Source organism: Mixophyes fleayi, chromosome 2 (assembly GCF_038048845.1).
Source record: "Mixophyes fleayi isolate aMixFle1 chromosome 2, aMixFle1.hap1, whole genome shotgun sequence".
NCBI lineage: Eukaryota > Metazoa > Chordata > Amphibia > Anura > Limnodynastidae > Mixophyes > Mixophyes fleayi.
The window spans coordinates 301555130-301627218 of record NC_134403.1 but is presented as its reverse complement, the minus strand read 5'-3'; the positions used below and the strand labels follow the sequence as shown (position 1 = coordinate 301627218).

At 39.2% G+C, this 72089-nt stretch overlaps 1 protein-coding gene across 1 annotated transcript; it reads right to left on the bottom strand.

The window, feature by feature from the left end:
• Positions 1 to 47696: 47696 nt before the first annotated feature.
• C2H19orf67 (chromosome 2 C19orf67 homolog) lies at positions 47697 to 53196 on the bottom strand. The gene is made up of 5 exons (XM_075197818.1): positions 53034 to 53196; positions 52691 to 52774; positions 52066 to 52245; positions 48979 to 49218; positions 47697 to 47818 (listed from the first exon to the last, which is right to left on the bottom strand). The coding sequence occupies exons 1-5, from the start codon at positions 53194 to 53196 to the stop codon at positions 47697 to 47699; spliced, it is 789 nt and encodes a 262-aa protein (XP_075053919.1).
• Positions 53197 to 72089: the final 18893 nt, after the last annotated feature.

Below are 72089 nucleotides of genomic sequence, written 5' to 3'. Positions count from 1 at the left end.
TCTGCTTCTGTATTAAAAATGCATATGAATTTTTACAATGGCTTGGAAAATGCTATTCAAAATAGTGCATAAAAAGTGATATGTTTCATTGTAAGTGTATGGTTTTTATTATTTTGTTTTTTATTTGTTAAGAAATTGTTAAATAACTAATCATTATTGTGTCTAACCTCTATGTGAGTAAGATAATATATATGTTGTAATAACAATTATGGTTTTACATGTTATTTCCCTTTTCTTTTTTTAATCTGGAAACTATCACAGATAAATGAGTGACAGAGGGAACCCATATAAAAGTGTGCGAGATTCGGCGCTGTAATCAAAGGTTTATTTTATTGTATGAGCTGCTGCTCATATCAATATAAAATGAAGGTAAAGTAAGCAAGAAGCATCTTCCAAAAAGGTCTCCTATTGACATTTAAAATCAGTCAGTATCTGAGAACAAAAGTATGTTTTAATGAAGCCAGCCCTTTAACCATTCACATGACAAGAGAACAGCTTCACCCATTAGCAACACCAAGTGGCAACACCCCATGGCCATATTTTTATGTGCAATAGCAGAAATATTGTTTGGATTTACACAAAGTATGTTTTAAAGGAATCATTTCTCAGTCAGTGGATCACATTTGTCGTAGTCAGTGAATGTGATACTATTGCACCAAATATGAATAATTTATTTTAAGTATGAGATAAAATATGTTTATTTTAAGTAAATGCACAAGTAACTTTGAGCAAAATAGTTTTTCATGCACCACCGCAATTATGGTTCCTTAAATATTGATTGCCACAGTTTGATGTGTTAAAATATTTTTTGGAAATGGAACATGCTTTCCTTTTAATGTTTTTCCATTTTACCTTGACATACAGATCCCACTGAATTTGAGTTCTGAGGTTGGTGTGTTTTAGAGACATGAAAGAAATACGGATTTAGCTGTTGGCAAATGCATAAGACAAAACCTAATATTTACTTTGGATAAGTAGGCCAAAAGGATATTGATTTCCCTATGCTCTGAATGTTTAAGAATGCCTGGGTTTTTAAATTTAGTTGCCTCATTTAGCAAAGGATAATGAGGAGCATTCATGTTCTTGAGAAACTACTAAGAATTTAAATTGTTTACATGTATAACCTATATAGTAATGTATTCTGTAATGGACATTTTTCTTAATAATATTGTCAAAATATTCATCAGCACTGGGAACATGTGTTACTTTAAAAAAATAATAGACAATAAAATAAATAACATTTTAGAATATTTATCACTTTGAATAGTGTGCTCTATTTTGGTATCTTTGATTCATATGTATTTTATAATTATACAAACAGGGATGCCATCACTGGTGTTTAAGGACACCCTGCTGTTTAGATGATAAATAAGTTATCCAATGCTTAAAAAACTATGCTGTGCAAGTCGCCTCCAATATTTCAAAATGGTGGCTTAAAATTAAGTGTAATGTAAAATGTATTAATGGCAATTCCCTTGACACCAACAATATTATATCATACAGCATTTAAAATATATAAATATATTAAGTATCCATATGTTCACAAGTACTATATAAAACTGATTCCTATGATGAATATAACATAAGACTATGTTTAATCAGATGCAGGGTTGTGGATATAACACCAGTAAAGATTGACACAGCCAGAGTGCAGTGGTTTAAATTGCTACAGTTTTTCACCAGATCCCACTACAAAGCAGTATGAATTTGACCAAGTCGCAGTCCACCAAACAGACCCTTAGTATCATCATCATCATCATCACCATTTATTTATATAGCGCCACTAATTCTGCAGCGCTGTACAGAGAACTCATTCACATCCATCCCTGCCCCATTGGGGCTTACAGTCTAAATTCCCTAACATACACACAGACAGACAGACAGATAGACAGACACACAGACTAGGGTCAATTTGTTAGCAGCCAATTAACCTACCAGTATGTTTTTGGAGTGTGGGAGGAAACCAGAGCACCTGGAGGAAACCCACGCAAACACAGGGAGAACATACAAACTCCTCACAGATAAGGCCATGGTCGGGAATTGAACTCATGACCCCAGTGCTGTGAGGCAGAAGTGCTAACCACTGAGCCACCATGCTACCCCAGTATAGTGGAATATAGCGTAGGACTACAGGTATGTAGCTCTAGAGACAGAACAGTTAGACGAGGTCAGCAGGATGCAGGTAAACCAAACAGTATAAGCAAGCAGAGAAAATATTCAATAACCGCCAAATTTTAAAACCAAGCTGTCACTGCACTAAAGAGTCATGACCTAGGTATCTGGTAAGTATATGCAACTATAGATGCTCATTTACATACAGTCACAAGAAAGGGGTTTAAAAGCACAATTAATAAATTTAATTTAAATAGAATATTAACTTTGATTGTTTAAAAACTGCAGCACAAGGGTTATAACAATATCATAGTAACAGTCAATGCACGTATGTTTACTGGAGATTGCACGTGGGTGGAGGGCTGATGATTATACGTATTTGATAGTGTTATAAATTTACAAATCTTGCCTATTTAGGAGGCTTTTTAACTACACAAATTTACTTTAAACTTACACCTCAGAGGTTGTGAACACCGTATTTTCTAATCCCTATTTTGTTTAAGAGGCTTAAATATACTTAAACCAATTTATGAAAAACAAAATACATGGAACCAGTATATCTTTTGCCATGCCAGCCACTTTGATTGGCTTCTGGTGAAAAGGAGTCTTGAAGACTGCCAGCTTTGAACACTTAGGGCTAGATTTACTAAGAATCGTGTTTGGTGGCGGTTTGAAACCGCCACCCATCGCCGACGGTTTAGTGGTTCAAACCGCTGCATTTACTATAGGGCGGCTTGAGGCATCAATTTAAAATGACTGGTGATGTGTGGCGGATTGTTCAAACCGCCGGCGGTTTGGATGAAACAGCCATCAAAACCGCCATCCAAAAGACAGGACAGGACAGTTATAACACCTGCTTCAGAATGGCTTGATAGCTTAAACATGCTGTTTCAACTACTTTGCCATTCGGAACATTATAGAAAGCCCCATTAACATTTAAATTATGTTGCCAATCATAATTTATTGATTAAGGGCAAAATGAATTAAATATTAACTTATGAGGGAATAATTTTTTTTCATTATATTGAGGGGATAAAATTATTTAATTATTATATTATTTGGACAATATGTCATGACAAATTGTGCAACATAAATAATTATATAAACCATTAACAATCAGTTAATAATATTATATATTCACATTTTCTACATAATATAATGCTATAATAGTGTCCCTTTAAAAAAAAAATCTAAAAAAAATTCTCTCATAAATAATATATTTATTTTGTCTCTTTAGCAATAAATAATTATTTTCCAAATGATTAAAATATCAATGGTGTTTTCTCTTATGTTCTGAATGGTAAAATAGCTCAAACAGCATGTTGTTTGATTAATTTCGCCTATTGCAACCACCTCTTTCATTTTGGCCATTTGGATGGCTGTTTTGCGGCTGTTTTGAAAACCCCAGCTTAGTAATTCCGGCTGTTTGTATGTTCACCATTATTAAAATCAGGATGGTGGTTTGTAAAGTGGTGGTTTTGAAAGACACATTTAATAAAGTGGTAAATAAGGGTTTCATGAAGCCTTTTATTAAATTTTCAAGTTTATTTTTTTTAAATTCTGTGTGTTATTGTTTTACTTTTTTGGTATAATGGGAAGGGGTGTCAAGGATACCTATTCACTATACGTAGTTCAATGAAGTGAAAAAGTTACCACATGGTCTCAGTTTTAGCAAATATCCTGATCTTCAAAACCCATGGGGAATCTTAGAGAGCCTCAAATAATTAAAGCACTGAGATTCACATGCTTTGTATAAATCAAAGTTATTAGCTATATAATTGCTGTGACAAGTGTAGTAAAAAATGAGGACAGTGTATGCCTATTTATAAAATAGGGTTTCAAATGTCTCATTGAATATTTTGTGCTGGTCAGGTGAGGAAGGGTGGTACTGCTTGTAATTGGATTTTGTATGTACCAAAGCTCAGGTCAGGCTTCAGTACTTAAGACCACTAGATACTAAAAAGGTGAGAAGCTGTTCCAAGATACTGAAATTTTACCATAGCACACCTACTGGTGTAAAGCCCCTCCTCTCATCAAAGACTACAAAAGAGCCAGACACTTCAAACTCTTTGTTTCTATACTAGTCCATTTGGGAAGCACAGAAAGGGGTGATGTCTATCACTGTCCTACTCCTCACTGTGCTGCCCACTCTGCTTCCTAGAAAAGCTTTCTAGCACAGTTTCAGAGCTTTCTAGCATTCTCCCTGGATCCTTTATAAATTTGTGGTCAGGTAACTGCTGATGTCACTGGGGGGTGGGTGATTTAATTATTCACCTTTTTTAAACCTGGCACTATGCACTTTTCAGTTCCACAGTGTCAGGTCTTGTGCCTCTAGCATACTGTTCCTGAATTTTGATCTATGTTGCTGTTCTTAAAGCCTCCAGTATTTCCTGGTTCTGACTCCAGCTTGGCTGTTGGAATTCACCTTTTCGGTTCCACATTCCAGGCTGCTTCACTGGATCTGGATTCCAGTTTCTTCTGACTTCCCTCCTGCTTCTCATTTGGTGTTTCACTGACATTTCATGTATCAGATGCCAACTTGCAATACCTATCTGCTCCATGCTGAATCTGAGCTATTTCACCAGTTGTTACCATAGCTCTATCCATATTCTAAAGAAAAGGGCAGTGGTCTGAGACCTGTGGAGTCCAAAAGTCTTTGTCGGGTCCCTAGTAAAAACCAAGAGATCTGTTAAACTCTGCACCTCTGCTCTGCCTGTGCTGAATTTTCTGGCGTAAGATTCCGCTATATTTTCACTATAGTCGTGGCTTCTGTTCTAGAAGCTGCACTTACAAGTGTAAAACAACTCACATTAATACAGTGGTAACATTTCCAATATGGGTTGCTCCCCTAGTGAGAAGGTAATCTCTAACATGGAATCCAAGCCTGTGCAATGACAACTTTTAATAAACTGAAATATTTTGGGCTCAGTTGCAAGCCTTGGGGAGAGGCAAAAGTCTCCCATGAAACTGAAAAAAAACCATTAAAATGTGTGTCTAAGCCAAATAAAAGCAGTATTGTTAGGGCTGGTGCTACCATTAGGCAAAAGTAAGCGTTTATAGTTTAGGGAGCAATGAAAAGATTGAATGAGTGACCTGCTATCACTCATTCAAGTTATCAATGTTCCAATGGTGCATTCATACTGTGTCAGTCTTTGAAATGTAGGTGCAGCAGTCATCAGCTCTTTACCTGTCAGTGATAGGCTGGGCATGTGTTGCTGGGCTATGCTGTCACAGCCAATCACTACATTCCCATCTCCTTTCATTGAACCTGATAGGGTTAAAAGAGGGGGAGGACGCAGTGTACCCAAAAGAGGAGGACGGCCTCAAAAAGGAAAAGTGCTTAAGCCTCCCACTGAACTTCTGCTGATCCTGTGTAAATCAATAATTAAATGTAAAATAGAAACACAGAAGACAGTGAGAAGAATTAACAAAATAAGGCAATTTACTTATGTAGTGCCCGAAAGCTTGATATATGTGTATGGGTCCCTTTAAAATAGTTGTACTAACTGTGAAATCACAGTATACAGGAGTTTGCCTGCTCCTGCTGCCCATTGGTTCATGCAGCTGTCTGTCAAGGAGAGACAGACTGAGAGAGACATCGCAGCCAAAATCACACAAGATCTGGATGTATCTAGAGAGAAGATATTGGCTGAAAATTAAAATGAGGGAAGTGTGATATGGGGTGCTTTTCTGCAGAGAGCAGGAGCATGCAACAGAAAAGCAGTTGGTTGGAAATAACAGCAGCATGAAAGACAAGTTTTTCCCTTGGGAACAAGGCAGAAGCTGAGACTTAAAAGCCCTGTGGTGCTGGGGTGAGTCTGTATGTTATTCCCTATAAGAGTGGGCAATGTCTTACAGGGGGATGAAGGGCCCACCGGGGGACTGCAGCACTAGTGGCCCACCAAAGGGGGTGTGGTCAGCCATCAAAGAGGTGAGACCAGACACTAGAAGGGGAGTGGTCAGCTAGCATTATTGTGTAGTATATAAAGAATGTAGTGTGTACATAAAGAATAGACAGTCTTGATCTGCCCCTTAGATTGGGCAGAACAGTCACCAAAAATCGGGATTGTTCCCCTTCACTCTCTGATATGTTGTCTGTGCTCCCCCTTCACTCTTTGCCATGCTGCCTTTACTCCCCCTTGCTTCTGTTCTTGCAATTACCTTTTCTATCAGCTTCTTTTTTCTCTTTATCTGTCTTCTCACTTCTAGCCAACTCCTCTCTGTGCCGATCTTCACTGAACGGCTGGCGTGATGACGTCACGCCCGACATTCAGTGCTAACGGAGCAGAAAGGAGTCGGGGAGCGCCGTGGTCATGTGAGTATTTTTTTTCATTTTTTTTTTAAGATACCTGCTCCCCCCACCAATGAAGAGGGGAGCGATCAGGTTTGGGGCCTACTAGGGGATAGCCCAGACCCTCGGTGGCCCAGTGACCCTGAGCATTGTACCGTTTAAAGCATAATAGGATTGAGAAACAGGAGAACAGCTCTAAGCATAAATCCTCAGACTCTATTTGGGACACTTGTATGATTATTCAGAGGAACTGAGAGTGTGAATTAGAACATGATAGAGCCTGTCCAGCAGCATGGCACTACAAGTCCCAGTCATATTTGCAATATAAAAGCACATAGTAATTAAAGTTTTTGCAGTACATCATAAGAGAAAAGAACCCCACTAGCAGGAAGTTATCAATGTTGTTCAGAACTATAACTAAGACTGCACACCAGTTATAGGAATTGTAGTGTTAATTACCACCGTTTTGAGAAAAGTAAATGCAGCATCAAGGATCAGTAATTTATTTTGGTGCAGAGACTGAAATATCTGTCTGAACTGTATTGCAATTAGTAGAATTACAGGACTCAGCCTGCACTGGAGTACTAGTTAAACACCAAGCAGTGGTATTGTGCATATGGGGTATATTTCCTGAACCCCACAACCAAATGGGAGCTCAACATTTATATCATGCTTCCTTCTCAAGCAGTGATTTTGTTAAGGAAATTTTGTGATTATTAGATACTGTTCAGTTCTGTGGCCAATTCTGCAATTTGAAGTGGCCAATTTCTTGCCTACGGAAGTCTATTTAATTGTTTAACAAATTGCTTATTGGTTTGTCTATGCTAAATTTATTGTCTAACCAATGTGTTTTTAAAGTAATATCTCCATGCTGTCTTTTCCAGCTTTAACCTCTTTGCTCCAGAAATAAAAGGCCAAAGGTCCGTGCTGTCCGGTATTGAGTTGGGAGCAGGGCTACCAGGAGGAATTCAGGGCCCTGGTACAACAACTTCATGGGGACCCCCTTATAGTTGAGCATGGCAAAATTTAAAGTGGGTGTGGTCATACAGTTGGAGGTGTGGCTATCCAACATTGGGGCATGGATAACAGGTGAAAAGTGCTAGGCCACCCTCCTACACAAAAAGACCCAGCATTGTTGTGTACACCTTTGACACAAGGGTGCAGTGCCCGTTTGACGGAGCATGACATATGTGTCAACACTCCTAAATTTCAGGACATCTTGCACCATAGTGTAGTAAATGAAGAATGCAGTGTGTGCATAAAGAGTTCACAGTCTTGGCCTGCCCCTTAAATTGTGCAGAACACTCAAAATTGGGATTGTCCCACTAGAATCACAACATTTCACAGATTGTCCTGCTCTCTACTACCTGTTCTTGTCACTTTCACCACCTGTGGCTGCTGGTTTCTTTAGTTGCGGATTGTCTGTATCCTGGAATGTTGCGGGCCCTGTCTGGAAAAAATATGAGTACATTTAGAAAATTCCAACCAGCCCCAGTGTTAAATCAATATCACCCACAAGTAATAAATAGGCCTTCCTCCAGCCCCAACAGTAAAATACTAGTATTCCCATTTAATAAATAAACCTATTTCCTCCCTGCAAACTATTAATAAATTAATAGTATTTACATTTCATAAATATACCTATTTTGTGTAACCATCACTGCAATTAAATAATTCATAGTCACATTTAATAAAGAGACCTCATACTCCCCAAACTTACCCCCACATTCAATAGCCCCCAAACCACCCCATCTTAAATTACTAGTCCCCACTATTAAATTGCCCCACCATCACCCCACAAACAAAATAGCACCCATTAATTAGCCACCACCTACCGCACACACAGTACATTGCCACAAGCCCCCTGTGCAATCACAAACACATTACTGTGCCCCTTCATCATCACCACGCTGTAGCTCCTAATGATCACACTGTGCCCCTTCATCACAACCACGCTGTGTCGACTTATGATCACATAGCACCCTCCTTAGTGATTTTCCCCCTTCACCTGACCCCCCTTCATCACACTGTGCCTCTCCCCCTCCCCTTCTTCATCATACCATGCCTCTCTCTCCCCACTTCTTCATCACACTCTACCTCTCACCTCTCTTCCCCCTATTCTCCATCACACTGTGCCTCTCTCCCCCCTTCTTCATCATGCTGTGCCTCCCTCTCCCCCCTTGTTCATCACACTGTGCCTCTTTCTTCCCCCCTTTCTTCATCACACTGTGCCTTTCCCCCTTTCTTCAATGCACTGTGCCTCTCTCCTCCTTCTTCATCACACTGTGCTTCTCTCCCCCATTTTTAATCACACTGTGCCTCTCTCTCCCGCCTTCTTCATCACACTGTGCATCTCTCCCCTCCTCTTCATCATACTGTACCTCTCTCTCCCCCTCTTCTTCATCACACTGGGCCTCTTTCTCCCCCTCTTTCTTCTTCACACTGTGCCTCCACCCCCTCCTTCTTCACACTGTGCCTCTCTCTCCCCCATCTTCATCACACTGTGCCTCTCCCCCCTTCTTCACACTGTGCCTCTCCTCCCCTTAATTCATCACACTGTGCCTCTCTCCCCCTTCTTCATCACACTGTGCTTCTCTCCCCCTTTTTAATCACACTATGCCTCTCTCCCCCCTTCTTCATCACACTGTTCATCGCTCCCCCCCTTTCATCATCACATTGTGTCTTTCTGCTTTCCTCCCCTTGCCTCCGTTCCTTTACTTACCTCCGTATTAACTTCTTCCATCTCTTTTTATTTCTTTTCTTTTCATCTGCCTTCTATCTTCTGTCTTTTTGCTGGGTCCTCTCTGCGCCACGCCTCACTAAATGTCAGGTGTGAACTTTAAATTATATTACAGATGAGATAATTGCCTACATCTCTGAACTATTCACAATATTGGCCCAATAGTTTTATTTTCATTCTATTATTTTTAATTCAAAAAGAAAAAGTTACTAAAAAGACATTTGCAGGTTAAAAATGCAAATTATATTCAATATTTGTTCAAGATATTTTTATTTTATAAAATTTGTTATTCAAAATATAACTTTAAAATACACTTTTCTGCACTTTTACATTAAATTATCCTTATGACTAAACTTAATGCATTTTGTTTTACAAGTTGTTTACAGTCCATAGCAGAAAAAATGTACTGTTGCATCTAATGTAAATGTCTGAACAGGCAAATTGTTTTGTTTATCTGCATCATTTAGTATATAAAGAATGTCCTAATAAAATCCAAAGTTAGAGTACAAAGAATATTGGTTATATTTGCAACATTTTCTATTTTATATAATCTGCAAAACATTAAGAAAAATGCTAACTGACATACATACAGTTTTGCAAGTTTCACATAGTGCATGTTTATTTGTAATAAACAATACAATGTGGCACTTGTCACCCAGTGCACCCAATGCATCACATTCATATACACATTACATTGCGTAAAGAGATGCAGGGCCGTGCTGGCCATCTGGCAATTTTTGAATTTGCCAGAAGGGCCGAATGCCAGATCGGCCAGTCCGGCTGCCCGCATCTCTTCCTGGTCAGGCAACCGTCCATCAAGCAGAGCAGAGTTTGATGGGTGTTTTTATTGTCGCGCTGTAGCGCAATGACGTTATGACGTCGCGCCGATGTTGTGACATCACTCGCAGCCGCGTAGTAGCTTGGTGGAGCGGGTGCAGAAGCGTGGATTCTTCCCTGGACTGTGAGTGACGCACACTAAATAACAGCAGGCAGCCAGCAAGTAATTCAATTGATTACTGTGCCAAAATGGCTGTAATCTGAATGTCATACAAAGGGGGTGTCTATGTGTTGATTAAAAACCATTACAATGCATTTTTTTGTATTGATTATATTCTATATCTGAGAAATGCTTCTTCCACATTAATATTACAAGGATTGGATTATATTGTAATTAGGACTTTTTAGGTGTGGACTTACTTATCTCTTACACTGCCTACCATACACATACTATTTGGTGGAGAGCAACTGTGACACTCTAGAAGTGTTTACCACCTAAATATTCATCAATTATAATTTTATTATTTTAAGAAGGTCATTTTATGGTTTATGTGTATGTCTTCGTAATATCTCAAAATGGAAGATTTTATGGTAGATGAATATGGTGTTTAATGTTTATACCATAATTTTATTATTAGACAATGTTTTACAAATAATTCAAATAATTTTTATTGATCGCTTGGCTGTCAGTGCTGTATTTCTTTTTTGTGTCATTTTTTAGTTTGTGTTAGACCACTTGACAAGTTCCTATTGTACAGCTGAGGCTATATATATATATATATATATATTTATATATATATTTGTATATAAAAAAAATATTATGCTAGCTTGTTTAAGTGTGCAGATAATAAGCCCAGCACTAGCGTTTTCTGTCCTTTCCTTTCTTTATCACTTGCAAGATGATAAACGTGAGAAAATGCTGTTTTAAGTAATTACAAAGGGTGCTTTTTCTTTGATGTCATTCCTTTGGGAAATATAGGTACAGTGGTTGAAAGCCTGTTACCATGACGTAAAAAAATAAGAGTAAGATAATATAACAGGGACAGACCTTATTTCACGGAATTTGACTTTACCCTTGAGACAGCATTGAAAGAATAGTTTGTCAGATGGCTGCTCAGCCACAAAATGCTTAGCATAGCAAAATTCACAAATACCATTCATGTGACCACAGTTATAAGCACTATTATTTGTTTAATTTAAGTTACCGACATCAAAAATGAAGTGGCATCCTGTTCGCCTACTTTGCAGGTGTTGAAGTGTAATTACCTCTGTCCTGTTTGCTCTTTGATTGTTTTCTCTAGTATGGCAATTTGCTGAGGAGTCAGAATTGCATGTCGATGATGAGCACGCGTTGCCTTTGGTCATAAGTCATAGTTTGTTTACATACAGGCTTTATCCTGCTCCGCCTTTTGCCTTCATCATAAAAGAGTAATTTATAAACGTTTCACAATTTTTTTTTGTGTGTGTGTATTTATAAAGGTGAGGAGCAGTGTTACATGTATATATTTTACACATATATATCTATATATATACACATATATATCTATATCTATATATATATATATATATATATATTTCTTATTATCATTTATTTATAAGGCGCCACAAGGTTTCCGCAGCGCCGTACACAATACAAACAATGGACAGTACAGAGAATATCAGTACAAAACAATAAACGAGTAGTACCAAGACTTCAGAGGCTCCAGGCAAGGCAAATATATGGAGGTTGGAGCAGAAGAGAAGGTAGAGAGACAGGAGGGAGAAGGGCCCTGCTCATACAAGCTTACATCCTAAGGGGAGGGGAGACAGATGACAGGCACAGAGGGTGTCGGAGGAGGGGAGCAAGAACTCCCCTCTACTGAGGAGGAGCGAAGAGAGGAGAGTGACCATGGAGAGAGGGTTAGGTGGAAAGCTGGTAGGCTATGTGGAAGAGATGAATTTTGAGTGCCCGCTTGAAGGAGCACAGGTTGGGGGACAAACGGATGGAACGTGGGAGGTCATTCCAGTGCATGGGGGCAGCTCGGGAGAAGTCTTGAATTCTGGAGTGAGATAAGGTGATCAGAGTGGAGGAGAGGCGACGGTCAATGGCTGAACGCAGGGACTGGGCGGGAGTGTGGATGGAGAGGAGATTGGAGATATAAGGGGCAGTGGAGTGGGAGAGAGCCTTGTAGGTGAGGATGAGAAGTTTAAAAAGGATTCTGTAAGGGAAGGGGAGCCAGTGAAGGGCAAGGCAGAGAGGGGAGGCAAACTATATAACTATATAAAACTATATAACTATATAACTATATAACTATATAACTATATACAGTGGCGTAGTGGTTAGCACTTCTGCCTTACAGCATTGGGGTCATGAGTTCAATTCCCAACCATGGCCTTATCTGTGAGGAGTTTGTATGTTCTCCCCGTATTTGCGTGGGTTTCCTCCGGGTGCTCCAGTTTCCTCCCACACTCCAAAAACATACTGGTAGGTTAATTGTCTGCTAACAAATTGACCCTAGTCTATGTGTGTGTGTGTTAGGGAATTTAGGCTGTAAGCCCCAATGGGGCAGGGACAGATGTGAGCGAGTTCTCTGTACAGCGCTGCAGAATTAGTGGCGCTATATAAATAAATGGTGATGATGATGATGATGATGATATGATTCTCATGTTGCTGTCCATGGTGATATATATGTGGGTTATTTGACAAGTCCTTCTCTGTAGCTGTTTGAATATGCTATTATTCCATTCAATGGAATTTTGCTTTCTTAACAGTTATATTTTATGATTGTGCTTTACTGTTTTTTCATTTATAATATTAAACGAGATTAATGTTTTGTACCTATTCCAGAGTAGGAAATCTGCCATCTGTTTATATTTTTTTTTTATTTTAGTATATATTTTAGCTATGTAGATTTTTATATATATTATTTTGATGTTTATTATTAATCTGATGCTGCTTGCATCAGTTTTTTTGTTCTGCCAATTTGATTTAGGGAGTGGCAAATATCTCTACAAATTCAGCTGCTGGGTCATTATTTGGATACATACTTGTATATTATATAAAATATTGTCTTCAGTTATCAGTCATTTTGATTTGCTAAAGCTGATGTCAAAATATTTTTTAAATAAGTTGAACCGGTATGAAAAGATTTGAAATCTGTATTATTTGCAGGTGGTCAGGGGCAGCTGTAACTACTTGATGATTATTGTCCCCAAAATGTGATTGCAAATACACAGCTGCCAGTGAATTGTGATTTATTTATTGCTTAACCATATAGCATACTTTTGTGTGTGTTCTATTGTAGTGAATATACCTGTCAGAAGGCACTGCAGAGCATTGAGGGGAGGCATTGGACTGAAAGTGGAGCAAAAATAGAAGAGCATCTAACAGAATTAGTGGCCTTTGCTCCTTTTTCAGGTGAGATATATATCTATACTGAAATGTCACAATTTGCTCAATTCATTGGTTAATTAATCCTGGATAATAATAATAATAATAATATTACCCCTAAATATCTCCCTTGAAAGGTTTTTGTACCCTGTTGGAAGAAAATATGGACTCCAAACAAAAACTAAAAGGTGGAGCTGAAAACATCAGGCAGAAGAAAATGAAGAATCTTGAAGCTGATGCCGAAAAATGTGTTATAATAACTGATATGTTCAGTCGTCATCAGCAAGGTCACAATATTCCTGGGAAAACATCCACAGAAGAAAATGTTTCAGAAATGCAAATTGATCAAGAAAGTGAAACACATTTATGTGTTCCAGATTCCGCAAGCACCAGTCGACAGAAGGAACAGACAGTTATATCTGTGTGTGAGCGTCAATTTGCCACACTAGCATATGATCTAGTACCCGATGAAGAAGTCAGCATTGTCATGAAAGAATCCTTGCTAGAACAAGAGGGTGAAAAAATGCAAGATTTAAATGAAACCTGTAGCTCTCCATGTACACAAGGTATAGAGCACCAGTCTCCATTCAATTACTTTATTCGGCCTAAAACAAGTCAACTACCTTTTTTTTTTAGTTATCACCCAAAACAAAACATCAGTGATCATGTCCTAAAGAAAGCTGTCCTTCACAAAGATGGATCAAACCGCAAGTGGCTGACCTACTGTGAAGACCAGACCCTGTATTTTACTCTGTCTGTCTTGCATTATCAAAGACTCCTGTAACAAATCCATTCATTGAAGGAATGACAGACAGGAGACATAATCATCAAAGAATTGAAGAACATGAAAAAAATGTACTTCACAGATCCTGCGCTGAAGCTTACTTTTTGAATGCCAGCAGTGCAGATATCAATACCTTACTGCTTTACAATCAAGTGTCTGTACACAGAAAACAAGTCAGAAAATGAAGACGTCAGATATTGGAGCGTGTCATAGACATTATAAAAGTGATTGGTAAACGTGGACTTCGCTATAGGGGAAACAAATTTGAGGCTGCATACACTTTAGAGGACATTTCTGTTGATCACGGCAATTTTTTAGAGTTTGTTTTACTGCTCAGCAAGTATGATGCTTGTCTTCGAAAACATGTCAGCGATTGCTTAACAAAAATCAAGAAGAGGAAAGGGCAGAGGGTTGTTTTAAGATTTGATCTCAAAAACAACTTTTAACAAAGTTATAGAAACAAAACGACAGCTTATTCAGGAGACCGTGGCAAGTAATGTTAGAGAAGTTGGGATGTTCTTAGTACAAATTGACACCACTCAGGATATCACATCAAAAGATCAGTGTTCTGCAATTGTTCGTTATGCAACAGATCAAATTCATGAGAAGCTCCTTGCAGTGGTAGATTGTGAATTTTCATATGGAGAATACTTCCTTAACTTGGTAAAGCAAGTTCTACTGTGATGCAAAATAAACATAAAAAAATTGCACTGGCAGTTCTACTGATGGAGCAGCAAACATGCAAGGACAATATAGAGGCTTCTCTACATGGTAGTCAACCGAATCTCCAGACCAAATTCATGTCTGGAGTTATGCGCATGTGCTGAATTTAGTACTGGCAGATACCACAAAGGTAGTTATTTGCATTGTTATTTGCTTTAATGAATGATGTTGCAGTATTTATTCAGGAGTCTTATCAACGAATGAATACATGGCTAAGTGTCAGTCAGGACTCTCACCATCGAAAACTCTTTATGATCGGTGAAACTCGCTGGTGGTCTAAAGATGCAGCACTTAGAAAAGTATTTGGATCATTTTCCCAACCTGATTCTGCTTTGTACATTGACCTTGTTGTCACATTGGCAAAGACTGAAGAGAACCCAAGATCTAAAGCAGAAGTGTGCCTAAAAGCAAAAACATATGTAGAATCTCTTCTTAAGTAAGAGACCATTCTCACAGCTCAAATTTTTCTTCGTATATTTGAATTGACATCACCATTGTCAAAATATCTACAACAAGTGGTTTGAACATATTAAAAGCTCATCACATGGTGTCTGGGACACAGGAAAAGCTCAGAAAACTTGTTAGGGATTTTGATGTCGTTAAGAACACTGTAGATAATTTCGTAATGTGGGCAAATGACAAACCGCAAGAACTTAAAGATTGTGAAATTGAAGTACAGACCACCCTGCCTCATAAAAGGTTAAGGAAGAAAAAAACCATGGCTGGCAAGTCTGCTAAATAAGTTATTTGTGATGCTATAACAGCATATAAAATACAAGTACACAATGTGATCCGTGACTTAATCACTGAGAGCATAAATCAACGTTTTCTCGCCAGTGGATCACTGTATGCCGACTATGCATGCCTGGACCCTAGGAACTTTTCCATCATAAGAGAATAAGAACTTCAGATCCCAGCAATGGAAGATTTAAGTAAAGTCTTGATCAAATTTGATGAAACGTCACAGCTGAAAATTTGCGCTGTGAATTAACTAATCTAGCTTTGTACTGGGAAAAATTAAAGACATCAGCGCTAGAAGAATACTTTTAGAGTGGCAACAGAAATGCCTGCAGAAGACCAGCATACAGAAGGTGGTGACATGGAAATTGAGCTGGTGAATAAGCAATGTGCGACATGTAAGAACTGTGCCATTTGTTGCTATTAAATTATACAGCAATACAAATTAGTAATAGATGCCTATAATGTGATTGGCCTGGCCAATTCACACAAGTTGTTTGCGAGAGAAGCTTCTTCACCTTGAGGTTTATCAAGAATTGACTGAGGAATATTGTATCCCAAGACCATTTGGATTCTTTCATGCTGATGGCTACAAAAAAAGACACTCTCATGAGTCTTGATGTGGATGGCATCATTGACAGAGTTGCAGAAAAGAGTGAAGTCCTGCGAAGTCAACTCATTCCTTAAAAGCTGACCATGCCCAGAGTTTTTGCAGGGTTCTTAGGATTAGCGTTTCTATGGGGGGAAATCACATGGTAAAAATAAGCTTAAGTGATATGCAAAGGATGCAACATTTATATCACTCCTCGCCCACACTGGAGAGATTACAAGCAATAAGTATACCATTATATAATTCAGTACAATGTTGTATCCTTTATATATTGCTTAAACTGATTGTTAACATGTGATTTCCAAATAAGACTCTTTGGATTATTTTAAGACTTGAAGGTCTATGTTAACAATACCTAATAAAAGTTACAGCAAAGGTGACAGCAGTAATAAAGGACGTGGGAAGTTCAGGAGCAGAGCCTCTTGTACCTGGTGGAAAGGCTAATGTGGGAGGATCTGCTGACTTATTGTTTGTTTAAATTGTAGTAAATACTGTAGGTACTTTAATGCAGTTCTGTGCAATATGTATGTTTTACATGTTTAACTTGTTATTTAAAATACTTAAGCTATTTTTGGATCGATGCTGTGGCTTTCATATAGTATCTTATGATTCAATAAATTACTATGGCTAGGACATCACAAAACAATTACTGTCTTATATGGTTCAGGGGGAAGTAGCATGGACACATTATACATTGTATTTTAATTATATATATATAAATATATATATATATATATATATATATATATATATATATATATATATCCACAACAATTGATATACTCTGGCGCTATCTACCACATCGGTAAGTATTAAAGAAATATATATAAAAATTCACAACACTGTATAGTATAAGATATAGTAATCGATAGTCCACAATCACTTCACTCATGTGTGAATGGCAGGCACGTATAAGCCTGTATCCAGATGGTAAATCCAGAAGAAAATAGTCACTAGAACAAAGCACAGGCAGGGCGCCTCATAGTGTAATACCAGGATAATAAAGGACAGAATGTGTATATATATGCGTACCGTCAGGTAAAGGTGTATGATCTAGACTCGAGTGGATCCTCCTTGAGAACTGTAACATTGGATCTCAACTCGGGAACAATCGAGGAATGTGGAAAAAGGCAAACATAGCATAATATTGTAATGCAAAGGATAATGCACCACATGAAACTTGAAACACCACAGGATATTCAAAGGGTGTAGAATTCAAAATTCACCAGGGTATATTTATAAAAAATCTAGCCCAGAGAAACCACACACCACTTTTATGTGTGAGCAATAAATCATATGCGTACCTTAAATATGAGCATAATAGCCAGAAGATGTTTCCTTGTAGGCAGCTGTATCCTAGTACATAGACACCCTTCCAACGGCGGTATAATAAATGAAAGCGGATACAATGTAAAAAGCAATACAAATTTAATAAACAGAGTAAACACTGAACTCACATATAGTTCACCGGATACAGCTGATCAACAGTAAGGCTCGACGCGTTTTGTCTTGATAATCACAAGACTTCCTCAGGAGCACAGAAATGTATAACACCGGACTAACCGGCTTTTTATAAAGTCCGCGCGCCATTTTGGCGCATGCGCACAGTCCGCCACAGTGTGCGCAGGTGCGGGGATCGAGAAATTGAATAACTTTATTGAGGACAGCAACAAGATCTGTGTGCAATCGCAAATAGATGCACTAGCATCACTAAATCAACATATAAGATGCGATCTGTACACAGCACCAGAGCATATATAATGTATAATTAAAACAGTCATATCATAAATTTAAATAATGTAAGCGACAGAGAGAGGATTTATCTAAAAGATACGAATAGTATTCTTCAAATTATAAATGATTTTGTTTGGGACCCCAAGTTTTATTGGGTTACCATTGATGTGCAATCCCTCTACACACCTATCCAGCATGATAAGGGGATTAGTTCTTGTAAGGAGTACCTTGATGGGGATCCAACTATTTCGGTTGAACATGGTAATTTCATTTGTAAGTTGATGGATTTTATTTTGTCTCATAATTATTTTAGTTTTTTAGAAGTGTTTTATCTTCAAATATGTGGCACGGCCATGGGCACAACATTTGCTCCGAGTTTTGCAAATTTGCATATGGGCTGTTGGGAAACAAAATGTATATATCAAAATAACCTTTTTTATGATAAAATTAAATTATTTAAACGCTATATAGATGACATATTAATTATCTGGAGTGGTACTCTAGATGAATTTAGTAGTTTCCTGGAAATTATTAGCGTTAATGATTACAATTTAACATTTACTGCCACCATTAGCCAAACACAGGTTGAATATTTGGATTTAATCCTAACATCGGATAATGATAAGATGATCACCAGAAATTACATTAAACAAGTAGATACGAACAGTTATCTTCACTACAGGAGTTGCCACCAGAAACGGTGGAAAAACAACATACCCTTTTCCCAATTTAACAGAATTAAAAGGAACTGCAGTAAGGAGACAGATTTTGAAGAACAACTATCAGTATATTCAGATCGTTTCAGAAAAAGAGGTTATCCGGCCTCTTTGTTAGATGAGGCTACCCAGAAAATTAAGAATAAAAATAGAACTGAGATTCTAAAGTATCCAACTAAAGGTGGAAAGAAGGATATGATACCGTTTATTACGAAATACAGTAGTGGGGAAAACCTTAAAGGTCGACCCTAACTAAACACTGGAACATCCTGAAAAGGGATCCAGTTCTATCTGAAAGACTCCCAGAGAGACCAGTGGTAGTTTTCAGAAAAAAATGGTGTTTGAAGGATATGATAGCTCCAAGTTTACTGGAGAAAACAACCATAAGCTATAAACCACCTGTATTAAATATTAAAGGTTCAGTAAGATGTAACCACTCCAATATTTGCAAGTTCATGGACCCTGTCAAAACACACTTTTTCAATTCTGATAATAGTAGAAAATTCTTTATTAAGGATCGTATGGATTGTTTAACAACCTCGGTAATATATATGTTGGAGTGTCCTTGTAAACTGAAATATATTGGCAAAACAAAACGCATTCTTAAATTACGGATACAAGAACATATTCGTAATATTAGAAATAAAATGGAAAGCCATTCCGTATCTAGACATTTTAATTTGAAACATAATGGAGATCCGCATGGCCTTAAATTTATAGCTTTAGAGCATGTTACATTGGGAAAAAGGGGAGGAGATTTACAAAGGAAACTCTCACAACGTGAAATGTACTGGATCTTTAAACTGGATACTTTATCTCCAACTGGTCTTAATGAAAATTACGAACTAGCCCATTTTTTGTAATCTGAATAACCCTTTTTTGAATTTGTATTACTGTTACATTGGTCATTGATATTAGATGTTACTGCTGCCCTGTGATGTATATTTCCTTTATCCTTTATATTTTAGATAATTTTACATTATAGCTTTTGATGGCTACCCATGGATTGTGTTTCTTAATGTATTAGACGTCTATCCTATAGCACTGGGTTTATGGTACTAAGTGTTTATGGGCATTAATTATGTTAGTGTTATATGCATTTGCACTTTATTAATATAACCCCCTTTCCTTTATAATTTATCTGAGGTGTGTGTAGCTAAGTGACTTTTTCTATGTACACGAGCACTTTCACATCCGTTGTTGCACATTATAAATGCATGGTTTATAAGAGATAGTGTGATTTTGTAAGTTACTATCTAGCCTTGAATTTTATTTTTAGGATGATACCATTCTTTACACAATTGTATATTGTAATAGTCTTATATATGTTATAATTCTCATGTTGCACTTTTTGAGACATAGTATTATTAGCAAGGATAGCGGTACGTGATGGATTGAAAATCCTCTCTCTGTCTCTTACATTTTTAAATTTATGATAGGACTTTTAATTATACATTATATATGCTCTGGCGCTGTGTACAGATCGCATCTTATATGTTGATTTAGTGATGCTAGTGCATCTATTTGCGATTGCACACAGATCTTGTTGCTGTCCTCAATAAAGTTATTCAATTTCTCGATCCCCGCGCCTGCGCACACTGTGCCGGACTGTGCGCATGCGCCAAAATGGCGCACGGGCTCTATAAAAAGCCGGTTAGTACGGTGTTATACAATTTTGTGCTCCTGAGGAAGTCTTGTGATTATCAAGACGAAACGCGTCGAGTCTTACTGTTGATCAGCTGTATCCGGTGAACTATATGTGAGTTCAGTGTTTACTCTGTTTATTAAATTTGTATTGCTTTTTACATTGTATCCTCTTCCATTTATTATACCGCCGTTGGAAGGGTGTCTATGTACTAGGATACAGCTGCCTACAAGGAAACATCTTCTGGCTATTATGCTCATATTTCTGGTACGCATATGATTTATTGCTCACACATAAAAGTGGTGTGTGGTTTCTCTGGGCTAGATTTTTTATAAATATACCCTGGTGAATTTTGAATTCTACACCCTTTGAATATACTGTGGTGTTTCAAGTTTCACGTGATGCATTATCCTTTGCATTACAATATTATGCTATGTGTGCCTTTTTCCACATTCCTCGATTGTTCCCGAGTTGAGATCCAGTGTTACAGTTCTCAAGAAGGATCCACTCGAGTCTAGATCATACATCTTTACCCGACGGTACGCATATATATACACATTCTGTCCTTTATTATCCTGGTATTACACTATGAGGCGCCCTGCCTGTGCTTTGTTCTAGCTAATATATATATATATATATATATATATATATATATATATATATATATATATATAAAATTTAATTATTTTTTTTTTTTAGATATTTTTTTAAACATTATAGTTTTGTACATTTTCACGGTGCTCCAGGTCATTTGCACAACTAGGGAATTGATCAGGGTGTGCAGAAGACAAAGGGGTAAATGTATCAAGGTGTGATTTTTCAAATCCAGCGATTTTCTCGGAAGAGTTGAAACTCGCAGATGTATGAAGCTGAGATTTCATGCAAAATCGCCAGAGTTGTGCTTCTGTCAAAATCGCTATTTGCAAAATCGCCATAGATCAAACTCCTGACTGTTTGCCACTGCAGCTATACAAGTCTCAAATGTATGAAGCTGCGAGTAAGCAAACTCAGGAGAGTTTGCTTGAAAACACGCCAGATACAACACGCTGCTTGATATCAGCGTGTTGTATAAACACATCACTGTTACACTGCCCTGGAAGTGTAAAAATGGTAAAGAATAGAACAAAGTTTTAAAAAAATAAAGCTTTGGGTCCCCCCTCTATACCTGCTTAACCCTAGTGCTGCCTGACTAGTACTGGTCCCGTGAAAATCGGGGAAAAATTTTGCGTGGGGTCCCCCCGATTTTCACTTTACCAGCACTAGGCAAACCAACCAGGGTTGGCGGCACTATAGCAGTGTGACACGCGGCAGGGGTCCCCCTGCCATAATGACTAACCAACCCTAGACTGTTCAGCCCTGGGCTGGATTCCGTAGGGAGTGAGGTCCTCCAAAAAAAACGAGCGGCCCCACCATCCCCCCTAGAGACCCCCAGCCCAGTGCTGATAGCACTAGGTCTTTTCCTACTACCTCTGGGCTGTGGGTAGTAGGGTAATACGGCGATAAAGAGTTAAAATAACAAACGGACCAGCGATTTTGAAGATCTGGGTCAAAATCGCACCTTGATACATTTCTGTTTTTTTTTACTAAAATCGCGGGTTAACACCCGCGACTTGCCGCAAATTTAACGCGCTGTCAAAACCGCCCCTTGATACATTTACCCCAAAGTGTGATACACAAGTTTGTGCCGATGCTTCATGTTGGACTGCACCAGCAACGCCACTTCAGTGTTGCTGGTGCAGTCCAACATAAAGCATCGGGGCCTGTGTGTTTTAAATGCCAGGGCTGATTTGTAGTCCCAGTCCGGCCCTGAAGAGGTTTAATAAAACGTGGAACATTTTGTTCATACCAATGTGTGCTGCATCTTTTTCTCTAATAAATAAATCAATAAATAAACATATTCCTCTGGATATGTCAGCAAACATCTTAAAGTTCATTTTAAATCAAGCAATGTATAAGTAATGATAAAGAACCTTTATTTATTTTTCTTGTTAAGTTTGATCAATGTTTAGAAATGATGTTTATATCAAGTTTGTAGCTACATTTGTAAAAATAATAATAATAAAGGTAGAAAATTTTCAAAGCACATTTAGAATAATTTTATCATTTATAAATGTTTAGATAAAGGTAAGAGGTTTATTTGGAGGTTGCGATGAATGTGTGCTGGAATCAGAACTGAAACTTATGCAGGAAGATAAATTACCTAGAAGGAACTATGCTATAGCTGATTGCAATCAGAAATAGGCCTCTGTACATGTTATAAATATACCATGCAAAAATATCCCACAATTACACATAGTATTTACCCATAAATACTGTTGCTGCTTTCAGTATTTTTTTCTAATGCAAACCACCCTCTGTAGCAGCTGTCTTACTTTAATACATATTTAGAAGCAGTGTTTTAATAAAAAAGTAAGAATGATTTATGTCCTGTTGTTATGATTATGCACCTCCATTGCAAGAACTTTGAGAAAGCCATATAATTGTATGTCCTCTGTGTCAATATAATGTCTATTGGGAATTCAGAGCATGACAACACACGGAATGCGCGGAACACACAGGTACAACTGGGATGTATTAAATGAAAAGGCAGATAACACAAGTACTGGATTGCCAGATAAAGTTGAGGAACTGAGAACTCTGGTTACCAGGCAGGTGAGGTGATCTGCAGGCTTAACCACTATGTCCTGGTTAAGCTGGGAAGCTTGTGAGTGGGATACCAGACAGTAGTGAGAGTTTGCAGGCACAGGTAGCACTGAGGTTGAAGCTGGAAAGCTTTTGAGCTGGATACAAGACAAGTGAAATGGAGTGGGGTTTCTTCCATTTTTGTTCAGAGGAACTGGAGCAATTTTGGAGGAGACGAGTAAGAGGGAAGTAGAGAATTGGATTGGCGGGATGAAGGGAGGTGGCTGTGGCTGCAGTATCAAGGGCAACAGAGAGTGTGATGTTGTAAAAAGGAACAGTGTTGGGACGTGATAGGGAAGCAATGGGAGCAAGAAAGGTTTCGAGGGAGGAAGCAAAAATGATGGGGTCAATGCTATTAATGGGACACAGTGTGCGAGGGACTTTGGGTGGAAAAGGGTGGAGGTAAAGACCAGGTAAAAAAAAGCAGATTGTGGTCAGAGAGGGGGAAGACAGAATTGGAGAAGTTGGAGATGTCACAGAGATGGGGGAACACTAGGTCCAGGGTGTGACTATTACAGTGGGTAGCAGAAGTTGTCCGTTGGGAGAGGCCATAGGAGGAAGAGTTTAGAGTCAGCAGTAATAGTAGGAGAGTCAATAGGGAAGTTAAAATCTCAAGGATAATAGTGGGAAGATCAGAAGAGAGGAAATGGGAAAGCCAAACAGCAAAAGATATCAAGAAATTGAGAGAAAGAGCCAGGGGGACGATAGATGACAGTAACATGAATGTGAAGAGGGGAGAAGAAGCAGATGGAGTGAACTTCAATGGAAGAGAAGGATAGGGAGGGTTCAGAAGGAATAACACTGAAAGTGTAGCCAGGAGACAGTAGGACACCTACACCACCTCCTTGTCGTTCCCCAGGGCAGGGAGTTTGGGAGAAGGAGAGACCCCCATGGGAGAGTGCAGCAGGGGAAGCAGTATCAGAGGGGGAGATCGACATTTCTGTAAGGGCCAGGAGACCAAAGGAATGAAAGAGGAAGAGGTCATGAATGGGAGTGAGTTTGTTGCAGACAGATCTTGAATTCCAGAGTATGCAGAACAGGGGAAGGTATGTACGGGGGAAGGATGGGAATAAGGTTGGCGGGATTGGATGTTCGGGGGAGGCAGGGTGATATGTGGTGGAGGGGGGAGTGACAGCAGACAGAGGGCATAGGCTTGTGTCTGTAGTGTGGAGTAATGATGTGGGGAGCCATATGGGGGAGTGGGAGGAAGTGTTGAATGGAGAGTAATAAGGAACAGGAGATGTAGTAATTGAAACCTTGCAGAGTCATAAATTAGAAGAGAGGGCCAAGGTCCAGTCCAAATCCAGTATAGACTCAGTTACAGCTCCTCATACTTGTGATGGCAGGCAAAGCTTTGAATAGTCTTGAAAATACAATGAATTAGATATAAAACTAAAACAGCAGTGGCAGGAGAGGGAATGGTCAGATAATTAGAATAGTAAGCTGAGCAAACAGAGGGGATGTGTCACGGTTTGGTATTTTGGACTGGATCTGTTCATAGATGTTGTGGGAACAGATCCTCGGGGAGTGAGAATATGGTAGTACACTGGTAAGTGGTAATGATAGCCTGAGGTTCAATAGATGCCAGATGCAGGATAAAAGTACAATCAGTGGTTTAATGATGTCTGGATGAATATACAGGAAAGTCTTGATATATGTATATATATATACACACTAGGAGCGTAGTACAAGGTGGGCGGAGCCACCGGCAATATCATATGCAATATGAACAATCAGCATGTAATTAGATATGGCTTTGAATGCACAGTCCAGCAATAAGGTGGAAAGATGAAGGCAGCAGGTATATGGTATCACAGTAGAGCAGCCCACATCAGAGGAGAGATTAACTGTCCAGGTAGCAGTATGTGCACAATAGATGCGGCAGGAATCAGGAACCAAATAATGCCTTAATGCTTTCAATAATACATGAACAGTTCAGCCAGAGAAAAGAACAACAAGCAGCTTGATGATACGAACTGTGGAGTGTCACACAGCAGAGATAGTTGCAGCATGAGCTGAATAGTCTGTGGAATAGTGCACAGCAGAGACAGTTGCAGTTTGATCTGTATGGTCTTTAACAGCAACACAGCAAGGCACTGACGATCCAGGTGAGAGCTCACAGAATAGGTAGCAACCTAATCAGACTGGTAACTTGATCAACAGGCCCAGAGGAAAGGGAGGAAGTGCCTTTTCAAGTCTGGAGCCAACGCAGGAACCAATAGGAATCTTAATTAGAAGTAGACAGGTAATCAGTCTGCACATGTGCAGATCAGAACTTAGAGGTTTGAAGTCTGTTAATGAGACACCTGTGAGTGTCGCAGTCTTTGTCTGTGGAAGCCAAATGAGCAGCGTGTGACAGTACCCCCCCCCCTTTTAAAGGTGGGCACCGCACACCTAGGATTCGGCTTAGTAGGAAAGTTCTTTTGAAAGTTCTTAACCAGAACTGGAGCATGAACATCCGCAGCACAGATCCAGGAACGTTCCTCAGGTCCAAACCCTTTCCAGTCTACTAAATACTTCAAACTTCCTTTAGAAATTTTTGAATCCAATATTTGTTTGACCTCGAATTCTTGATCCAAGTGAACTTTAGGTGCTGTAGAAGAAGTATGGGTAGACGAAAAACGGTTAATGATCAATGGTTTCAACAAGGAGACATGAAACGAATTGGAGATCCGAAGAGCAGCTGGTAAAGATAATTTCACAGAAGCTGGATTGATAATTTTTTAAATAGTATAAGGACCAATAAAGCGAGGAGCAAACTTCATACAAGGAGTCTTGAGACAGATATTCTTTGCAAAGAGCCATACTCTATCACCTATCTTGAAGGCAGGTGCGGCCCGACGTTTTCTATCCGCCGCAAACTTGTAACGTTTGGAAGATTTCTTAAGACAGCTCCTCACTTGATTCCAGATAGAAACAAATCTCCATTGGATGAGATTAACAGCAGGAACCTGGGTGGGTGAGAGGGAAGTAAACCTGGGAAAGGATGGATGAATCCCATACACGATAGAAAATGGTGATGCAGAAGTTGACTCTTGAAGGGCATTATTATGCACAAATTCTGCCCAAGGTAGAAGATCCACCCAATCGTCCTGATTGGCAGCAGAGAACAGTCTAATAAAAGTCTCTAAATCTTGGTTTACACGTTCAGTCTGTCCATTAGACTGGGGATGGTAGGATGATGAGAAGTTTAATTGGATACCAAGAATTTTACACAAGGCTCGCCAAAACTTAGACCCGAACTGAACTCCACGATCTGACACAATTTCTGCGGGACAGCCATGCAACCGAAATATCTCTTTAACGAAATATGTGGCAAGAACAGATGAGGATGGTAGGCCAATAAGTGGAATAAAATGAGCCATTTTTGAGAACCGATCTACCACTACCCAGATGGTATTATATTTTTTGCTAGGGGGTAGGTGATAAAGTCCATGCTCAAATGGGTCCATGGTCTGTCCGGAATAGGAAGTGGGATTAATTGTCCAGCAGGAGATTGGCGAGATGACTTGTGTTGACTACAAATTTCACAGGAAGCAACAAAGTCCTTAACATCACAATGACATTTTGGCCACCAATAATTGCGGGAGACCAACTCAATGGTTTTACGTATACCAGTATGGCCAGCAAAACGAGTAGAGTGGAACCAAGTCAACAGTTTCTCTCATAAATCTGGTGGTACAAAAGTCTTCCCAGGAGGTGGTGATGGTGTACAGGCAGGAGACAAAGTAGAAGTAAATATACACTTGGGATCTAGTATAGGATGAGGTTTCACCTCTTCGGTCTTGGAATCACAGAAAAAGGCTCGGGAAAGAGCATCTGCACGTTTATTCTTCTCACCAGGTTTGAATGTAATTTGAATATTGAAGCGAGAGAAAAAGAGAGACCACCTAGCTTGTCTAGAATTTAAGCATTGAGCGGATTACAGATATAATAGGTTTTTATGATCTGTAAAGATGGTAACCGGGAATTTGGCTCCCTCTAGAAGATAACGCCATTCCTCCAATGCTATTTTTATGGCCAGTAATTCTTTATCGCCGATGGCGTAATTCTTCTCTGCAGGTAAAAATCTTCTGGAGAAGAATGCACAGGGATGGAACTGGTTAAGATGAGACTTCTGAGATAACACAGCCCCTACTCCCACACTTGAAGCATCAATCTCGAGGAAGAATGGCAAAGACATGTTAGGTTGTTGAAGAATAGGTGCCGAGGAGAATGCTTCTTTTAGAAATTCGAAAGCCTTTAAGGCCTCTGGCGGCCAGGATTTGGGATTGGCACCCTTCCGGGTGAGAGACACAGTGGGTGCCACTATAGTTGAGTATCCCTTGATAAAACGTCTATAATAATTAGAGAACCCTAAGAAGCATTGCACAGGCTTCAATCCTAAGTGAAGAGGCCACTCGAGTATAGCTCGAACCTTCTCTGGGTCCATCTCTAATCTTGAGCCTGAGACAATGTAGCCAAGGAATGACATTTGGGACTTTTCAAATAAGCATTTCTCTAGCTTGCAAAAAAGTTGATTCTTACGAAGACGTGAAAGAACCTCTGCCACTTGAAGGCGATGAGAATGAATGTCCTGGGAGAAGATCAAAATGTCATCCAAATATACAACGACACAATCATAGAGGAGGTCTCTGAAGATTTCGTTCACAAAACCTTGAAACACCGCAGGGGCATTGCACAAACCGAAAGGCATCACTAGGTATTCGTAGTGACCGTCGCGAGTGTTGAAAGCTGTTTTCCATCCATCGCCGACTTTAATTCGGATGAGGTTATAAGCTCCCCTGAGATCTAGTTTTGTGAAAATCTTCGCCCCCTTTATACGGTCGAATAATTCGGTGACGAGAGGAATGGGGTACCGGTTCTTAATGGTGATGGCATTAAGACCTCTGTAGTCAATACATGGGCAAAGGGACCCATACTTCTTTTTAACAAAAAAGAAACCGGCCCCAGCAGGAGAAGATGAAGGTCTAATGAATCCACAAAGAAGATTTTCTTGGACGTATTCGGACATGGCTTGAGTCTCTGGCAAAGATAAAGGATACACACGACCTCGCGGAGGGATTTGATCAGGCAACAGATCGATAGGACAATCCCATGTTCGGTGAGGAGGAAGATGTTCAGATCTAGCCTTGTCAAACACATCCCGAAAAGACAGATACTGATTTGGAAGGCAGTTGGATTGAGATTCAGACGAGATGCTAGTAGAGGCCAGGGGATGAACACGTGAAAGACAATTTTTAAAGCAATTAGAACTCCAGGATAATACTTGTGAAGTGGTCCAATCCATCTGAGGAGAGTGTTGTTGGAGCCAGGGTAATCCCAGAATGACAGGACTAGTAGAAGATGGCAAAACATGGAAGGATATCATCTCTTTATGTAATGCTCCTATTTGTAGAAGAATAGGCTGAGTGCATTTTTTAACGAGACCATTGGAGATACGAAATCCATCAATTGCAGAAATAGATACAGGATGCTCTAGGAAAGATACGGGTAAGGACCCTTGGGACACGAGAGAAGAAGAAATAAAGTTCCCAGCAGCTCCTGAATCCAGCAAGGCATAGGAGTGAACAGGGCCAGAAGGGCCATATAATATAATTGGAAATGAGCACACAGTGGGTAACGATGATTGAGGAGAAGATTTGACATTGCCTAATTTGACTTCCCCGAAACAAATTAGGCTTTGGGCGTTTCCCGATTTCTTGGGACACTTATTAAGGAAATGCCCTGGATCGGCACAGTAAATACACAATTTATTTTTAAATCTTCGATCGCGCTCCTCCGGAGTCAAGTGCGATTGTCCTAGTTGCATTGATTCCTCTCCAGAAGCAGGAGAGAGATAGCGAGTTAATGTTCTGGATACAGGACGACGGGAGTTATCCTTTTCAGCGGCTCTTTCTCTGAAATGTAGATCCACTCTGTTACACAAAGAAATTAGAGCATCCAAAGTAGCAGGTAGTTCCTGGGAGGCAAGAGCATCCTTGATCTTATCAGATAAGCCATGCCAGAAAGTAGCCACTAGAGCATCATTATTCCAACGTAGTTCTGATGATAAAGTGTGGAAGGAGTTCACATATTGCGCCACTGATCGTGATCCTTGACGAAGCCTGAGAATACTTGAAGCTGCAGAGGTAACACGACCAGGTTCATCAAAAATTTTACGGAATGTGACTATAAAGGCAGAGCTGTCTGAAAGGAGAGGATCATCACGCTCCCATAGGGAGGAGGCCCAGGCCAAAGCCTGGCCAGACAATAATGATATTACGTTAGCAACTCTTATTCTTTGAGTAGGAAAGTTCTGAGGTTGTAATTCGAATTGAATCGAACACTGATTGAGGAAACCTCTACAGGCTTTAGGGTCGCCATCAAATTTAGCAGGAGACGTAATCCGGAGAGTAGAATGAGAATTACTGGGTAGCTCTGGTGCAGGTGGTTCTGATGGAGGAATGAGCGGAAGAAGTGAGGATAAAGCGGATTGAATAGAATCCACTCTAGAGGCCAATGTCTGGAAACATTGAAGGAGTTGGTGTTGAATTTCATCCTGTTGTTCTATCCTATGGAGTAACAGCCGCAGAGTCTGCTTAGCCGATGGTTCCCCAGGGGAGTCCATTGTGGCCTGTTGATACTGTCACGGTTTGGTATTTTGGACTCTGGATCTGTTCATAGATGTTGTGGGAACAGATCCTCGGGGAGTGAGAATATGGTAGTACACTGGTAAGTGGTAATGATAGCCTGAGGTTCAATAGATGCCAGATGCAGGATAAAAGTACAATCAGTGGTTTAATTATGTCTGGATGAATATACAGGAAAGTCTTGATATATGTATATATATACACACTAGGAGCGTATTACAAGGTGGGCGGAGCCACCGGCAATATCATATGCAATATGAACAATCAGCATGTAATTAGATATGGCTTTGAATGCACAGTCAAGCAATAAGGTGGAAAGAATAAGGCAGCAGGCATATGGTAACACAGTAGAGCAGCCCACATCAGAGGAGAGATTAACTGTCCAGGTAGCAGTATATGCACAATAGATGCGGCAGGAATCAGGAACAAAATAATGCCTTAATGCTTTCAATAATACATGAACAGTTCAGCCAGAGAAAAGAACAACAAGCAGCTTGATGATACGACCTGTGGAGTGTCACACAGCAGAGATAGTTGCAGCATGAGCTGAATAGTCTGTGGAATAGTACACAGCAGAGACAGTTGCAGTTTGATCTGTATGGTCTTTAACAGCAACACAGCAAGGCACTGACGATCCAGGTGAGAGCTCACAGAATAGGTAGCAACCTAATCAGACTGGTAACTTGATCAACAGGCCCAGAGGAAAGGGAGGAAGTGCCTTTTCAAGTCTGGAGCCAACGCAGGAACCAATAGGAATCTTAATTAGAAGTAGACAGGTAATCAGTCTGCACATGTGCAGATCAGAACTTAGAGGTTTGAAGTCTGTTAATGAGACACCTGTGAGTGTCTCAGTCTTTGTCTGTGGAAGCCAAATGAGCAGCGTGTGACAGGATGTTGCAGTGAAATAAACTGACAGATAAAACACATTTTTCTTGAGGTGAGAAGGAAATATGTTCAGAGTTCAAAACAAAGTTACTGAACTTGCAGCCAGGGAGGGATGGAAACATCAGGAGTAAAATATCCTTCATTAAAGTAGTTTACATACAGTGAAGTCCATTTATAGTTCTAATTTCAGCTAATGTATTAGGATCCTATGGCCGGACCCCTACTAAGTTATTGAAGCATCAGGAGTCTTAGCAGCAGGAGGAGAGACACTCTATCGGGGGTGAGATCTCTTGCCAATCAGCTGAGAGAGTCCTGACTACAGCTTCATTTGTTGCCACTTAGTGAGTGCTTTCAGGGAAGACTGATGAGACACTGTTTTTTGCAATGAAGCGTAGACTGGTAGTTTCACCCAATAGTATCACCCCAGCTTACCTTAAGTGACACATCGCTTACTGCTGGTGAATACCTCCTGAGAGACCGCTGCTTTAGCTGCCCTCTGCAGCCCATTTTGTTTACACTGTTTTCTGTGGTGCTGTCCCAATCCTGCTGCATTACTGTGCTTTTCTACTTTAACACTTATAAATTGCTGACATGTTATTCTTTGCTCTCGCCACAGGGGGAGCTGCAATTTTTACTTCGGACTTCAAAGCCTACAAAGTGTCTCATAGATCCCTTTTGAGCCTTTTGAGGGGCTTTCAGCCTGGTATTGACTAAAGGGCTTATTTGATATAGCTTTTGCCCTCCACTATTTCATCTACAGGGGTACATACAGGCAGCAAAACCCATTGTTAGCCCTGTATATGTTGATTCTTGCTGTCTTTAATTTACTGTATATTTCTGCAAAAACTACAAGTCCTTCCTTATTCAGGCTGCTGCACCTCAGTTCTTTTCTAGTATCAGTGTATAAAATCAAGTGAGCAAGGTGTATTAGCAAATGAAAATGTTCTATATGCTGTAATAGTGACTGTCTAGCCACCTCATGGGGGTCTGCAATCTTCAATATGTTCCTTTGGATGGTCTCCAAGTCCACTTTACTTTTTACAGTTAGAATTCAACATGGGAAAAGATAAGAAATGTGCACATAAAAAAGGACCCCTCCAAATTTAGAGATTGCTCTCCGCACTCAGACATGAGACAGTTCCTGAAGTTCCTAGACCAGACTTTGACTCTAACTCAAAAAGCTTTCCGCCCCATGCTCCATCACATCTCCATAAAGAGCCATATATACATCATGGAGCCAGAGGTACAGATATCTTCAAAGAGATCAGTGAAATCGTATCCTATATCCAAAACTCGCTCCACAAAACTGGAAAATATAAAGGAAGAACTGGATGCTATCCATAATGCAGTTTCACAACTTTAATCATGTGTATCAGTTTTGGAATATGAAAAAGAAGCCTCCAGGGATCACTGTTTCAAACTACAAGAGGTATGAAATACCCAGAAAATGAGACTTATGTAAAATATTTTGGATGATCTGGATAACATGGGTGCAGCAAACAATATCTGAGTAAAAGGCTTGCCAGAGGAAATTCCACCAACAGATCTAGAAGATGCCCTAACTAAGATTTTCAATAAAATCTTGGAGCAATACCACAAAGAACAAATTACATTCAATAGGTCACGCAGAGCATTGAGACCCAGGGGTCTTTCAACAGAGAAATATAAAATACATTATTTCCAGACTTAAATTGAAAAGGAATTATGCGCTCAATTGCCTCTATGGAGTTCTAATATAGGGTGTGAATAAATGAATAGAATGGACGAATATCCTATATGAAAGATATCTAATCTTATGGGGTATTTATTTAAATAGGAGGGGGAAAAAAACATCAAATTGATATAACATCAAATGATAAGGAATAAAACAATCACAATGACTGTGGATTAAAAGAATAAAACAAAAAACAGTTGCAAATGCATACACAAACCGAGATTGATATGGATATATTAATAACCACTATTTAAAGAGCATATTATGAGACAGATGACCAGCTAACATCTAAACAGATTGTCCAGTGATCCAGTTGTCAATATGTAACAATATATAGAAGCTGCCAGGTTATGGGTAATTGGTCCCAATAAAACTCGTTACTGAGTAAGCGATTGCAATATGGTGAATGTCTTTAGCTGGAAACAGTCTGGTTATAATCTTGTTTGGAGAATTGGTCAGTTCTGGGCACTTGGTCCCGATTAACTCACTCTTTGACAGTATCTCAATTGAAAATGGTAGGTGTTGTGCCACTTGAAAAATGACGGAAGTTCCGATGAACTGGCAACCGGATCGTCGCAGCCAAACAGCCAGTTGAGGAGAGGGTGGAAGCAAAGTGAGGACGGCAGCGGGTAACGTGCATTCCACAGTGGAATGCTAGATGAGGTATTTCCTCTATTCCTGTATCCGGCAAAGAAAGAGAGGGGGGTGCCCAACACGTTTCATCCGGATAGCGGATTTCCTCAGGGGTGGTATTATTTGTCATAGGGGTGGATAATTGTACGATTCTAAGGATAATTTGTTTGTGCATGTTTAACACCAAATGCGGGTAAGGGTACAACTGAGAAAATACTACAGAAGTGACACTTTTTTTATGTATATGTTTGAAGTATTCTGCTTGAATAATAAAAATAGGTTTTTTAAAAAGGATAATGCATTATTAGTGCTCTCCGTTTCCTTCCACATATTATTTCTGCTTTTCACTTCACCGCTGTGAGTGAGAATTAATGAAGATTGCGGAACTTATATATGTATGTTTGAAGAAATACGGACCGAAAAAAGTGATTACAAGAAGAATCATATGGTCGGATACTAGTTCTCAAACATCAGGAGTATTGTGCGGTATCGATTAATCGCTGATTGGGGTAGTCTCATCTCCGCTGGGTGAGTGTGTCCGTTCAGATCATGTCCTGGAAGCAGCGGGGCAGCTCGGATAACAGTGACAGCATTGGAGAGTGAACTCCGGAGTGAAGCCATCATCGTGGAAACATATCTCGCAGTTTGATCACGGAAGTCTGGTGAGTGCATTCCCTAAGGGGACACCGTGATGTTTTGAAGAAATTGATCTAAGTATTATTTGAAAGGGACCATCATTGTGGGAGTTATATTGCAGCTCTATCGTGGAATACCATACCGATAATTTGGACATCCATGCTGATTCTAGAAAGGAAACAACATAAAGACTATATATGTGATTTACTACTATAAATCAGGATTGTTTTTTAGCGCCGTTTAATGTGTGGTATTAATGTTTTAGCCAATTGTACATATCCATAGATCTGAATACCCAATCGGTGACATGTTCATACATTTGGGACGTTGAATGAAGAAGTGAAAGTTAATCATATAAATACAAAAACGGAATGTCGATATTCAGTAGAGATAACAAACTGACATAGCAATATTATATGCAGTGTACTTGTTAAAGCATACATATCAATTGTAGTGTGAATGTCAAATGCCATAGATGGACAAGTATCAGATCTATATAAAAGCAATATGTCATTATTCAGTATTCAGCAAGCAAATATCCCATACTACATATGCATACATATAATACATTGCTCCTGAGGAAGTATGGATTAATCTAGACGAAACGCGTCAAGCCTGATTGTTTATTAGTGCTGTTCCCAATACCTGATTTAAGTTCTCTATTTTCTTTGTTTATTAAATCTATTTGTATATTACATCGCATTCTCTTCAATTCTATGTTGCCGCCATTTGGGAGAGTGTTTGGTTGTGGGATACATGCCTAATACAAGGAAGTTCCTGGTTTACCACCTAAGAAGTGCTATCTAAGAAGTGCTGTTTCTTCCAGAAACGTCTGGTACGCAGATTATATATGTTTTTTGTCCTATGTGAATGGACTTTACATCTGGGCTATAAACACCTTTCTCACTATAAGTTGCTGTGATACTGGCAAGCGATGTTGTCATTTTTCACATGGTGTATTTATCATATATACAATACTACACTATGTCTGCTTTTCTCTGCATTATCTCCCTACTGAGCTGAGATCCAGAGGCACAGCCATTGAGGATGATCCAGCATATGCCAAGATCTCCTTTCTTAACCTCACGGTACGCATGTTAATACATTCCCCAAGTTTTTATATATCTGCTTTTACACTATATGGCGCCCCACTTGTCTTCTGCTGCAGCACTATATATATATATATATATATATATATATATATATATATATATATATATATATATTCATTCTTATTGTGTGGCTCACAAAATCCCATAAATTAGTATTATCGTACATTGACACATAGAGATGTCAGGTAAGGTCGGCTGCAGCCAGCATATATACTAGACCAAATGGGAGAAGGTATAGTTATTGATAAGACAATATTAAATAAATGTGCATAATTAAACCATGTAAGTGATATGAAAATGAGAATAAAATATGAACAATTCTGTAATTATAAAAAACAATTAAAGAATGGAAAAATAGGGAAGGAATACAAGGTGTTCCCCTTGCTCTAACTGCAAACAGAGGGAGGAGGGGGGAGAAAGGGGGGTGGGGAGCCTCATGTAACTTGATTAACAAGTCTTGAAAAGATGTAAAGTCCAGTATTCAGTGATGGTACCAAAAGGCATCATTTCTAGAGGCCACTCCAAGGCAGCGCTGCAATCGCAATATGTCTACTGTACTAGATGTTCCCAGGTGGTCACCCATCCTGGTACTGAACTGGCTCCAACCTGCTTGGCTTTCAAGGTCAGTGGTGGTTGGGCATTCCCAGGGTGGTATGACTGTAGTTAGTGCGATGAAGCTGCTTCCAAATAGACCAGATCTGGATAAAAGCAGCCAAGTGGTTTCGTTATCACTCATCTATCATGGGACTAAAACTGATAGTATCATACCTAATTATTCCATTGATTAAAATCATACAGAGACATCTAATATAATTCTGAGTCCTCTAGGTGCTATTGTTTTCAAGGTAAAGATCATCTTGGCTTCTTCTCTATTTATATTTTTAATTTTATCTCCTTCTCCACAATTGTTATGTACCTGTTTTATATCCAGGAACCTAAGTCCTATAGGGTTACAGTTATGGACAGTTTTGAAATGACTTGACAGATGATGTTTATCAAATCCGTTTTTAATGTTTCTGAGGTGTTCTCCTATCTGGATTTTGAGTAATAGTTTAAAGTAGTTTTCAGAAAAGCTATTGAAAAATTACAATTTATGTCTAGTTATTTAGGGAGGGATAACCTGAATTATAGCAGCTCTTGTACCCCGAGAGTAGAGCGCAGCCCTCATTTGTTTTTTCCCTTAGTGACTTATTATTTCCAGATTACCTTTTTTGCGCAAAAAAGAAGAGATCCACAAAAATACAACAGACAGAGGGCATGGACTTTAATGGGGAATAAAAAATGTTCAAGATCTTTCGTGGAACACCCTACAACAGCGTAGAATACTTTTTCTTTTATTGAACTGTTTCCAGTTTTTCCGTGTCTCCCAATCACCTGTGTTTGTGAAGAACCAATTCATCTCCCTGCTCTCTTATGAGATACCACTTTATAACATAGTAACATTGTAGCAAAGTTGATGAGGTTGAAAAAAGATACTAGTCCATTAAGTTCAACCTATTTTGGATCTCCTGTGATCACCCTCTTATATTTGTCAATGACTCAGATGAAGCAGCCACCAATCTATTTCCATTGCAAGAAATCCCTCCTGACCCAATAAGACAGACCTATTCCTCCCTGGATCCACTACTGTCCTTCATTTTAATTAGCGGTCATAACCATGGATGCATTTTTCTGCTAAAAATTTGTCTAAAACCTTTCGTAAACATATCAATTGAATCTGCCATCACAACCTTTTTCTGGCAGTGAATTCCTTATCTTGACTGCACTTACTGTAAAGAACCACTGCCTTTGCTGTTTGTGAAACTTCCTCTCCTCTAGCCTTAAGGGGTGACCATCTATCCAGTGTACAGTCCTTGGGGTAAAAGTTCCCATGAAAGTTCTCTGTTTTGACTCTTAATGTATTTGTACATAGTAATCATACCCCTTCTTAGAATTCTCATTTCTAAAGTAAACATGTCTAAACTGGCTAACCTTCTCTCATAACTTAGAGACTTCATACCGTTTCTCAATTTTATTGCCCATCTCTGAAGCCTTTCTAGTTCCAAAATATCTTTTATATATAGGGGTGCCCAGAACTGTACTCCGTATTCAAGATGAGGTCATGCCATCTGTTTATATAGTGGCAACATTACACAGTCTTCCCTTGCAACTATGCTGTCTTTGAGCACTCCCAAATCCCTTTACATTTTAGAGTCCCCTAAATTTATCCTATTTAATTTATAGATTGTGTGCTTGCTTTTGATCCTAAGTGCATAACCTTACATTTATCTATGTTAAACTTTCCATTTGGCCGCCCAATCTTCCATTTTTTCAAGTTCCTCTGTAGAGAAACTACATCTTGCTCTGATTTTATTATCTTACAAAGTTTGGTGTCATCTGCAAACATTGAATCTTTGTTCTCTAAACCATCACCAAGGTGAATAATGAATGTATTAAAAAAGGAGTGGCCCCAGCACGGAACCTTGACATACACCACTTAAAACATTTGACCAATTAGAAAATGTTTCATTTTTCACAACCCTCTGTTTCCTAAACTCCAACCAGTTTTCAACCCAAGTGCAAATGTTGTTTCCTAGACCCAGTTCCCTTATTTTGTAAACTAACCTGTGTGGCACTGTTTCAAATGCCTTTGCAAAATCTAAGTAGACCACATCTACTGCTGGGAACTTAGAGGGAACTTAGACCATGACACTGTACACAAAAATGTGTTATAGAATGAATGGTGATGTCGTGTTTCCTTTTCCTCAATCTGTTTGGGGGATTTTTTGCCAGTGAGGTTCAGCCCTTTATTTAAATGTCTTTGGCATATAGCTGCAGGGAGCCCATATATAATTTTAGTGTTTACGCAATCTTTTAAGCCAACGTTATGCCTGTCAAAAATCGCTGGCCGGATTGTTGGTCTTGTAAAAATCATTTTTACGTGTATAATGTCTACACATGAATTGACCAAATGATCAGACCTTCAGTCGTAGGTACAATCGGTGTCGATAACTCATTTATATAACGCCACTAATTCCGCAGCGCTGTACAGAGAACTTATTCACATCAGTCCCTGCCCCATTGGAGCTTAAAGTCTAAATTCCCTACTATAGACTCACACTCACAGACAGATAGAGAGGGGTAGACTTGGGTCAACTTTTGATTGCAGCCAATTAACCTACCAGTATGTTTTTGGAATGTGGGAGGAAACCGGAGCACCCGGAGGAAACCCACGCAAACACAGGGAGAACATACAAACTCCACACAGATAAGGCCATGGTCGGGAATCAAACTCATGACCCCAGTGCTGTGAGGGAGACGTGCTAACCACTAGGCCACTGTGCTGCCCATATAAGATTATAAGATTATAAGATTATAAGATTATAAGCCAATCTTTTATTTTAATAAACTTGTATGCTCCTACTCAGGATCATCTTTTATGCAAGAATGCTAGAACGTGCAGCACCACTGATGGATGGAATGACGGTTCTTGGTGGAGATTTCAACTGAACTATGGACCCTTAGCAAGACCCATCTAGCAAAGTGCATTGATATTCATGTATGGACTATTGTAAGGTGAGAAACACCTATCATAACTACCAGCTGGCCGACACATGGAGTCTTTTGCACCCAAACGATCGGGGATATAAATTCTACGTATACCCACATAATAAATATGCCATAACAGACTACCTACACATTATCCATAGACACCTACACTTATTGTTGGAGGTAACGACAGTCCTGGTAACATGGTCAGACCATGCCCTGACGTATGCACTTGTCAATAAAACTCCTGCCCGGAAAATGTATTGCTTCTGATACCTATCCATCTCAAGATATGCTTACATTGCGACTCTATTGTGTTTGCCTTGCTCCAAAGTCCATATTTGGAAGAAATAGTCATAGATATTTTATATAAATCTTTTATATGTGTATTTTATTTTTAGAAATGTATTTATTTAATATTTATTTATAATTTTCTTATACACTGCTTATGGTTTTAGAACAGAACTGTGAATGATATGCACCAATCTAACACCATCACTTCAGTGAACACTACTTATTATGCAATATAATTTGCTTTTTGAAATCTTTCCAATAATCTGCTGGGTCGCATTACATCATTACATAATATTATAATATACTATATCTACTAATGTTCAATTCATCCACAAACATTTTAACCAACTCTGAGACATCACTACTGTGTCTTTGGGACTTACTTTAGTTCCTACTATACTATATGACGATTTTCATTGGGCAGTGGATGAAAGAAAAAAGAAAAAGACACTCAACCTTATTTGGGTCCAAAAAAGAACCGTACATTTGACCACCAGTCAAATAATCCAGGTATAAAAACCTTTCTTAGATTATTAGATCAGGAAATTAAGACTAAACATAAATCTGATCCTCATTTGACAATCTACACTAGAGAGCAGAGAGTGACCTTAAAGTCTCTTATAAAAATTGAACATATAGTGATGCGGCCTGTGCAATTGTGATAAAGATATTAAGGATTATGATATGGAGATTTCAAAACAACTGGCAGTTATAACAGTTTATAAAAAAAATAAACTATAATCCTGCACAAATGATAAAAACTAAGGTAGATAACCTCATAGGGATACAATTTGGCTGAATAGATGAAATAGTTGGGGAATGTTTAAAAACTGAACACCCAAAGTGCCTGATCATCTATACAGTCCCAAAAATACATAAAACAATGGATTACCCTCCTAGTCGCCCAATAATACTGGCAATTAATTTGTTCTTACAACCAATTGCACAGTATTTAGATGCATGCCTACAGGTGTATGTTAAAGAGATTCAAAGCAATTTAAAGGATACAACAGCCATTAGATGCCAGGCTAGTTATAATGGACGTTCCTTCATTATATAATGTTATACCACATGAAGCTGGTATTGAAGCAGTAAGAGATAATGACTGTTAAAAGAGCAACTAACCCCCCGACTGAATTTTATTAAACTAGCTGGTATTGCCATGGGGTCTACCCTGGCACCAGCATATGCCAATCTGTATATGTGAGAATTTGAAAAAAATCATATATAGCTTAACTATGGTTCAAAAATGCCATATTATAAGAGATATATAGACGATGCCTTTTTGATTTGGTTGGATACAAAGGAGGATCTTATTAGATGTATAAATTGCATTAAGATGTTAGATACACCTATAAAATTTAAATGCAATGTGGATAGAGATAAAATAGATTTTTTGGGATATCACAATTTTTCGAAAAACTATTGGCCTGGGCATGACACTTTACTGAAAACCTTCTGATCGCAATACAATTTTACATGCTACCAGCCATCAACCTAAAGCATTGAAGAAGAGTCTACCTATTTCACAGTTCATACTTGTATTAAGAAATAACACAGAGATGCATTTGGCAGAAGAGCAAGTTCAAGAAATGAGACTACATTGTCTCCAAAGGTAATACAGCAAGAAAACGATAGAGGGGTGCCTCACCATAGCCAAAAAAACAATAGAACTTTGGAGAAAAAGACATAATAAAAAAAACACCTTATAGATCGGATCTTTTTAGCCTATTTAATACACAATCGTATAGGATTTAGAAGGTCATAAAACAATACCGGCCAATTGTTGCCACGGATCCTTTACTTAAACAAAAATTTAAAAAGCCACCATTAGTATTGTACCATAAGGGCTCAAACCTCAAACAATTATTAATGAGACCAGAAATTAAATCTACTGTGGAAAAAACTAAAAACTGGTTTAGAGTTGGAAAGCCGGGATGCTACAGATGTACAAATAGCACTACATGTAGAAGTATGAATACGGGAACAACATTCTGACATCCACATGTGGAAGAAAAATTAAACACAGATTAACTTGTACAATGGACCATGTGATTTATTTTCTAACCTGTCCATGCAGCTTAACCAATATAGGCATGACTACTAGGATATTCCGTGAATGTATGACCAATCACAGATCATCAATCAGAAAAGCATTGGCCACAGGCGAAACTGACAAATCAGTGGCAAAATATTTCCTTTAAAGGAAACATCAATTGTCAACATTGGGATGTATGCTTATAGATTGGGTGCCACCACCATCCAGAGGAGGTGATAGAGAACTAATGTTAAGAAGGAAAGAGTCTAGGTGGATCCATTAATTGGACACAATAAGGCCAAAAGGACTTAATGAAAACAATCCTTTAAAAAAATTTCTTGAGCGATTAAGAATTTTAAATCTGGATACACTATATTGTTTTCTAACAAATAAAAATCTTGGCTATGTATGGCTACTAGATCTACCAATAGGGTCCCATATTCACAACATGTTGTTCTCTTGTTTTTAATGAAACACATATTTTATATATAATAATTCCCTGACAAAAGTTTTGTTTTTAATATAACAGTACAGATGACATATTGAAATGTATAAAGGATATCAGAGAATATAGCGTTATCTGTCAAATGCTACAATAGTTAGTGTTGTGTAATGAAATAAAGCAAATTTTTGAACCATAGATATTAGATACTATAATGCCAATGATTGGCAACTATAATATTTGGGGCTGTGCAATACTACTTCAACTACCACCCTATTTTTCTCCTCCCCTTTGCTTACAAACTACTTGAACGATTAATATACAAACGCCTGTCACACTCTTTCTCTCCTCTCATTCCATTCTCGACTCTCTGCAATCAGGCTTCAACCCCCAACATTCCACTGAAACTACTCTCACAAAAGTGACCAATGATCTACTTACTGCAAAATCTAATGGTAATTTCTCCATACTCATTTTCCTGGACCTCTCTGCTGCTTTTGATACTGTTGATCAATATCTTCTCATACACACTCTTCACTCCATTGCTATTACATGACATAGCAACAACGCAACAAAGCGACAGAGCGACAAATATTGAAAGCACAATTTTTTGACTGCAAGCAATTGTTTGACTGCTGGAAGGAAACTTCACGACAACACAACATAACAACGAGACAAAGCAATGCATCTTATTTTGTACATAGCATTTCTGGTAAATTTGCCAAACAATTTGCTAATATATAAAAACTGTTACACATTACAAATTGGACTCGCGCAACGCTGTGTGACCCTGCTTGTCAAAAATATGTTAATGAGATCTGAACTCCAACTTTTCTGAACTGGTGAAGAATTCAAGTCCTTTTGCAAATTTTCTACCACCTTCTCTCAATATAATAATCTTGCTCTACGAAAGAAAGTAATTTTCTGGAATGTTACTCAAAACAAGGCACAGTAGTAAGTTTCTTCAGGGTGAATGCCTATGAACTATGCAAAACTCCTCCACTCTACCTTCTGCTTCTCTACAAATGAGAACAGTTTGCTCTGCAAACCAATGGCTGTGATACAAAACTCTTACTAGTCCATTTCAGTTTAGCATGTTTATTAATAACTGCAGTGCTTGTTGATAGTGTGAATGTTCATAAGTCTCCAATTATTATGAATTTAATTAGCTTTCTATAATTTAACATATCATTAAACAATTATTAGAATGTTAAATTATTTTCAAAACAACTGAAATGTCAAAGTAAAGTAACAATGTATATGTCTTGTTCAAAACCTTAATCATAAACTACTAAATAACGCTTCTAGGCTTAATGATTTTGAATGGCAAGAATAATAATTGAATAGATTTGACAATTTGACAAGCTAAACCTGTTGACTCAAGTGTTACTGAAAATAACTTCATGTAGGAAAATAAATAATATTAGAGATTTGGGACAAATACACTGCATATCGTCATGTTTGGACCTACACTCTGTTGATAAACACAAGTGATCAGACAGGCATGTTCTTCAGTGGCAGCAGTCGTCTTCCCATTGAAACAAGCTGCACTTACCAATATTCAGTTGCCCCCTCTTTCCCCCTCACACACACACTTATGTATCGGTCAGATAGAACCAGATCAGTATCCATGAGTATAGATAAAATCCAAGGCCAAGGTTAGGGTAGACAAATAATAGGCAAAATCAGGATGCAGGCAGGGTGAAAACAATAGAAGAATCACAAATATCAATGCACCCAGTAAAGTGTTTTATATCAGTGGCCCAATTTGGCTAGGACCTAACTGTAGCATTCATTTACTATATGCCATGACAGGTCTGAATCTTTCACAGCACTTGAAATACCATCTTTGAAGAATAGTATATTTTGTATAGTATGGCAGCAGGGCCATCCTTCTTGATTTTATTCACTTATTGGGTCAATACTTTATCAATTACCATGCAGGGGTTTTAAATTCCACTGCTATAAGTACGTTACGAGTATGATATAACAAAGTTATTTTTTTAACTCTCTTAAAGGTGGTTGGTACTTAGAAAACCAAATAATCTCTAAATAAAATATGAAAAATTTAAAACTGGTTAAAATGTCATAAATCTGTTCAAATACAGTCAAATCTCACCAAACTCTTTCAGTCATCTCTAATCAATATATTCCACTATATACCACTATACACTATATACTCATTTATTTCATTATTTAATTAAAATGTTAATGCAGTATATTAGCTTTTATAAAATGTATCTTTAACCTGTGAAAAAAATTTCAAGACAAATACTACACCCAGTGCAAACCTGTTATCTCGCTCTTCCAGAAAATAACAAGAACATTTTACAAGGTATAGTTTAAAAACATATGTTTTGTATTTATTAGAATGTAAGATAATAATCACACATATACAAAAAATTGCTATACTTTTAATATTATCAGTTTTAAGCTCACAAAATGGTATTATTATCCTTCTATAAATCCTTTAGTACAGTTCATTTAAAAAGTTCTCAGTTCCAGATGGAATATCCAGTCAAAATAATTGGTCGATGGTCAGTCCACAGAAAATTAGGTTCCGTAAATGAGATTTCAGTTAATCACAAAAGTGTATCCAAAGCTTTCCAATAATGGGAAATTGGTAGTGATACCTCATAACTTGCAGCACATTTAACTGATATTTCCAGGAAAAATGAAAAGTCCTCCTCCTTCCCACACTGTAGTAGAGTCGATGATCCGAACAGTGTTTCCTCACTGGAACGCAGGTTTGATGTCTCAAGTGTCAGAGTTTCCTGGCGTGTTTTTTCCAAACCAATTGATTTAATCATAGGGTAAGTTCAGGTCCTTCCTAGTTCTCCTTAAATGGGGTTTAGACAATAAAAGTAGGTTGTAATGCAGCCTAAGGGAATGCCCTTATGAGGTTACACATGTCCGTGCTTAGTAGTGATTAAAACAATCATTTCATTTTTAATTACATAAGGGAACACATCCTATCCATGTGATATTAAATAATAGTACTTATAAAATGATCAATGACATATTAATCACATCTGTACATAATCATGTCAATATAATATAATGGAGGATTTTGTTAACCTCTGTAGAATGACACAAGCAAAGTTAAACAGAACAGAAAAATACATTATATATAGAAAACAGACTAAATATAAGAGAGATTAAGAGAACTGTAAAATGGGGTTTAGGAAAAATAATAGCAAATACCTCAAGAAAAATTGGAGGTTTAGCAATATTAACCCCTATAAAAATACTTGGTCCATAGAAGTAATTGGTAGTTTCCAATCTGATTTTAAGCAGGCTTCTAAACACAAGATATATGAAAAAAAGTATCAGAAGGATGCCCAAGTTGACAGAAAAATATGTACAGGTATAGCAAGTTTTAGAATACTAGAAATGGAATAGACCAAGTTTATAACAGTGGGTTATGGAGGCCATAAATATAAGAAAAAATTACCTAACCCCAAAATGGTGAAAAAATACAGTTTATTGGAAAAATAATTTGAAGATTGGGTAAAAGATATGCAAAAATCAAATCAACAAAAAATGTATGATGTCAGGCACTGATGTTTGATGAGAAGGCCTGGCTCGCAATCTCTGTTCCAGTTCATCCTGAAGGTGTTTGATGGGGTTCAGGTCAGGGCTCTGTGCAGGCCACTCACGTTCTTCCACATCGAATTCATCAGACCATGGGCTAGATTTACTATCAGGCGTGTTTGTAAACCCGCCGACTTTCGGCGGATTTGGGGGCGGTTTAGCCATCGCCGGATTTACTAAGGCTAAACCCGCCGTCCAAACGGCCAAAAATGATGTTTCCAAACCCGCCTCTGTATACATCGCCATGACGGTTTCAACAATGTTCAACATACAAACAGCCGGATTTACTATTAGGGGGTTTATAAAGCCACCGGAAAACCGCCATTCAATAGACCAAAATGAAAGCGCTGCTTGTGAGCGGCGAGATTGCTCAAACAGTGTGCTGTTTCAGATATTTGGGCAATCAGAACAGAAGGAAAAGGGCCATTTCATGTACAAAGTTTTTTACTTTGGGATTGTATATGTTAAAAGGCCAGTGTCTTGTAATTGCAGTGTTGTTTTGGTTTCTTTTTCTCTTGTGTCTTCCCACCATGCAATTTATTTACTGATTTAGTAGAGGTGTGTTATAGCGTACCTTTGTACTTTGGTAAACTAGGTTCAGGTTACTAGAATAATCGGGTTGTGTGGCTATGTATGCACCTGAAAAGGGGTCTGAAATTATCCTGGCTGGCTGTTTGATACATAATCTAGCAATACATCAACTTACCCCACCTATTATTGCAGTAGACAGTGAAGAAGAAGGGGTCCGTGTCACATGGTGATGTGCAGAGCACAGAGGGCGGAAGGGAGATTAGAGACCGTCTAATTGCAAACTACTTTACGTGTAAGTACATAGTATGAAAAACATTTTTTCCTCAAAAATGTGTTTTATGTGAGTGCAATTTTAGTATTTTATAGTAAAATTTTTGTACATTGGAACCTTTAAAAACAGGATAGTGTGTACTCCTCATGTGGTAAATATGAACATCCCTGGAATGTGACAGTCAGAGGTCAATGTTTACGTGAAATTAGTGCATAGTTGTTAAAAAATCAGTATACTCTTGTTTAATGTGCAGAAAAGAAAGACTGACACAATAGAAATTTAACTGCATTTATTGCAGAACACAATAAATAAAAATGTATAATGGTTATAGAAACTTGACAAAACATTAATAAATAACAAACATTGTGCTAGCGATGCCTTTTTGCAGGCATATCGCTATGCTTGGTGGCACTCTCTCCCCTCCCTCGCCCACCCCTGGTGCGAGCACCTCTCCTTGGAGGAGTACTCTGTAGAGATGTGGTAGGCGTACTAGCGGCACTGGTGGAGGCCGATGAAAAAGGGGCCGGCAAGCGGGCAATCAGTTCCTGCTGGAGTTGGCCTGCCAGCCGGATAACATTGGCATTCCCCTCGCGAATGGAGGAATGCATGGCGTCCACAGACCCAGACATTTGGGCCAGCTGCACATTTGTCTGCTCCAAAGCGCTTGCCAGCCAGTTTATTGCAGCAGGGATTTGGCTCATGGAGCGGTGTATTCGCCTCAACTGGGCCGCAATTTGTGACATGTGCCCAGTTTGCCTGTCCATGAACAATGTCTGTTGCTGCTGGAATGCGCCAATAGACAGCGCCATTTCTCTGGCTGGGTCCATAGTTTCAGGTGCAGGTGTCACGGCGCTTACCCGTGTCAGCGCCGCCTCCCCGTTCTGGACTGCCGCACTTCCGGGTAGGTCCCGGCGGCAGCTCAGCTGATCTGGGCGGGGAATTCAAATCCCTACTTCAGGACTGCTCTGACACACTGCAGGTGTCAGAGCAACGTGTTTCCTGTATCTGGCTGCACTCCCTGTGCTTGGACTTCCCTGGTGTTCTCCTCTGTGACTGTTGATTTCTGTGTACCGAACCAGCGCTATTCTCCAGACCATTCTTCTGCCTAACCCCTGGTACTGCATAACGGACGGATCTCTGTGTACCGAACCAGCTAGTCTCCAGACCATTCTTCTGCCTAACCCCTGGTACTGCATAACGGACGGATCTCTGTGTACCGAACCAGCTAGTCTCCAGACCATTCTTCTGCCTAACCCCTGGTACTGCATAACGGACGGATCTCTGTGTACCGAACCAGCTAGTCTCCAGACCATTCTTCTGCCTTATCCTTGGTACTGCATTAACGGACGGATCTCTGTGTACCGAACCGGCTATTCTGGACTACGCTTCTGCTCCTGGGGCTGTACCGTGGATTGACTCCTGCATCCCGCTAGTCTCTACTCCAGACTACTACCTTCCGAGTATACGGTTAGTGACTTCATTTATCTATTCGTCTGTGGATCTGACCGTGCCGCTACATGTCCATCTCATAGAACTCTCTCCTTACGTCAGTAGGCTAACCTGGGGGCCGCGACCTGCGGTTCTCCGGCAGCAAAACCCACCCTGCCTTGCGGCGGTTCTTGGAGAAGACCGGGAGGGCCGTTAGACTCCGCGCCCTAGGAAGGCCGGCGTAAATACTGACTAAGGTAACCTTGAAACCTAACAGTTTGCTCTGACCCATATATCTATTTGATGGACGGATCCGGGAACCCCTCAACCAGGGAGTTATTGGAACATTTAGCTACCCGGGTAGAGGAACAGGACAAGAACCAGGCACAGTTGCTTCAGTTTCTTCAAAGCATGTCTGCTCGCCTGGACACACTGCAGGGGGCAGTGTCAGCTCAGGCAGTTCAGGCAGCGGTACCTGACCCACTACCGATTCCCCCCCAACCTGCTCCTGCCCAGGGGGGTGGTGCCGCTCCTCTCCCGGTGAATTCCCAACTTCGCATCCCTAATCCTCCGAAATTCGATGGGGACCCCAAGGCCTGCCGTGGATTTTTAAATCAGTGTGATATCCAGTTCGAACTCCAGCCAGGGAACTTCCCTACTGAAAAAGCTAAAGTAGCGTATATTATCTCGTTACTTACCGGTCAAGCTCTTGCCTGGGCATCTCCCCTATGGGAACACAATGATCCTTCACTACATAACTGTTCCACCTTCCTGGAGGCTTTCAGACACGTTTTTGATGAACCAGGAAGAGTTTCCAGCGCTGCCTCTGGCATCCTTCGTCTGCGTCAAGGCTCCATGACCATAGGCCAGTATGCCCTTCAGTTTCGCACTATGGCGGCTGAGTTACGTTGGAATAATGAGGCCCTGGTAGCAACCTTCTGGCAGGGTTTGACCGACCGCATTAAAGACGAATTGGCAGGTCGTGAACTTCCAACTTCTCTGGATGCTTTGGTCTCTCTATGTAACCAGATTGACATTAGATTCCGTGAACGCTCTCAGGAGAAAGAGAGTTCTCGTCGTTCTCCTTTTCGTCTGGTCCCACGTTTTCAGAGTCCGGTGATGTCTGAGGAGGAGCCCATGCAGTTGGGAAGAGCTCGCCTTTCTCAAGAAGAGAGGGAAAGACGGTTCAAAAATCGTTTATGTCTCTACTGCGGAGAGCCTGGCCATTTGCTAAACAATTGTCTTAAGCGTCCGGGAAACGACCGAACCTAACTAACGATGGAGAGGCCAAGTTAGGTGTACGTATTTCCTCTCCCGTTGATTCTAGTTTTTCTATCCAGGCTCTGTTACAATCCTTTGACAAACAGCTTTCTCTTCCAGCACTCATTGACTCCGGAGCAGCAGGGAATTTCGTAAGAGCTGACATAGTGGAGAAGTTGTCCTTACCTACCCTTCCCCTGGATCCCCCGATTGCCATCACAGCCATTGATGGAAAACGTATTAGTGGAGGATCACTCAAGAAACGTACCATCAAGCTCTCTCTTCGTATAGGAGCCCTGCATACTGAATCTATTTCCTTGTTGGTCATTCCAGAGGCTATTAATCCTCTCATTCTTGGTCTTCCATGGCTCCAACTTCATTCCCCTACATTAGATTGGCATAAGCCAGAAGTTCTTGCCTGGGGCCCGGCCTGTCATTCTCGTTGCCTTCCCAGAATCAATAAGTTCACTAAGAACGAAGCTGCATCATCATTTAAGTCCACTGGTATTCCTCTCCAATACCGTTCATTCTCTGATGTGTTTTGCGAAAAGGAGGCCTCCAAATTACCTCCCCATAGACCATGGGATTGTTCTATTGAGCTTTTACCCGACAAAATACCACCCAGAGGACGCGTTTTTTCGCTATCACTACCAGAGTCCAATTCCATGTCTAAATACATAGAAGAAAACCTAGAAAGAGGCTTTATTCGAAAATCATCCTCTCCTGCAGGAGCCGGCTTTTTCTTCGTTAAAAAGAAAGACGGGGGCCTACGTCCATGTATAGATTATCGTGGGCTGAATGCCATAACGGTGAAGAACAAATATCCGTTACCATTGATTTCAGAGTTATTTGATCGAATAAAAGGTGCAGTTATTTTTTCCAAATTAGACTTGAAGGGTGCCTACAATTTGATCCGTATTAAACAAGGGGACGAATGGAAGACTGCGTTCAATACCCATGATGGACACTTTGAATATTTAGTTATGCCCTTCGGGTTATGTAATGCCCCAGCAGTTTTTCAAAACTTCATCAACGAAATTTTTCAAGATTTTCTCTACCAGTTCGTAGTGATTTATCTGGACGATATCCTGATATTCTCTCCGGACATCGTGTTGCACCGCCATCATGTTTCCTTGGTACTTGAACGCCTTCGGGTACATCAACTGTTTTGTAATTTGGATAAATGCATCTTTGAAAAAAGTCATATTCCCTTTCTTGGACACGTGATCTCTGGATCTGGGCTATGCATGGATCCCGAGAAAATAAAGGCAGTTTCTGAATGGCCTCAGCCGATAGGCCTGAAAGCAATCCAACGTTTCATAGGCTTTGCCAATTACTATCGGCATTTCATTAAAGGCTTTTCTTCGGTGATCGCACCCATTACTGCACTAACCAAGAAAGCTATCAATACTAAACTTTGGCCCCCTGAGGCAGAAAAGGCCTTTTCTTCCCTAAAGAAAGCGTTCACGACAGCTCCTATCCTCCATCAACCAGATCCTACCTTTCCCTTCTTTCTGGAGGTCGATGCCTCCTCGGTGGGAGTGGGGGCTATTTTGTCACAGAAGGACTCTGGTGGAAGATTATCTCCTTGTGGTTTCTTTTCCCGTAAACTTTCTGTTGCCGAGAAGAATTATGGCATCGGAGATAGGGAACTCCTGGCCATCAAATTAGCCTTAGAAGCATGGAGACATCATTTGGAAGGAGCTAGGTTTCCTATCACGATTTTTACAGATCACAAGAACCTTCTATACTTACAAACAGCTTCTTGTTTAAACCCTCGGCAAGCCAGATGGTCTCTGTTTTTCTCCCGGTTTGATATGATCATCACCTTTAGACCAGGATCTAAGAACAAGAAAGCGGATGCTCTTTCCCGATCCTTTGATGCCACTGATACTATAGAGGATACTCCTAGACCCATCCTGGGTTCCAAATGTATACTGGCCACCACCCCTGCTCATCTAGCGATTCCTCCCGGGAAGACCTTTGTTTCTTCTCATCTTCGATCAAGACTCCTCAAGTGGGCTCACGCCTCTCGGTTCTCTGGTCATGCTGGGATCAGGAAGACTCTGGATTTTGTCTCCCGTAATTACTGGTGGCCATCGATTCACTCTGATGTTCGGGAGTTCGTTACGGCTTGTTCCGTCTGCGCTCAGAACAAAGTACCTCGACAAGCCTCCTATGGATTGTTACAGCCTTTACCCATTCCGGATCGTCCATGGAGTCATCTCTCCATGGACTTTATCACTGATTTACCCTCTTCAAGGGGTTTTTCCGTGGTTTGGGTAGTCACAGACCGTTTCTCACGGGCTGCTCATTTCGTACCTCTAAAAGGCCTCCCATCTGCTCCGGTGCTGGCACAACTTTTTATTAAGGAAATATTTCGTCTCCATGGTTGCCCAGAGGTCATCGTTTCAGACCGTGGAACACAGTTTGTTGCAAGATTTTGGAGAGCCTTTTCTCGTGTTTGTGGAATCAAACTGAATTTTTCCTCTGCATACCACCCCCAAAGCAATGGTCTAACGGAGAGGACTAATCAAGAGCTTGAAAAATTCCTCAGATGCTTCATTTCAGCTAAACATGACGACTGGGTTGATTTGTTACCTTGGGCAGAATTTGCTCACAATAATAATTCTCATGACTCTACATTGGTTTCCCCTTTTTTTGCTCTCCAAGGCTTTCATCCTAGAGTTCCTCCTTTTAATGATTTGCCTACATCCGGAATTCCTGCTGTAGATTCCATGTGGTCAGACTTCTCGTCCAGGTGGGGTATAATCAAACGTAACCTACTTCACGCCACTGTCACCAGCAAAAAGGCGTTTGATAAGAAAAGAAGACCTTCCCCATTACTTTCTCCTGGCGATAAGGTATGGCTATCTACGCGAAACCTTCGCCTGTTGGTTCCTTCTAGGAAATTCGCTCCCCGTTTCATTGGACCCTTCAAGATCTTGGAGGTTATTAATCCAGTAGCTTTCAGATTAAAGTTGCCTCCTACTTTAAGGATTCCCAATGTGTTTCACATTTCCCTCCTCAAGCCACTGGTCATTAATAAATTTTCCTCTTCCAAGAGACCTCCTGCCGCTGTCTCTACGCAAGATCATGAATTCGAGGTCAAGGAAATCCTAAATTCTCGTATTTCCAGAGGTTCTCTACAATTCTTGGTTGATTGGAAAGGCTACGGACCAGAGGAGCGTTCATGGATTCCGGCACGTGATCTACGTGCTCCAGTACTGTTAAGAAAATTCCATGCCAAATTCCCTCAGAAACCTTATAGGCTGTCCGGTGGCCATCCCTAATGGGGGAGGGTACTGTCACGGCGCTTACCCGTGTCAGCGCCGCCTCCCCGTTCTGGACTGCCGCACTTCCGGGTAGGTCCCGGCGGCAGCTCAGCTGATCTGGGCGGGGAATTCAAATCCCTACTTCAGGACTGCTCTGACACACTGCAGGTGTCAGAGCAACGTGTTTCCTGTATCTGGCTGCACTCCCTGTGCTTGGACTTCCCTGGTGTTCTCCTCTGTGACTGTTGATTTCTGTGTACCGAACCAGCGCTATTCTCCAGACCATTCTTCTGCCTAACCCCTGGTACTGCATAACGGACGGATCTCTGTGTACCGAACCAGCTAGTCTCCAGACCATTCTTCTGCCTAACCCCTGGTACTGCATAACGGACGGATCTCTGTGTACCGAACCAGCTAGTCTCCAGACCATTCTTCTGCCTAACCCCTGGTACTGCATAACGGACGGATCTCTGTGTACCGAACCAGCTAGTCTCCAGACCATTCTTCTGCCTTATCCTTGGTACTGCATTAACGGACGGATCTCTGTGTACCGAACCGGCTATTCTGGACTACGCTTCTGCTCCTGGGGCTGTACCGTGGATTGACTCCTGCATCCCGCTAGTCTCTACTCCAGACTACTACCTTCCGAGTATACGGTTAGTGACTTCATTTATCTATTCGTCTGTGGATCTGACCGTGCCGCTACATGTCCATCTCATAGAACTCTCTCCTTACGTCAGTAGGCTAACCTGGGGGCCGCGACCTGCGGTTCTCCGGCAGCAAAACCCACCCTGCCTTGCGGCGGTTCTTGGAGAAGACCGGGAGGGCCGTTAGACTCCGCGCCCTAGGAAGGCCGGCGTAAATACTGACTAAGGTAACCTTGAAACCTAACAGCAGGTTGGTGGTGTGATGGTTCAGCAGGGCCAGGTGAAACTTCCTGGAGGCCAGACACAGGGGCATCCACTGTTACCAGGGTGATGGTCGTTTGATCCTCTGGCTCAGGGGACATTTCCAATGACTCCGCCTGAGGTGGCTGGTATGAAGAGGGCCCTGTGTATGAAAAATGACGGTAAGTATATAGTATATAATAAGTTTGTATATTGCATTCTGAACACTGGATAGGAAAGAATATTCTTTAGCAACTACAGATTCTTTCACAATGTTTGCATTCCTGATTTCTAGTCCTATGCTACCTGCTTACGGATGCACTTATTATCCTTTTAATACCCATTATCATTTGGACTGTGTAGTACATGCTGGGTTATTTTGACTAAACTACATGCTATAAAAAGTGGAGATGTTGCCTATAGCAACCAATCAGATTTTAGCTGTCATATTCTGATGGGTTACTATAGGCAACATATCAGTTTAGTAAAATGTAGCCCAAACTTCTCATTGCAAACAATTAAAAAAAAAATTAAAAAAAATTGGCAGCAACATCTGCACAGAAAATCAATTAACTCCATTATTTCTCTCCTAAACAGAAATCACGCACCTGCTTGCTCGTCTGTGCCCGAATCTCTCGCTGAAGGTGGAGGTGTAGGTCTGGCACTGGGACTGAACTGCGGTCCTGGCGAATCTGGATGTATTAGAAAAAGCATACAATGTATTTCCATAAAAAACAATTTCCAAATATACTGTTTTTAAACCTTTACAAACTATTAGAGTCAAAAATACACTTTGAAAAACAACAAAAAAAAAATAACAAATAAGAAAAAACGTTTGCACAGAGATAAGAGGTTTTAAAAAGAGAAAAGCAGTTTTAAAAAGAGAAAAGCAGTTTTAAAAAGAGAAAAACATTTAAAATACTGTTAGGGTAAAAAAACCAAATAACTCACCAACTACTTGGCCAAAAGAGGGCGAATCGGTGTCCTGCACATTTATGCCCTCTACAATTTCAGCCGGCATTATCTGGCGCAGCTCCTCCTCGTACGTGGTGTACTCCATACGAAGTGGGGGGCCACCACCCGTGCGCCTTGTCGACCTCCTTTCCTGTGCCATCTTCTCTTTAAGCCTCCTCTTAATATCAGAGAAGCCCTTGCGGAAGTGTGCCACTGTCCGCTTCAGTGGGCCCACCGCGTTCACGGCCTCACAGACTCTCCCCCACAGTTGGTGACGCCGCCTTAGAGGAGTCCGGGCTGCCAGGTTCCCTAGGATGACCTCGTAGCAGGGAATGATGTTGTGCACCAACACACAATTCTCATCATGTGAGAAGCGCACATTCCTCCCTGTCTTGGTCTTCCTGCCCTGTCCTGTCTCCTCAACCTCTCCCTCTCCCTCCTCTGACCCCTCAACCTCCATCTCCCTCTCCTCAGCCTGTTCTCCCCTCCTATCTCTGGACATTTTTACCCAGAAGACAGAGAAACACAAAACACTGAAGGACTTACAAACACAAAGAACAAACTACACTACCTACAGACACACTCTCCACACAGTCACACACAAGTAACACAGACAAAGGACAAGTCAAATACAAAAAATACAAGACAGAAAATAAATGAGAAAATAAATGTACAAAACAGGAAAAAACCACAGGACTACTCACACTTCAATCAGATATCGCTCCACCAATCCAACAAACTCCAACTCTCACCAACTCTCAGCAAACCACTATCCTCCAAACTCCTCTCACAAAACTCCTCTAAACCCTATCAGAGAAAAAAGTGTCAGGCCAGTGGTTTATATAGGGCTTGTGATGTCAAATCTCCTGAGTTTGAAAATAGCCAATAGTAACAGGCCAGGAGACAGGTGTGATTTTCAAAAAAACCGCCTTTACACAAAAGCGCCGTCATTTAAAGCAAAAGCGCCATGTTCTATTCAAAGCCGCCGGCGGCTTTGAGCATTACATCCCGCCGTTACATCGCCGGCGGCTTCAAATTGAAGCTGAAATGCGCCCATTAGTAAATCCGGCTGTTTGCAATGCAAACACGCCGAAAAACCGCCGCGATGCATGGCGGTTTGAAGCCGCCATGCATCACGCCTGATAGTAAATCTAGCCCCATGTCTTTGTAGTCCTTGTTTTGTGCACTGGGGCACAGTTAAGTTGGAATAGAAAAGAGCCTTTCCCAAACTGTTACCACAAGGTTGGAAGCAAAGCATTGTCCAAAATGACTTGGTATGTTGAAGCATTAAGGTTGCCCTTCACTGGAAATAAGGGGCCTAGACCAAACCCTGAAAAACAGCTTGATACCATAATCCCTCCTCCACTAAATTTTACATTTTGCGTAATGCAGCCAGGCAGGTAGTGTTCTCCTGGCAATCGCCAAACCCAAACTCGCCCATCTGACTGCCAAACAGAGAAGTTTGATTCGTCACTTCACAGAACACGCTTCCACTGCTCCCCAGTCCAGTGTCAGGTTACTTCACACCATTCCATCCAACGCATGGCTTTGTCCTTGGTGATGTGAGGCTTGCATGCAGCTGCTCTGCCATGGAAACCCATTCCATTAAGTTACTGCCGCACAGTTTTTGTGCTCACATTAATGCCAGTGAAAGTTCGGAACTGTTCAGCTATGGAATCAGCAGAGCGTTGGCAACTTTTATGCACCATGCGCCTTAGCAATCATTGACCCACCTCTGTGATTTTATGTGGTCTTCTTCTTCGTGGCTGAGTTGCTGTTGTTCCTAAACTTTCTAATAATATCACTTAGTGTTGACTGTGAAATATCCAGCAGGAATGACATTTAAGGAATCGTCTTATTGCAAGAGTGTCATCTTATCATAGTACCATGCTTGAAGTCACTGTGCTCTTCATAATGACCCATTTAGCATCACAAATGTTTGCAAATGGAGACTGCATGGATATGTGCTTGATTTTCTACACCTCTGGCAATGAGTCTGAATGAAACACCTCAATTCAATAATTAACAGGTGTGGCCAAATACCTTTGTCCATATAGTGTGGATCCAGAATCATAAGGCTTACTGAAACTGGATAGTATTTTCAAGCTGAGTAATTTCCAACTCAGGGACAAACATTTCAGTGTTCTTAATAAGGGTCGCAAATTTGCTCCACATAATGGCCTCAATAAGTTCCAAACCTATATGGATTTACAAAAATGTATTAGAAAAATTAACCTTAAGTAATACTTAATGAAACAGAAGGTAACAAATGTTAAATAAGTAACCCCCCAGAGGATACAATTAATTATAAACAAATCTCTTTTAAAATAAATCTAAGATCAATATAGGCTTTATGAAGAATCACTATACCCATACTTTTGAGAAATTAGTAGAGGAAGATCTCAAAGCATTATGAAATAATGATAAGATTACGTTTAATATAACAAAATAAGAACATGAAGGATTGAAGAAACCTAAAGAGGATCTGGAAATAAAACCAGCATATAAGGTATCATGCTTATAAATAAAACTGATTATGTTAAAGATGCCAATAAACTCCTTTTGAATGAGACAACATATGAAATCCTTAAAAAAGATCCAACTACCGAATATAAAACCAAACTACAAGAATTATTAAAAGAAGGGACAAGTACAAAAATGTTATCTCTAAAAGAATATTAATTACTTTGGAAGGAATTCCCCTAATTACTGAAAGTGTACAAATGCATAGCTTATCCACCTTGGAGACCTATTCTTTTGGGAGTAGGATCCCTTACCTCTAACCTTTCCCAATGTATTAATCACTTTTTACAGCCATTCATTTTCATACAGAAGATTTATTTGAAAGACACTACGCAGATCTTATTATTGTAGACTCTATGGAATGGAATGATGATTTTTTTTATGGTCACATGTGACATGAAGTCCCTAAATACATTGATAGGACTCACTTTGGTGATTTAAATTCTAATCAAGCTGACTTTATTGTTAAAGCATTGAGTTTATTTTAATCATAATTACTTTTGATTTTGAGGGTTCCCACTATAGTGAATTAATGGTACAGTGAAGGGGGATGACTTTTGTGTCCAATTTCTAAGTTTGTACATAGCCAAATAGAAAGATGATTCAGTCTGGTAGAACAATTCCTTTGCTCAACATACAGTATATTATATTGACATATATATATATAGGTGATATATTTTTGGTCCGGAGAGAAGAACGGACTACTCTTAATGAATTAATTGCATAGTTCAACTCTAATAAACGAAACATCAAATTTATTGTGCAAAATTATGGAAACATGATATGATAACATATCGCCAGATTAGACAAAAACTTTTACTAAACCTTTGAATTACAATGGTTTTAGTCTGGCTTTCAGTACCACTTTGTGAAGTGGCTAGAAAATATCCCTAAATGACTATTAAAAATAATTTGGATAAATTGGTTCCAAACATCAACTTACATTAAACAAGGCAAAACCCTGATGAGAACTGTTTGAGGAGAAGTCCTAAGACAGTTCAAAATTAAAAGAAAATTTTGATACAGATAAAATATTTAAAAAAGAAAAAATGCTGCTCTCAAACAAAACCTGTAACAATCAATTAATCACCCCAGAAACTTAGCATATTACGCAATGTAGTAGAAGAAGAAGAAGAAAAAAAGGGAGAAGGAGAAGAAGAAGAATAAAAAGAAGGAGAAGAGGGAGAAGAAGAAGAAGAAAAAGAAGAAGAAAAAGTGTATAATATATATATATATATATATATATATATATATATATATATACATACAAGTTAACCTGTGCATGATACTCATGCATTCTAGTCAAATCAAGCTACTTAAGGTGTTAAAAAGGTTCTTGTCATGCATTTGGGCCATAGCCCAGGCCTCAACCACCAACCACTCCCCACTGTCACCCCCGGCAACCAACCACTCCCAACTGTCACTTCTCCTTCAACAAATATATATATATTTTTTTTAAATCTTTATAAACACTTTTAACAATTAACAAATTAAATTAACAAATTAAAAACATCTTAGTATACCAAATTTCAGCCCTTTCTGAATTTTTTTTTCCACACACACTAAGAATTTAGTAGGTCAGTGTATAACTCCGCCCAGCAGGTGGCGCTGCAGCTTGGTTTTATATTTTTACACACACACACACACACACAGACAGACAGACTAACACACGCCACTAGACATTTATATTATAGATATATTATATATATATATATATATATATATATATATATATATATATATATATATATATATATCTATATATATATATAAATATATATATATATATATATATATATCTATGCTGCATATATTTTTTTGTCAGTTTCATTTAGCCATTTAGCAGTCATTACAGGGTTTGGATTCTGATCAAATTTACCTGTAGTTGTGTTTGATTTGTTGCGATGAATGGTAAATGAATCATCGCTTCACATCCCATTTATCCTCTGCCGCTGCAGCGCTGGACTGCACTGACAGCCTGTTTAGTGAGACATGAGGAAATCAGTAACAGTCGGGACGTCAGGAACCTCCTGCACAGGCGCGACTGAAGAATAGAAACATCACTACTTCAACCAGCGCTATTGGAGTGGTAGGACCAAACGGAGCTAGGAACTTTCCTTCAAAAGACTTTGTGTCTGGACGGCAATTATAGTCAGCGCACCCCATCTGTTTGCTTGCAGTCTTTAAGGAATACCATGGACGGACTGAGAACTGCTATCAAGAAATCGTGAGTTATACACACCAACACTGCTCTGCATTGTTACTTATTGTTATGTCCTATACAGTTTGGAGCCTCCGGATATACCACCATTCCCTTCAGTACTGTTTATTGAGGTCTGCATCTCCTATATATCCTTTGTGATATATTACATGTTGGTATTGCTACACCAGTCAATCATCCTATTTATTTATCTAGTCTGGGAACAATACATTTGTTTTTTATAGATTGTATATATCATTTTTATTTTTGAAATTTACTAGTAGCTGCTGCATTTCCCACCCTAGGCTTATACTCGAGTCAATAAGTTTTCCCAGTTTTTTGTGGTAAAATTAGGTACCTCGGCTTATATTCGGGTCGACTTATACTCGAGTATACACGGTACCATAACAATACCATAAGCATTCCTAGACCACACAGTACCCATGGTAGGCCACTGTTCTTGTCTCCAATCCTAACTTGAAAATGTAATGAGTTACAGCAATTGCAATACCACATATTTAATTATTCAACAATAGATGGATCTCTAGCTACATTTCGGAGTTCATACCAAGCTGTGCCTTGGAGACATTCTAGTATTTTAAGTTTGGTGGCAGTAGGGAGTGTGTTATTATTGCTTTACCACATGTCGAAAAACTTCTCGACTTGATGTTCTTTATTAATTATTGTCTCAACCCAGGTCATTCTGAATATGAAATTAAGTTTTTCTTTGTATAGGTGTAAAATAGACTTACATGCAGCAGCGCTGATGGCTAACAGTAAGCATCTACCCCTCTTTGATATCTTCTGGTTAGCCAGAAGAACTCCCAGTATGGTCCACTTAGGTGTAAATGGAACATAGTTCAACAAAGAATTTTACACGTAGCCTTTTACCTGAAGCCAAAATGGGCAAACCAGTGGGCATTAGCACAGACAGAGAAATAGATCTGCATCAGCAGAGTGACATTGAAGGCAATTGCAGGACTGTAGGAGACCCATTCTAAAGAGTTTCTGGGGGGTGAAATATGTACCATGATATACATTCAAAAACAACTCAGTATACATATTAGCTGATATCAATGTGCATGATTTGGACAAAGTATTAAGTAATATCTTTGTGGTAAGGTCAGGAAAATTTGCCATCCATTGTGACTTACCTGTTTGGGCAGCAGAGTAATCAATCACATCCCTCCACATCCCATAATAAATGGTGACAGCCTACCGCTTAGGATTAGGTGATCAAAGTATATGGTCCAAAGGGTTGTCCCAATCTACATCTGAAAATTTTCGAATGACCCCTCTAATGCAATATTGGGCTTGCAGAAACATCATTGGATAGGCCCAAACAGCTTCATATTTACTAGATGCCTCTAGATATGTCATGGTTCTTTTTTCTTGTTTATTAACCAAAAATAGTGGTAACACATGATGCCCTGCCATATTGTAAATGGATAACGTGCCATTTCTCCATGAAAGTCTGGACTGTGAAGTAAAGGCAGATGTACTGAGTTATGTGCATTTATACCATGTTTGCAACGTAAGATGTACCACATTTTCCGAGTAGTCCTTGAAAGCGGATTGTCTCTTACTTCAATCAGTATATCTTGGTCAGGAAGCTGTAGTAGGGCCTTCAAGTCAATAGTTGAAATAAACTGATTTTCTAAGTACGTATTAGCATATGTACTTTGATCACACAACAAATCTCGTAGATAACGGAGGATAGCTGCCCGATTATACCAAGCTACATTTGGGAAGTTAATGCCTCCGTTAATTCCATATTGTTGTCATTTCTGTATACTAATTCTAGGTGTCTTGCCCTTTTGTAGCACAAAAAATTGAAGTGTGTCGGTTCTTGTTGTGTTAACAATAATGGCAAACTTTGAATAAGGTAAAATAGTCGGGGCAAAAATTTGATAAAGTTCGCCTGCTCTGTATAAGATAAAGGGAGAAAACTCCAGCTCTCCAACTCAAGTTCCACATCTCTAATTGCTTTTGAGAAAGTGCCATCACATTTTGAATTTACCTCCCCCTCCAATGTAACATGGCTTTGCCAAGGTACAAAGTTACTCCTTTTTTTGCTTTCCTTTCCTTAATGAATCAGGCCCATTGAGTGCATTTGCAGGCATGCTGGGAATTATAGTGAGCCAAGCCCATAACTGCTGAATCAAAATAAAACCAGAGAATAAATAAACCTATGTTTAGTTACTCCCATATTGCCCATATTATACATGTTACCAGCTAGAAAAATGAAAACAGGCACTATTAGTTTGCATTTTGATCAAAACATTTGAGTCTGCAACCTAGCATCAAGAATAGATCATTGTATGCAGATCTTACAATGACCTATATGCTCCAAACACAATTAAAATGCAGTTAAAATCAGCCAGGTCTTGCTAGATGTATGCCCCTACACATGGGATTGGAGTGCATCTGATCTTAACTGCATCTTAATGGTGTTTCAGTTGGTGCTCATTAATTTCAATGATAATGCTACATAGAAAATACCAAACATATAACTGACCATCCCCATTCCACCTGTCCAGCCATAAGGAGGCAGAAGTGCAGGAGCACACAAATGTTATGGACTCTCTTAAGGCTTGCGCAGTGTAAATTTTCATATTTCCTGCTATGCAAACAGGCTTACATCCAACTCTGTATCAGGCCCTGTGTAACTATTACATTTCTATACCCTAAAACTCTTGATGCTAGAAAATATGTAGTATATTGAATTGCTTAAAATGTTGCTTTGTTATTTATACTCCTACTGTTAATTAATATGCACAGTTCAGTTTTCATTTAACATGCAACATAGCATAAAAAGTTGAATATTTTCATTTACTTATTTCTATATTTTTGCAATTATTATTATACCTTAGAGGTGTATTTTTACTATAATTAATTTGTAATTATGAAGGCGGTGCATTAATCTATGCCTGCACAATATTATAATCATTCTGGAACATTCATAACATGTCTCCAGGCTTTCTAAATGTAGCCTTTCCTGGTCTTATTCTCAACTTGATATTTTTTCATTAAATATTAATTTCCTTTCTGCTACTAAGATTTTAATTTTCTTATTTATCCTTCTTCCTGCATCCTATTAACATTTTCAATCTTCTAATTACTTTATCTGGTTTTTAGTAATTTTGTCTTATTAGCACTTCAAAAATCAGGCTGATAGTCCTTAATATATTGCCAAATTGCTTGAGTACTTAATTTGCTAATAAAATCTCTTTCACAGTTAGAAATCTTTGGCCTTTGAAATCTCTAATGAAGATTATATTGAAAACCCATACAAATATACTTACTAACTAATCTTTACATGGTGTTTTTAAAGTTTATTCTGCATATTTACAAAAAAAGTACATCTTAATTGCAAAAAGTGTGTTTTTTTAATATATTTTTTATGCGGTTAACAAAGTGAGATTCCCTTTGGAGTGAACCTCTTCATTTAAACGGTACAGCTGCTATCTATCAACATTTAAAGCTGACACATGAAAATTCCTTATTTAAGGTGAGAATCAATCGAAAATTTGCAGCAGTCTGTTGTTTAATTCTTCTGGCAAGAATCATGTCAAAGTGTACATAATGGATCGCATGGATAGAATTGTGGTATTTTCCTAACCAGGTTTTTAAGGAATATATAGATACAGTTGACTACATAGCAATTTATGCAATGTGCCATGATCCCCATGCCCCATAATGTCACAGCAAATCCCCATTTACTTTAGTGGAATAGCTATGCTAACTTGAGAGGCAAGAGAGAGTAGAGGACACCAGACACCATACATTACACTCAGGATAAGCAATACAGCACTGGCATAATAATTCAAATACAACAATGGTAATTTCTGAAAATGCATAAGTGAGGCTGACAGAGCTTAAATGACATTTGTGCCTATGCTTGTGTGCAAGTGGCCCAATCTTACACAACATGCATGGTGAAATTTGTGCAAACTCTAATGGAAGGAGATGGGAGGCTAAAGGGCACTGATGAGTTTTTGTTAGTGCTGGGTGTAATAATGATATTTGTATTAGGAATTGTAAAAGAAATTGGGATACACATATCCACATGCACACGCATATATGAGGATTGCACGTGTACACATCTATTAAATAGATGTGAACACGTGAAAACTTGATGATGTATTGTACCATCTATAGTAAACTGTTATATATTATGTATACTTCTGTAATTGAAGATCAATATGTTAATGAGAATATATGATCTCAAATGAAGCTCTGCATCTGGGTGCAATCCTAAGTATCATTATCCCTATGGTGTATTATATGTATCTAAGCATATTTGATTATCTATTCATACTGTATGAATTAATAACAGAATTTTTGGGTGTTGCATGAAGAAAATTAATATGTACTGTGTATATGAGTTTCCCACATTGAGGATGTCTGCTATGTTATGCATATGAATAGTATATAGTGATACATATGTTTAACACAAAGATTTAATTCAGAACAAAAAATTAATTGTAGTGTTGGGTAAAATGGAAACTACCTTTCTGAATGAGTAATTAATGAGATTAATGGAATTTATTATTAACTGGTTATTAATTAATTAGATTTGCCTAGCTAATAAATAATAAAATCCTTTTGCAGGGCTATCAGCCTGAATTATTATTGATAGAACTCTGTTTCCTGCATTACCCTGAACTACCATAGTCAGTTTAAAAACTGAGCAGTAGAATTCAGTAATCTAGTGATAGCAGCTTTGGAACTTCAAAATAATAGAGACCCTGTTTAGCCCCTACAGCCAGTCTGTATCATCCTTTTTTCTTAGTGAAGGCATGAGTATGTTCTTATGTAAGGAGCTTGGTGCTTATAGAACTTTGTGAGCTGGTAGGCATGATTGACCCTTACTGCATCCCATACAAACCTAATCTGTCCAGCCACAGTAATTAGACTGCAAGTATGGTTAGCACTCCTACTCTTGAGGCTTTGCAAAAACAGAAGTTGATGAACATACTAAACACAGAAGCCCAACTACAGAGATACACCAAATTGATACCACTGGTTGTTTTTTTTATGATACCTTGCAATGAATATGCTTAAAGCTTCATCCAAGTTGATAAAGCCTTTATTATGCAAATATCAAAACACATGATAGCCCATTATTCATTGTTTCAAACTTTTAAAATGATGTTCAGGTGGTCTTTGATTATCCACAGTGTACCTACTATTTAAGTGGTAACGTGTGGGAAGTACAATAAAACATTTGTGATTCCATGCCAGTCATAGATATCAAGACCAACTATCAAAAAGATAGCTTAGCAGATGAGTGTAGAAATGATTGCTTTCTTGTTTGTTAAATATGTTTAATTTTGGGAGTTAATGGAATTGCAGGACCAAGATGGCAACTGCCTGGTCAGTATTATTTAAACTAAATCATGAAGTTGAGAATTAGTTGTCCCCTAGACAAGAAGATTATAAATGTGACATATCACAATGGCTTGAATTTTACTTGTTGTCAGGGCACATACTGCCCATCTCCTATTTTATTCATATGTTCATTCCATTGGCACGGATATTCTTGTGCATGTACCAACATATTGAAATGTCAACAAAGACCAGTATGCGTGTTAACATTTCATAATAGGGCGATGGTAATTTTTTGTTTTACCTATTATTTTCCTGTAAAACTAATCAATTAACTCTATGTATCATTATAATAATAGTATCACATACATGTATATCTTCAAGCTGTAAATGTGCTAACGGTGAACAAGCATCTGCATTTACTGTGGCAGACTCAATAGAGGTGCTCTATTTTCAACATTGCGCTCCAATGCTGCTGGTATCTCTGTCATGTGCAGCTGTAGTCATTTAAGTGCAATAACCTTTTCAATTGCTGCTAAGGCTTTAAACACATTTCCTAGTAGCTGGTGGAATGCCCTATACAACAACTACGCATAGATTGTAAAAAACTCTCCTTGAGTCCTTGTCAGAGCCTTTTTAAGGCAGAATTTCTGCCAAGCCAGAGACAACCATGAGAAGGACTCTGGCCTACCCTGGTGACATAGGCATATAAATATATATATATATATATATATATATATATATATATATATATATATATATATATATATATATACACTTGTCTGTACATTAAAATAAATTGCATTTCATTTTGTGAGAGGGGGGGTATGGTGTTCAGGGGGCTACATATTAAAAGTATTATATCTATTAAGCTATAATAAAAGAAATTTGGCATGCCAATGGAGAACCGTCCACGGGTGCCGCATGCCAAATTTCAGAAACAAAAAATGCAAAATAACAAATTAGGGATAATCTAAAAATGAAAAACTTGTAGCTTTTTCCCATTTCTCGTCTTGCAAAGCCACCATTTTTCCTTTTTTGGGACAGCATAACTCAGTGTACAGGGCATTTTAAAACTAGATGTTTGTTTTGTTAGAAAGGTATTATGACTGAGGAGTGCCTTTGAGGGGTGACAATTTTAAGAAAGTTATAGTTTTTTTTACAATTTGGTAAAGATGTGCATTTTAAAAATAGGGAATTTCTTAGAATGTCATAGCATTGTGCATGTCAAACAGAATGTGTGCTGGGTGTACTTCACATGAGAGTACAATATGGCTGACGCCTCTCGCTAACAGTCTTCCTTCTGTGAGCTGGAGGAATTAGCCATATGCACTGGATACAGGGGAGATGGCAGGGGTTTTGGGGCTGCAGGGGACTGACACTAGCATTTTTAACCCAACCACCTCACTCATTGTTAAGTTTAATGGGCCGTGTTGTGCCAGAGGGGGCAGTTGCCAAACCTATTTTAAATTTTCCACCCTTCAGTATCATCAGTTAATTTATTCACTGCACTGAGTTGGGGACTAGAGATTTAAAAGTGGTCTGTGCTGCACTGATCGTATAGAGTGATTATCAGTGCAGGGAATACGGCATAGATAAAGTGATTAAACTTACAGTGTGGCCTGTTGCTGCCCTCCAGGATTGCAGATGGAGTCTCTCGTAGTCTCTGGCACATTCCTGGTTTCTGTCACCACACACCCACAGGACGCTCACATAGATGCAACCCCAGTCAATGCTCTTAGTCCTAGTCACCAGGCTGTGACTCTCCTCCACCGGCAGTAGCTCTGTCCTGCACCCTAATGGCACAAAATATCAAATAGAGGTGCAGGGAGAGTGGATCCGTATGTCCAGGGCAGTGCAATGATGCTGTCACGGTTGTCTTGGCAGAGCTGTGGATCCCCAGAGTCTGCTGGATATGACAAGGCTCACTCACAGGCGCGGAGTCTAATGGGTAGGTGGTATTCACCGGGAAACCTGCAAGCGGCACCTATCCCACAGGTCGCGGCCCCGTGAGAGAATATACAGCAGAGAGGTATGGAGGAGCCAGGAGATGATGGGAGACAGACACTGACACAAGGAGGTAAGTCAGGAAAAGCAATGGAGTCACTGGAACTGCGGTAGTTCAATGCTGGCAACGGAGAGGAGAGCAGACTAAAACAACTTTGGTACAACAGCTGAGGAGTCACAGGAACAGAGGTAGCTCAGAGAGGCAGTGGAGAGAGAACAGAGGCTGACACGATATAAGTAACTCAGGAGTTAGTAGTAGAGATACTGGAACAGCGGTAGTTCAATGCTGGCCACGGAGAGGAGAGCAGGCTGACAAATGGTGGTAACTCAGGACAGCAGCTGAGGAGTCACAGGAACTGCAGTAGTTCAGAGAGGCAGCGGAGAGAGAACCGAAGCTGACACAATATGAGTAACTCAGGAAGTAGTAGTAAAGTCACTGGAACAGCGGTAGTTCAATGCTGGCCACAGAGTTGAGAGCAGGCTGACACAACGGAAGCAGGTCACAGAGGAAGCAGGAGCCAGATTCACTGCTGCAGAAAGTGAGCTTGAAGAACAGGCGCCAGTCAGGTGATTTAAATAGCGCCCCATGATCCTGTGGCCAATGAGGGAAGAGAAGAGGTTTCAAGGGTGGACTGCAGTTCTGCACATGCGCAAGTCCGACTGCAAGATGGTGCCCATAATGAAACTGATGTGCTAGGGTATGCCGGTATCACCGCCCGCGATAAGAAGGTACAGACGCTGGTACCCATATGCGGGGCCGGAGCGTGACAGATGCTGGAATCTACACCTGGAACTTTCCCAGCACCCTGCCCCTATCTGTCATCTATTGCCCTCCACGCACCTATATGTGTCCTAAGACAGCTGCATACATCTACCCCCACTGTCCTAGTCCCAGCACAGCTGCCACAAATATGACAGCAAGCAGCAGATTCTTATCACTGTACAACAAGTCCGAAGTGTTGGGTTGCCTATATTAGGCGAGATAGAAGGGAGGGGGTGAAAGAGCCAACATTTCTCCTTGTGTTTTCATTACCAAAACTGAATTCTTTCTCAGAGTTTCCATCCTCATAGAAAATCATCCTGCTGTTTTATAACACTTTGCCTGACCACTCTGATGGTAATGCGATTCTATACACTTGTACTGTGCAGCCGTAGTTCTGCAGCAGAAAACACTGACATTCTCTTTTCTTCCTTCTCTCCAATAAATGCAGAGGGACCAGCAATCCATGGGTGAGATGACTGACAATTATATTATAATATTCTACATTTACCTCTTTTTTTCTTATAAAGGGCTGAGAGATCCTCTTTGGCACCTTACTAGCTAGTGTCATGACATTCGTGATAGCATTATCAGAATGCTATCATGTGGACAAATAAGTTCTATATCCAATCAGTTAACAAACAGACTTCATATATTACCCCTTTCCTGATTTCTTCATAACTGCTTTACAGTGGTGCAGTACAAGCGGGGATATTTAACTCCGGCTGCAGTAATTTTACTGATGACAGATATCTGAAAAATGACAAGATTAGCAAATACCAAGGAAGCCACTGTGGTTTTTTCAGAAGGATACAGCATTTAGACTAGAAGCATCATCTTTCCACCATTTTGTTACTTTATATAATGCTTAAACTATAAATAACTAAATGGCAGCTCTACTGTAAATAAATGAGAATACATTCCAGTAGTCTCTCAGATAATAACTAACTGATTAATTGGAGTATAGATATTGATAAAATAGATGATAACAGAGTTATGAATAGAAGGATGACAAGCCTGAGCACTTGAAGAAATTTTAAAAAAGAAAAGCAAAGTTATGTTAGCAAGGACCGATGGACATAAATCAAAAGACTCCTTGACACTAATGTAAGAAAACTCTGAATTCCAGAATTGTGAGTTGGGAGAACCGGGGAATTTATAAGAACCACCTAATAACAAACTTTAATTCATACATACCCCAACAACCCCTGCCAGAACATTTATACATACCCCACCACTTCCTGCCAGAGCATGCATACATACTGAACCCCACTACTGCCTGCCAGATAATACAAACATAACCCACCACTTCCTGCAAAAACATACATACATACTGCAGCCCACCACTGCCTGCCAGAGAACCCCTATGTATCCCACCACTACCTGCCAGAACATACATATACACTGCACCCCACTATTGCCTGACAGAACATGCCTACTTACATACCCAACCACTGCATGCCAGAACATACATACATACATACATACATACTGCACCCCACCTTTGCCTGCCAGAGCATACAAACACATGGCACCACATGGCACCACTAGCTGCCAGAGCATACATACATACTGCACCCCACCACTGCCTGCCAGAGCATACATACATTCTGCATCCCACCACTGCCTGCCAGAGCATTCATACATACTGCACTTCACCACTGCCTGCCAGAATAAACATACATGCTGCACTCCACCACTGCCTGACAGATCATACATACATACCCTACCACTCCCTGCCAGAGCATACATACCTCATCACTTACTGCCAGAGCATACATACATACTGCACCCCACCATTGCCTGCCAGAGCATACAAACACACCGCACCACTATCTGCCAGAGCATACACACATGCTTACCCCACCACTGCCTGCCAGAGCATACATACATACATACTGCACTTCACCACTGCCTGCCAGAATATACATACATGCTGCACTCCACCATTGCCTTCCAGAACATATATACAGCACCCAACCACTGCCTGAGAGAACATGCATACTGTGAGGATACCGAATTTCACTATGTTACCTGGCCCCCTTAGGTTCAGGAATCCCACAGGCAAGGAGGAAAGCGAAAGATACAAAAATAACACATAATAACACAACAGAATATAAAAATACACACTTTAAACAACAGGTCAGCAGATCACCAAAGTCAATATGAGCCCCAGCATGATTCCCCACCCACCATCAATAGTTGTTTATGTGTGCAAGAGCACCTACTGAGGACATATCAAGGTTTACACTGTCTTTGTATTGTCGTATAAATATTATTCAGGAGATCTTTATGTTGATCGATCAGAAAATGCCTTAATATGATTCCATGGTTAACTTAGTTGACTTAGGAAAAGTAAACATGACAACAAGGAAGTAATCTCAGCAAGTCATCAAAAGCAATGCTATCAATAACACTAACAGAGGAGGAAAGACGGGAATAACAAACAAATATATATTTTATGTGTATATGTGTTTGGAAAATCATGAGATTTACATTGATGAATTAAGCAATATTTCTAAACATCTTACACAAACTAGAAAAGAATGTGGCTCTTACTTTACTAAATAGATGATGTTGGTTTCTATTTTGATGTACAGATACCATGCTAAATCATAGGTCCACAAAATGGGAGGCAGTGGATGGAAATAATACAAAATTCAGTTAAAGTGCAATCTTCTACCATGATCTCTCAGATTATTAATTCCACTTTTTATGTTTTCTCTTAAAATACTCATCGTATTATGCTTATATATGTGTTAAATAAACCACAAGAGGGAGGGAGCATTGAAAAGTTATTGTATGTGGCACTCTAGCATTTTTGAAGCTTTTTATTATATTAGCCAAAGTGCACATTGGAATGAGCTTTGACCCAAAGCATAAGTGAAATATATAAAGTACCTCCCATTATAAGTAAAGGGACAAGACTGATTCTCCACCACAGAATCGAAGGCTTTTTGATTGGGGTAAAAGGTAGTGCAACCTCTCACAGAGAACACCAATATAAATGCACTCTAAACCCATTTATCTTATTTGACTATGCCATGCAAACTAAAATATTTATTTTACTTGAGAGTTTTATGTTCACGTTCACAAATCTATTCTTCTGAATTGTGTATGTCTTCTGTGTAGTTATTGTACTCAAACACATCCGTAGTGTATTGTACGAAGTAGTGTACCCCCTATAATAAATTATTAAATATATTAGAAATTACCTTGGACGTCCATGTTTTTACATGGCCAAGGAACTCAATAGTTTCTTCTAATATTCTAATTATTTACAGTAGGGGGTGCATTATCCCACATATATTTTAGTTGACATAAGTGCATTGTATAATAATAATTTCATTATTCACCACTTAACAAATCCCTCTTAAGTGGGAATATGATTATTTGTGATATATTTGACCAGGGTTAGAGCACTTTTTACTTTTCATTCTTCATCTCTTGCATATTTGTGTATCCTCAGTTTAGAAGTTGACAGCTATAGAACAACCTGCATTTGCTTACATACAACAACTCTGTGATGGATTGGGAATGTTTTGTACTCCTTACAATAAAAACAATGCTTATTTTCATGATTATTAAATGGTTATTTATTTCTTAATTTGATCAAGCTATAAGGTACTGTGGGAAGCTAATTAATTTATGCATTGCCTTATCACCCCACCTCACTGACTTCTTCAATACACATTAAAACAAACAGTGACTATATTGACAGTTGTTTTTCACCAAATATAATTAAGGTGATTGATATAATGTTTTAAAATCAGAGGGAAAAAGGTATACTGTCCCTATAGTGAGCCGTTTAAACTATAAAATCTGTCAACCAATGGGTGGATTTAAACATAGTAATTTGTTAGGAAATATATAGTCATGGTTACTGACTAAATGGTTTAATCAAATACAGCTTTTTTATCTTAATTTCCTCCATATCCATTCAACTATTTAGTGCCAGAAGGGATATTGAAACTGACACCATTTTAAAACAGTAGCTTTTTTTCATTTTTACAGTGAAGTTCAGTTTATCTATTTGTGGCTATAAAGTTACCGTATGTGACTAATGTCATTTAAGTAGGGGAAAAATAATGAATAAGGAAAAATGAAATGTCTGTTCGTATTACATTAAAGTCATAAAGTAAGCAACCAGATTTTGTCTTAATGATGTTATGGTTGTGAGTTGTACAAGCTTTAAAGAAAACAAAGCATTTAATGGACACTAAGTCAGAACTAGATGGTAATAGCCAAATATATGGATAATAGTTGATTATTTTTAAATGTTTTCAAAACTAAAAGCACATTTTTGTTTCTTCACTTTTTTTTATTATTATTATTATTATTATTAACCTTCATTTATATAACATCAACATATTTTGCAGTGCTGTGGAGAGAAAATGTTATCATTCAGATGAATCTCTGCACAAATGGGGCTTAGATTCTAAATTCTCTGCCACACAGACACACTTTCTAACATTAACCTACCAGTATGTGTTTTGAACTGTGGGGAGATATTGCAGAACCCAAGGGAAATCCATGCAAACATGAGGTGAACATGCAATCTTATTAGTGTAAATACTGTACATATGCCTGTTCCATAGTCAGAACATGCCTAAAGTGATCTGGTATGCAAACAAATGCCTTTCTACATGCATTTATACCTGTTTTTTAGATTGTATCATTTGTATTTTGTTAATTGATGAGTCATCCAAAAATTCAAATGGGGAACAAAATACACATCTTAAATATGAGTCAGTGTATTAAAAATGTTTGTGAATATGAGCCCATAATTAACCTATGACTAATCTATAATAAAATATGGGTATAATATATGTTTGTATTAAATATTCATCTAAGTATAATCTTTATCTATTTTGTACAAAAAGTTATAACATTTTTTTTTGCATATTTGTTTTTTTTATATGCACAGTATGCACAACAAAGTTGATTACGTAACATCATATACATAGAAAACATAAATAAAATCAAATATAGATAATAAGATTTACAATTTAACTAAGCTTTCCATTTGGCTGTTCAATAATTGGAATGTTTTATATTAGAAATCTAATAAACAATTTAAGCATCAAACAAAAGATGTCTTAATTTCAACAAAACAAGATACAACACATGAAGCCCTGAGCAAAGCTAAACTACAGGTAATGCACCTCCTAATGTAATATCACTATATTCACTGCAATGAAACTGAATTTTGTGCTGGCGCCCCTCCAATATTGTGGGGACTCTTAAGGGGAATCATCAACTTGTCTCTATAGATGTCAGTCGGTAGATTCAAATAATTTCATTATATGTGCTTGCTATGTCTCCTCTAGTGTTTCAATATATGTTCCTCATTTCTTAAAAAAGATTTTCACCCTTCTCCTGTCAAAACACAAATTCTCTATTAACATAATTTTTACTGGTTCCAAAAAGTTTGGGCTACGTAAGGTCCAATTTGGCAGAATTACTTTTTTACTTTTTTTGGCAGAATTTACTTTTTGAGTACCTGCCTCACACAAAGCGGTTTAAACTTTGTAGATGACCGTGGGGAGGATATTTTTTTTTAATCCACATGTAGAAGTGATATTGATCTATTTGATCCCAGTAACCCTAGGTCCTTGCCTGGTTTTGGTAATAATTTAATAGTTGCCGAATTAAAGTAATCCAGTGCCATCTGCTCTTGTATTATAGTTTTGAATACCTCTTGTGGGGTAACGCAGATCCAGTTGGATAGAATTTTGTAGAATACATTTCCATGAACATCAGGTCCTGCTTTTTTCCCAAGTTTAAGAGTTTTTGTGACCGTGTGAATTTCTTCTGCTGTGATAGGCGAGGTTAATTAGTCTGCCTGTTGTTTACTTATTTGCGGCAACCTGGTGCCTTCCCATAATTTTTTTTATTTTTTTTAAAAAAAGCATTGAAAAAAGCTGGTGTTTACTATGTCTATGGCTGTATTTATAATATGACTTTTATCATCTTCAAGGGTTTTAATGGTGTTAGAGATCCATTCTCCACTCAACAAGTGTCACACACCAGGCTCTCAGGTTCTGTCACTTACCTCTTCACTGCCTTTCCAAGTTGTACCTGCTCTCCTCAGGCTCTGCTGATTTCAGAACTCTCTGTAAGATGCTGTCCAGTCTGTCTCCACTCCAGAGAACCCTCCAGAATCAGAGTATGGGCGGGACCATCTTGAATTCGGTCACATGATTCATCTTAGCTACTCAGGTGAAAACAG

What these genes read in the sequence shown, in the direction of transcription:
- C2H19orf67 (XM_075197818.1), bottom strand. Translation starts at nt 53,196, where the DNA reads ATGGCACAGGAAAGGAGGTCGACAAGGCGCACGGGTGGTGGCCCCCCA. An exon ending in CTCTTTTGGCCAAGTAGTTG is followed by an intron (nt 52,775 to 53,033) that starts GTGAGTTATTTG and finishes TAATACATCCAG; the next exon opens with ATTCGCCAGGACCGCAGTTC. An exon ending in TAGGTTTCAAGGTTACCTTA is followed by an intron (nt 49,219 to 52,065) that starts GTCAGTATTTAC and finishes GATTGCTTTCAG; the next exon opens with GCCTATCGGCTGAGGCCATT.